The sequence below is a fragment of the Triticum aestivum genome, chromosome 3B (genome assembly GCF_018294505.1).
Source record: "Triticum aestivum cultivar Chinese Spring chromosome 3B, IWGSC CS RefSeq v2.1, whole genome shotgun sequence".
Taxonomy (NCBI): domain Eukaryota; kingdom Viridiplantae; phylum Streptophyta; class Magnoliopsida; order Poales; family Poaceae; genus Triticum; species Triticum aestivum.
Window position 1 is genome coordinate 725755566 of NC_057801.1, and position 72089 is coordinate 725827654.

Consider the following 72089-nt stretch of genomic DNA (forward strand, 5'->3'; position numbering starts at 1 on the left):
ATCCGCTCCAAATCCGACCGCGGGGTGCGCTAATCAGGTGGCCATGGTTGGTTAGCTTCGGGGCGTCGAGGGGAAGGAGGCTGGGCGTGCGCGCGTCTGAGCTGCATAGTTGCAATGGCAGTGGCGGCGGCGGCGGCGAGGGGCGGAGTGGAGAAGAGTGGAGGGGGTGCGGCTGGAGGGGGAAGGGGGCGGATAGAAAAAGGGGTCCATGTGCCACCGGCGGGCGGGCCAGGGGAGGACACGCGCCCGTCTGTGTGCTGTCCGTTTCATCCCAAAAACGGCGCAAAGCTGGGTCGGGATGGGTCGAAAGCGGACAAAAAACGGATAAAAGTTCGTTTGTGCCTGCGTGTTGGGCCGTCTAGATTGTCCGTTTTATGCCAAACGGGGGGCCGGACGGATGGGGTCGCGCGCTGGAGTTGGCCTTACACGAGGGAGGGGGTTTATCAAGTGAGGACCCAACAGACCTCAACTCAACAGGAGGATGCTTCCTTGTCACGCCGGCCTGCGTGCGCCTGTGCCTTCGACGTGCAGCAGCAGCTGCTACGGGAGCAGCTAGCCAGCCGGCCGGACCATGTCATGCAATGCATGGGAAATGGGACCTCCCCCCGCCGTGCGCTGACAATCCCTCACCCCTCATCAGTCATCACCACCCCCTGTCGGCTGTCGGCTCCATCGTCCACCGGCTGCGTACGTTGCAAGCAGCAACTTATTGACTCGTACCACCACAAACACACGCTTCCTCTGGGGTCTGTATATATTGAGTGTTCTTCATTAACTCATAACCAAATATCAAGGGGATAAGCATACACCCGGCTTGTGCACGGCTAGGATATGCTCAATCAACATGAGCGCACGCATACACAAAAGATCAAGAGCGAAACCATACAAAACACAATGACCGCACAAAAGACTCTCACCCGCTTAGGCAAGCTCGGCCGGGTTGACTCGCCAAAAAAAAAAAAAAAAAAGCTCGACCGAGTTAGTCGAGTTTTGGTCAGCACTCTGAAAGAGTATCATGTGCGTCATAAGTAGCCACTTAGCCTGTAGCCAGACACTTACAGTGGCTGGTTAGTGTAAACGGGGTCACTGGCATCTTCCCCGCGGGAGGACAATTTGTCAGCAAGGTTGAATCTCAGGAGCTCCTCTAGCTGAGAGAGTCAGAGAGAACATGGTTCTGTCGAGAGAGGTCCGGTCCCGCTGCGCCTAGCGTAACGCTTGGGCATGGCGCCGGAGAGTTCCTGGGTCCCTTTCCCTCGCTTTATTTTCCTCGTGTTGACCGTGACTCCGTGAGGCACATCAGAGATCGATCCACCAAACCACCAGGCTAGGTCTTGTGGGTGTGTAGATAGATAGACCGTATATAGATAGATCTATATAGTGTGTGTTGGTGGATGGAAAACGACGCCGTTGGTTGTAAAGTACCCGCGTGAACCCGTAATTCAAACCGGGGTGGTGGCCGTCGCGGCCGTGGTACAGTGAACGCTCACGAAATCATAGATCCGTCGTTGCGTACGTACGTCCAGCAGATCGCCTACATGTCGCACGCACGCGCACTGTTGGAGATCGACGTGGTAGATAGGTCGAGAGAATGCAAGGACCATGTGGATTAACTTGAATGATACTACCAGTTTGTCAACGTGGATGCAATAAACTCCGACCCTTTCAAAGGAATCCGGATCCATCAACGCACTATACATGGTCCATCGACACACTATACGTGATCCAGCAACAAACTATATGCATGCATGCACGAATGATGCGCTACCGCCTGGCCCCAAGGCCGTTGGATGGCATATGCTGGCTGGTCAGCCAACGCATGTGAGTGACCTCCCATCATCTCACCACGCTGCCTTGCACGAGATGTGAAGCTAGCTAGGTTTGCAACGATGAACGACCACCACCATCATCATTGCCACATTAACTTCGTTTGTGTATTCTGCACTTGCAAGTTAGCAGTTAAGCCATGTTGGTGGCCCTGCCGGTCAGCACTGTAGTGGCTTGCTTGCTCCCTTCGCCCACACCCAACACTCAGCACCACTTCTCCCCCAAGCTAGTGTTAAGCTGAGATATCTAGCTGCTTTGGCTGGGTTAGCAAGGAAGATGAGTAATTGGACAGCAACTGCTGGTACATACTCCTTGCATGTTCTTGACTTGGGTTGATTGAGGGTTGGGGGTTGGGGCCCTACCCCCATCACCCTTCCTTCCTAGGACTAAATTTCTGGCTGGGTGGCGCCATTGGAGTACAAAACCTAACCAACCCCTCCCCACTTTTGAACTTGGCCGGCCTCACATGCATCATGCACGCAGGCAAGCAGAGCTAGCCTCCAACATTTCATTTCTGGTACCTCCTTGGCGCCTTGCTGCGCCAGATTAATAAACTTTGTGGAGACCTTTTGCTTTTTGGGTACTAGCTGTGTGATTGTGTTTAGCTTCTAGAATAAGAAAAGGGTGAGAGGAAATATGAGCAAATCTGAGGCATTGCTTTAGTATCGGTGCAAGCCTTGTTTTTCGGGCGTGGAGACATATACAAGAGTGTAGGTCTAGTTTGGAAACTCTTGTATATCAACTTCACGTCACTGGCTCCAAAAAAATTAAAAAAATAACTTCACGTCACTAGATTCCTGAAAAATATGAAGTTGTACTAAAGTTGAGATACTTATTTTGGGTTAGAGGGAGTAACATTTTTGGGCGCCCAAGAATTCAAGTAAGCTTGATGAATTTCTTAACTAAACGAACATGATAAGAACCCTAAATGTTTAGACGACGGGGTTTTCAACAAATCGTCACTGGAATTTCTACGACCACTATATTTTTTTCTCGACTCCTCCACAATGACAAACATTCTAGGACAAGATCTAAACCCGCAACCTAAGCAACCGCGCGCCAGTGAGTGTGCTTTCGTGTGTTCTAATCCACCATCGGCCGGCGATAAGTCTGTGATTGATCATGGCATGGTAACCCCACATTCATGTGTGTCGTGGCAGAGAAGAACATTGATTTGCTAGCTAGCCGTGCAGTTCATCAGCAGCCGGCGTGGCGTGGTTAAACGCGTTGCAGCCTTTTGGGCACTCGCACTACTCACAAGTAATAACTGGAGTACTACCCCAAGCAGCAGGCGTGCATTTCATTGATGTGATCTGGCGTGATAGTCAGCAGCAGCACGTACGGTTTTTTTTCGAAACGGAGGCAAAAGATTTGCCTCATCGATTAAATAAGAGAGAGTAGATTAGAGTTTTACAGCAACCACCTTAAACACGGCATGCGAACTACTCATGATATACAATAAGCCCTAGTTTCTTTGCACCAGCTGTAACCCAAAGCTTGGCCTCCTCCAGGATTGTGTTAAGAAGAATAGGCGGCGGAGCACTTTTGTGTCGGAACACCCTAGCATTACGTTCATTCCAGATGGTCTAGGAGACGAGGAGGGTTAGGGAGGCCAAGGCACTCCTGTTGGGGACGTGGCTCCCAGTACCATCCTCCCACCAATTCAGGACGGAGCCATGAAGATGGCACCTGGAGGTGTCAATGTGATGAAGACCAAGCTTGGCCGCGAGAGACCTCCAAAGCCAAATAGTGAAGCGGCACTTGAAGAGAAGATGAGCACCTATTTCCTGCTCCCTAGAGCAAAGAGGACACAGACCTTAGTTGGCCCACCCGCGCCTCTCCAGGCGGTCCGCAGTCCAGATCCTATCTTGAATAGCCAACCAAGCAAAGAATTTGATCTTCGGAGGAGCCCAAACTTTCCAGACCATGCGATCCATTGGTGACAAGGTTAACCCAAGAAATTGAGCTTTATAAGCACTAGCTGCCGAGTACATCCCATCATTGGAATGCTTCCAGGTGATGTCGTCCTCCCAATGCTCATCAAGATGGACGTCATCCAAAAGCATCCAAAGAAACTCTCGAATGTGATCTCCGGTGACGACGGTGTTGTAGCTGATTTTGAAGATCCAAGCGTTCCCTCTAATAGCCTCCCTAACCTTTCAGTTCTTTCTCCTGGAGGCCTCATAGATGTGTGGGGCGATCTCTTTGGGCTTACGGCCAAGGAGCCAAGGAGAATCCCAGAAAGGCGTTTTGGCTCCATTTCCCAGAGTAATGGTGGTGGAGGCATAAAAGAAGCTGAGATCATCCTCCGAACAAGGGTTGCCAAAACCAACCCACAATCTGTGGGGCTCCTTCCATTCGAACCAAGGCCACCTAAGGCAAAGGGCACGCGCAAATTTTTCAGAGTTAAGCACCCCCAAGCCACCATACTCCTTGGGCCTACAAACTGTGTCCCACTTCACTTTGCACTTGGCTCCCGTAGTCTTGTCAGCACGTGACCAGAGGAAAGCCCATTCAACCTTGGTCAGACTATGAAGAGTGCTTTGAGGCACGATGAGCGGTGTGACTGAGAACACCGCTTGTGAGCAAAGGACTGATTTGACAAGGGCCGTGCCACCCATAGCTGTGATGTTTTGGCCTTCCCAAGTAACCAATTTGCCGGCCGCCTTGTCTTCGAGATACTAAAAATCCACCCACTTGAGCTGCCAGACCGAGAGCGGGAGGCCTAAGTATTTGACCGGGAATGACGCACGGGTGGCCGGCAAGCTCCCAAGGATGGGCTCAAGATGAATGTGGGCACATCTAATTGGCATGACCGAGCTCTTCCGAAAGTTGCAACAGAGGCCCTGTAACCTCGCCAAAGCCTCTCAAGATCGCTGCAAGGTTGTCAATGTCCTGCTTGAAAGGAGCCACAAAGACGGCCGCATCATCAGCATAAAGCGAAGTCCGCATCTCGGCCCCCCGTCCCCGGACCTTGCGAAGGAGACCTTTTGTTGTTGCCAAATTAAGGATTTTCTGAAGCGTGTCGATCGCAATGACAAAGAGCAGGGGGGGGGGGAGGGGATCCCCCTGCCAAAACCCGCTGCCGTGCTTGATGGGCGGCCTTGGCAGACCGTTGAGAAGGATGCGGGAGGTTGATGTCGAGAGAAGAGCAGCAACCCAAGCACGAAATCTGGTGGGAAACCCAAGCCGTTGAAGAAGCTCCAGGAAATATCCCCACTTCATAGAGTCAAAAGCCTTCTTGATGTCAAGCTGGAAGAGGAGGGCAGGTGTTTTGCACTTATGTAACCTCCGCGCGAAGTTCCTCACATAGAAGAAGTTGCCATGGATGCTTTGCCTCTCGATGAAAGCGCTTTGGGCGTTCAAGACAATACCATCCATAAGTGGGGCAAGCCAGAGCGAGAGTACTTTGGCGATGATTTTGGCAATGGAGTGAATGAGGCTAATGGGCCTGTAGTCAGAAATGCCCTCAGCCCCATCCTTCTTGGGCAAGAGAACAACATTGGCCGAGTTTAGCCAGTGGAGCTCGTCCATGTGAAGGGAGTCAAAGCGTTGAACCACCCTTATGACCGTATGCTTGATGACCCCTAGCACCTCTTGAGGAACAGTCTCGTGAAGCCGTCAGGGCCAGGTGCTTTATCAGAAGGCATGACCTTGATGGCCTCCCAAACCTCCTCCTCAGAAATGGTGGCATCAAGACTGTGACTATGCTGTGAAGCAAACTACAATGCTTTGCATACGTTTGTTGGCTCTAGTTTGCATACGTTTGTTGGCTCTAGTTCTACTCATGTTTTATGCATGAGTGAGCTTACACTTTTGTGATTTACATGAACTAGGTTAGGTGATTGTTAGCAGGTGCTACAAATTGCACCCATGCTAAGTTGGTTGAACCACCCTCCTATTAAAACCGCGACAAGTAATATGGATCGAAGGGAGTACATGATTTCAAAAAAAAAACAAAACTAAACAATCATGTGTTAGCCCATTATGGAGAAAATGGGCACCTTATCCGCCTGGTTGACCTTACTAATTAGTCAGCAAACAGCCTAAGCTCCCAGGACGAAGAATTTCTTTCTCCCTCTCTCGAGCGACCCCTTCCCTTTTTGAAATACTTTCCCCCTAGATTAAGCTAGCTCATTTTCCTCTCATGCACCGGCACTGTACACTCACAATATTAAACGGGAATAGTGGCAGTCATATGGTACTGCCAAGAAACCTCTGCAATGTCCTGATCGCCTCCATAACAATGTGTCCCCATAACAAAAGCAACATGATCTTCTTTAGCTTAGGCAAAGATTGATTATTGGCAGCATTGATCATGTCATGTTGCTTTCGAACCCTATTAGATCTATTCGTGCTTCTTGCATGCGACAGAAGTACAGAACATAACCCCGGGGTTTCTCTTTTTTTTGCGATGGAACCCCGGGCTTTCTCACATGCGCAACTTTCTCTTTCAGTATTAGTTGCTGGCTGTTAGGTCTAGCCGGCCGGCTGCTGGTAAGAGTATCTATAACCGGGCGTCTCAAACCCTTTTTATATGCCCGAACGGACGGCTGATCACTGACCGGTCGAAAAAAACCCGACCCAGGCGGGCTCCTTATACCCTGTCCTAAACGCCTGGGCTAACCGGCACCCCTCATATCCAACCCAAATATGGGGAGGCCCTGGCGTGCCCAGGCGCATCCGTCACGTGGGATCCGGCCCATGTTGGGCCATCCCGACGCCACATATATTTGTCCCATGCACTACACGGAGCAAACCGTAGCCACTCCTTTCGAGTCCACTCCCTTCTGCCCCATGCTCCCTTCCGGAGATCTCCAGCCCTTTCCGGCATGTCGGACAGTGGATCTAACTTCGACCACTCCGGATCCGTCAACTGGGGTATCGTCCCATGCGGAATGAAGGAGGCTATGGTTGTGCAATTGTCCTTCACCACTCTCAGGAGGAGTGCGCCCGCAGGGCGGAGCCCAATGGGCCAACCCGGTGGCACAGGCTACAGGGTCCAAAACTATTTATAGTACTAATTATCAGCAATTTGGCCCAAGGCATCAGGATGGCCCATCAAGGTGCCACAGGGCCGATGAAGAAGCTCGCACGGCCGCACCAGGCTCCTGGCTTCGCTTCCAGCAGCCCACTGCACACGTCACATATACACTCAATCTCAGAACCTCATATTTGGCACTTTACATGCCAGGGAACAAGGGAGCACCCCTCTGCCCCGGCGTGCCCACATGGGCCACCAAAGTGCGGGGCCGGAAAGCCAGAAGCACCTTGGTTTTTTCTGACTTTTTCTATTTTAACTTTTTCCTTTTTAAAAATAATTCAGGATTTCAAAAACAGTTGCAAATTGTGAAATGTTCGTGAATTCAAAAATTGTTCATGATTTGAAAACATGTTCAGGAAATGATAAATGCTCACGGATTCAAAAAGTGTTCACCGAATTAAAAAGCAGTTATTGAATTCAAAAATGTTCTAATTGCAAAAGAATAAACATTTTTTAATTTTAATGTTTTTATATTTTGATGAACAATTTTTTATCAGCATTTTCTAATAATGATGAACATCTTTCTAACTTGGTGCACAAATTTTGTATTCAAGAACATTGTTTCGGAAAAATGGGTGAACAATATTTGAATTCAATGAACAAGATTTGAATTTGACGAACATTTTTCAAAAGTAGATTAACAAATTTGGAGGTTGATGAATTTTTTTAATTCGACCAACAAATTTGGAATTTTGATGAATATTTTTAAAATCCGATGAACAAAAAATTGCATACGAATTTGAAAAGAAAATTCGCAAAAAAGGTGAAAAGTACTCAATTTCAAAAATGCTATCAATTTGAAAAATGTTTACAAATTTAAAAATGTTCACGATTGCAATAAAATGTTCCTAATTTCAACAGTTGTTCATGATTTCAAAAAATGTTCACAAATTTGAAAGATTTTTGAAAATTAAATATGAAAAAAAGTAAAATGGAATATAAATTAAACATGCAATACGAAAAAAGAAAAAAAGGAAGATAAAGGAAAACCAATGGATCTACAGGGCATACCTATATCGTCATAACTTGTTGATTCGACGAGGAGGATTCTCTACAGACTTGTTGTCCCCTAGCAAGAATAGCTAGGCTTTCCTGTCCTCCGGCGGCTCCTGTTATCGGAATAAATGACCACGGGCAGCCTAACCGGCTCTTCGTGGCTCTTCAAAAAATATCGGGCCGACTAAGCCCTCAAACATCCAAGACGCAGGGCTGCCTTCTCCTGGCCGGCTGTTCCACCGGCCGGCTGTTGGAAGGCGGCAAGGCTCTACTTGCCCTCTCGACGAAGGCCGACTCCTAGCAGCCGGCCACCAGAGGGCCGGCTCCTAGCAGCCGGCCCGGCTCGTACCCTCAAAGTTTGCACCCACATAACGGCGATAAGACGGGGCGTGGCTACAGTGAAGCCTGCCTCCCCTGAATCTCGGAGCAAGCGTGGCTACAGTGCACCCTACGAGGGGCCACTCCCCGTCCGGTGCTACACTGTTGCCAGGTTGACCACGACATCACCCATGACATGCTGTTAGTACGGCCCGCAGACGGCGGGCCCCTCCTGTCAGAGAGATACCAGAAGACGGCCGAGCTTGACCAGTCGGCCTGGGGGGAGGCCGGCTCCCAGGCATCGGCTCACCCCCACCCTAGAAGTTTGTGCACCATTAAGCAGATAAGACGGGGTAAGGCTACAGTGAAAGCCCGCCAGGCGGCGGCACTGTAGCCATGCTTACTCCGACAAAGCCATCGTCACCAAGAGTAAGGCTACAGTAACAAGCAGCCAACAAAACCCCCAGGCGGTAGGCCCAGCCTGTCGGCCAAGAGGCCGGCAGCCGGCGGGACCCACCAGTCGGCGGGCCCCAGCAGCCGGTGGAGAAGCCGGCAGCTACAGACACTGACGTTCTGGACCCACGTCCAACCAGATTACCATTGTACCCCTGGGGGGTAGGCCTATATAAACCCCCTAGGGTATCCATGCAAAGGGTTGATCTCTTAGAGTTTTAGACACCATATAGAGAGAAGAGGAGAGCTAGCCTTGCCCTTCTTCTTCCTCTAGCTAAACATCTCAAGGAGCCTCTTGTAGCTACTTGTTTTGATCTAGTGATCATGCAGAGACCCCGCAGAGGAGGAGGAGGGGTGTTATCTCCTAGGAGAGCCTCGAACCTGGGTAAGATTCGCCAGCGTGCATGTCTTCGCCTTATCCCGTTTCCAGGCACCAGCGATTTATTACTAGCTCCCACAATGATAAGCCACCCGTTGGCATATGTCGCACCTACCACCTAACATTTAGCGCCCACCATGGTGCCAGGTGCACCATCGTCCGAAGACCTGCTCTGGATGGGAACCCTCTTCCCCGACAGCGAGCGTAGCCAGCCCGGCACGCCCGATGGCACTTGCTCCAATGTGCTGCATGGCGTCGATGGCGCATGTGCAGCGAGATGCCTCGCCGATCTTCTCGGCGAGGACCGCCTCTCTGACAAGCCTGCGTCCGACGTGGGCACTGATTGCCCCGAGAGCCGCCTCATCAGCCTCCTCGACTAACTCCACGTCGCCAGCGAGCCTGCTGTGGATTTGGAGTCAGTCGGATCCGCAGACCCGATGCTTGTCGACTCCGACACGGCATCGCTTGACGCCTTCCCCACCAACGTGGTGGTCATCGACGACCCTCTCCGTCGAGCCGACAGCAGCAGCAACACTGTCACAGAGGTGCTGGTCTTCAGTCACGGCGCTGCCTCCAGCGGAAACGTCCACGACACCTTGCAGACGGCGCTGCATGACCTGTCCGCCCCCATCCCGGCCGACGCCAACGCTGATATGCTGGAGGCCCGCCGCCTTGCCCTCATCGAGAATGGCAAGAAGATAGCCTCCATGAGACGCCTCACCGAGGGTTACTAGCGCGAGGTTGATCATGCCACCTCTGGCACGCCACCTGCTGGCGGACCCAGCCGGATTGGCGCTGTCAAGAAGCACGGCGCGGCCATCGCTAGCATGCTGGGCGCTGACCGCCCAGTCTACGCCATGCCACTCAAGAACCTGCGCGCCGCCCAGGCGGCCGTAGTCAAGCTGGACGAGCTAGAGGGCGACGAGCTTCACTGCATGACCAGGCACGTCCAGCAGCTGATCGACGCGGTTACAGAGCGGCACGAAGCCGGCGCCTGTGCTGAAAGTCCTCCCCTACACCGAGAGCATGGTGCGACATCCCGGACGCCGACTGCAGGCGGCGCCTGCACGCGAAAAGACAAGGAGCCGACTGCTAGCCGCAGTCGGACTCGCCTCACCATCGAGCGTGACGCAGAAGGCCGCCCCCGAGCCGTGGAGCGACGGTGGCAACCCGCCTCCTCCTCCGCCTTGCAGGGAAAGATATCCCACCCTGCCGCCTGTCACGCATCCGACGCTCATCAGCCGACTGGGCCGCCACGAAGGGATCGGCGAGAATGATGCCCGCCATCGGATCGACCGCCTGGCGTGATCCCTAGCGCTGGAAGAAGAAGACGATGTCGGCCCGCCCTGTTTCGCCCCCCGCATCCGCGACGAGCCCTTCCCCAAAGGATTCTCGCTCCCAAGAAACACGCCAAAATACAACGGCTGGGTGAAGTCGGAAGACTGGTTGATAGACTACTCCGCTGCAGTCAGCATAGCAAATAGCAACAGGCGCGTTGCCATGAAGTACGTCCCTCTCATGCTTCAAGGCATGGCATGCACCTGGCTGAACAGCCTCGAGCCCTATAGCGTCAACAACTGGCTAGATTTCACGGAAGTCTTCATTCGTAACTTCACCAGCACGTACAAGCGGCCTCCCAAGCCCTGCCAGCTCTCCTTGTGCGTCCAAGGCCCCAGCCAATCAACTCGCGACTACCTCACGCGTTGGGCCGAGCTCCGCAACTCCTGCGAAGGGGTGCACGAGGTGCAAGCAATAGAGTACTTCACCGTCGGGTGCCGAGAGGGCACCCTCCTCAAGCACCGACTTCTCTGCGATGAGCCGGCTACACTTGATGAGCTGCTGATCATAGCAGACAAGTATGCCACAGCTGACTCCTGGATGAAAACCGAGCTCCGAGTGGACGCCTCTGGAAAGGTGCTTCCTCCGGCTCCAAAGACGCTGGCTGGCGACTCCAATCGACTCCCACATCAGAATGACAACAAGCGCAAGGCTCCTATGCCGCCTTCCACCAGTCGGCAGGTGGCCACGATCGAAGACGAGCAGCCCGAAGGGCAGCCTATGCCCAAGTGTCCGAAGGGTGGCAGGCCGGCTTGGCAGCCGGCTTTCTCCTACGAGCAAACCCTTGATGTCCCCTGCAAGTTCCACAGCTGCGCGAAGCCGTCCAACCATATAACTGGGAAATGTCATTGGCTCACACGGATCTCCAAGGGCGAAGGACTGTTGCCTCATTCGCCTGCTGGCCAGCCACCTCCAGCTCCTCAGCAGCCGGCCGCTTGCCCAGCAGTCGGAGCCATTCAGGACGAGTTCCCTGACGAGCATGCAGCCTACGTCATCTTCACGAGCCAAGCTGAGGACAGGCGCAGCCGGCGCCGACAACACCAAGAAGTCAATGCAGTCGCCTCAAAAGATCGAGAGTTTATGCATTGGTCTGAAAAGCCTATCAGCTGGAGCTGGGTTGATCACCCAGAAGTGATGCCGTCTCCAGGCTCTTATGTGTTAGTGTTGGATGCCACCTTCGCAGCAGAAAGGCGAGCTGCTCGTTTCTCGCGAGTTCTGATTGATGGTGGGAGCAGCATCAACATCCTATACCGTGAAACCATGGAGAAGCTGAACATCAAGACGAAGCAACTTTTGCCCAGTCGGACTGTGTTCCATGGCATTGTACCCGGCCTGTCATGCTCACCAATCGGCAAGATCAAGATAGATATCCTCTTCGGAGATAAGTATCACTTCCGTCGTGAAGTAGTCTGGTTTGAAGTGGTGGATCTAGAGAGCCCTTACCACGCTTTACTTGGCCGACCTGCCTTGGGCAAGTTCATGGCTGTACCCCACTATGCTTACCTCAAGATGAAGATGCCGAGCTCCAAGGGCATCATCACCATAGTCAGAGACTACAAGAAATCCTCTACTTGTGCTGCAGCCAACAGCCGGCTGGCCGAGTCCCTTGTGATTGCTGCTGAGAAGAAGATCCTTGACCGGGTTGTGGCCATGGCCGGCAAGCAGCCGAACCTATCGCCTGACCCCAAGGAGTCGGAAGCTCAGGGATCTTTCCAGCCGGCCAAGGAAACAAAGAAGATACCTCTGGACCCAGAGCACCCGGAGAGGTTTGCTGTTCTAGGAGGAAACCTGGACAACAAATAGGAAAGCGAGCTCATCGATTTCCTCCATGAGAATCGGGATATCTTTGCATGGTCCCCCAAGGACATGCCGGGTGTTCTGACGTACTTCGCCGAGCACAAGCTACACGTCCGAGCAGATGCAAAACCAGTCAAGCAGCCCCTCCGCCGACTGTCAAAGGAGAAGAGAAGAATTGTTGGTGAAGAGATAGCCCGGCTTCTGGCAGCCGGCTTCATTATGGAGGTGTTCTTTCCGGAATGGCTTGCCAACCCGGTCCTTGTGCTAAAGAAGAACAAGAAATGGCGCATGTGTATAGATTATACCAGCCTCAACAAAGCTTGCCCCAAAGATCCGTTTGCTTTTCCCCGGATTGATCAAGTGATAGACTCCACAGCCGGATGCGAGTTGTTGAGTTTCTTGGATGCCTACTCGGGTTACCATCAGATCAAGTTGGATCCAGCCGACCGCCTGAAGACCGCCTTCATCACAGCATTCGGAGCTTTCTGCTACCTAACTATGACATTCGGCTTGAGAAATGCCGGTGCCACTTTTCACCGTTGCATGCAGAAATGCCTCCTCAAGCAGCTCGGCAGAAATTCCCACGTCTACGTAGACGATAGTGTGGTGAAGACGGAGAAGCACGACACCCTGCTGGAAGATCTCAAAGAAACATTTGACAACTTGTGCTGATTTCATATCAAGCTTAACACTTAGAAATGCATGTTCGGAGTACCAGCTGACCAGCTCCTAGGCTTCCTGGTCTCTGAACGCGGCATTGAGTGCAACCCAGTGAAGATCAAGGCCATAGAGAGGATGGATATTCCCACCTGGCTTCAAGATGTCCAAAAGTTCACCGGGTGCCTGGCTTCCCTTAACCGCTTCATCAGTCGGCTAGGGAAGAAGGCTCTCCCCCTATACCAGCTCATGAGGAAATCCACTCACTTTGAGTGGAGCGATCGGGCGGACGAAGCTTTTCACAAGTTGAAGAAGATGTTGACCATGCTGCCTGTCCCGGTGGCACCGACTGAAAAAGAGCCCATGCTCCTTTATATTGCCGCAACCAGCCGGGTGGTCAGCACTGTCATCGTGGTTCAGCGCCCAGAAGAAGGCTGAGTTCAGCTGGTCCAGAGGCTGGTGTATTACTTGAGCGAAGTGCTGTCAACCTCAAAGCAGAATTACCCCCACTACCAGAAGATGTGCTATGGCGTGTACTTTGCGGCCAAGAAGCTCAAGCCCTACTTTCAAGAGCACCCCGTCATGGTCGTTTGCACTGCCCCGCTTGCTGAGATCATAGGTAGCCGGGATGCATCTGGCCGGGTGGCCAAGTGGGCCATTGCGCTGGCTCCTTACACCATCTTCTACCAGCCTCGCACCGCCATCAAGTCCCAACTGCTGGCCGACTTCCTTGTCGACTAGGCCGAAACCCAGTACCTTCCGCCAGCACCCAACTCCACTCATTGGCGGATGCACTTTGACGGATCCAAGATGCGCACCGGCTTGGGAGCCGGCATCGTCCTCACCTCTTCCAAGGGTGACAAGCTCAGATACACATTGCAAATTCATTTTGCCGCCTCCAACAACGTGGCCGAGTATGAGGCGCTCATGCATGGGCTCCGGCTGGCCAAAGAACTCGGCATCCGCCGGATCTTGTGCTATGGCGACTCAGACTTGGTGATCCAACAATCGTCTGGCGATTGGGATGCCAAGGACAAAAACATGGCGAGCTACCTCTTCCTCGTTCAACAACTCAGTGGATACTTTGAAGGGTGCGAGTTTCTCCACGTGCCACAGGCCGACAACAAGCAAGCAGATGCCCTGGCACAAATCGGCTCCACCCGGCAAGCTATACCAACCGGCGTCTCCCTCAAATGCCTCCTCAAGCCATCTGTCAAGCCGTCTCCAGAATCAGACTCCATCTTCGTGCCGATACAGTCGGATTTGACTTGGGGAACCCAACGGGCGGCTCGGGGACTTCGGAAGGTGGCTCGGGGACTGCTGTAGTCGCACCCGGCTCGGGGACTTCAGAACCCAGCCCGGGGACTACAACAGTCGGCCCGGGGACTACGACAACACAGCAGGCGGTGGTCGAATCCAACTCTTCACCACCCAACCCACCAGCCCTGGTCACAGTAGCCGTGTTGGTAATAGAAGAAGTCACAGCTCCATCATGGGCCCAACCCATCCTCAACTTTCTGGTGAATAGAGAGCTGTCGACTGACGATATCTCGGTAAGATAAGTTCAATGCCGAGCCGGAGCATACACAATAGTGAACAGAGAACTCGTTAGGCGCAGTGTCACTAGAGTCTTCCAGCGCTGCGTTGAGCCACAGAAGGCCATTATAATCCTCAAAGACATACATCGAGGCGAATGCGGCCACCACGCGGCCTCAAGATTACTCGTCGCCAAAGCTTTCCGCCATGGGTTCTTCTGGCTGTCTGCTTTGCAAGATGCCAAAGAAATGGTCAAACATTGCAAAGGGTGCCAGGTTTTCAGCTCCAAGCAACACCTGCCAGCTTCTGCACTCAAGACCATCCCCCTCACCTGGCCTTTCGCCGTCTGGGTGCTTGATATGGTGGGCTCATTCAAGACAGCACGCGGCGTCATGACACACCTCCTTGTTGCCGTAGACAAGTTCACCAAGTGGATTGAAGCGAAGCCAATCAAGAAGTTGAATGAGCCGACTGCTGTGACATTTATCACAGGCATCACCACCCGATATGGCATACCACATAGCATCATCACCGACAACGACACGAATTTTGCCAAAGGAGCATTGGCACGTTTCTGCGTGACACAGGGCATCAGATTGGACTTAGCATATGTTGCCCATCTGCAGTCAAACGACCAAGTCGAGCGAGCGAACGGCCTCATCCTGTCCGGCATCAAGCCCCGACTGGTCATACCACTGGAGCGCTCGGCCGGCTGCTGGCTCGAGGAGCTGCCGGCCATCCTCTGGAGCTTGCGTACTACCCCGAACAAGTCAACCGGCTTCACTCCTTTCTTCCTTGTCTATGGTGCTGAGGCTGTCATCCCAACTGACATCGAGTTCGACTCACCTCGAGTCACCATGTACAGGGAAGCGGAGGCCAAAGAAGCACGAGAAGACGGCATTGACCTGCTGGAAGAGGGCCGGCTGTTAGCACTCAACCGGTCCGCCATCTACCAGTAGGGTTTGCACCATTACCACAACCAGAAGGTCAAGCCAAGATCCTTCCAAGAGGGTGATCTTGTGCTCCGCCTGATTCAGCAAACAGCCGGCCAGCACAAGCTCTCGGCCCCTTGGGAAGGCCCCTTCGTCATCCGCAAGTCCTTGGTCAACGCACAGAAGCCCTTGGCGCGCAAGAGAGATGATTCCGACAAGGAGTCGGAACAACCATAGAACGCCAATCTCCTCCGAAGATTTTACAGTTAAATGTAGTATGTAACACGCTATCTTTTGTATTAAGTACAAGACATCGGGCTCCCCGAGGAGCACTCGGGGACTACCCCCTTTTATCTGTATGATGAGTATCATTCCCATGAATGTGTTACTACATTTGCTCTTCTGTCCGGCACCGGGTTCGACCAGTCGGCCTAGGGACTTGCCGCCTTGAATTATGTTAAGTACCACCTGCAGTCAGACAAGTAGTATGCTGGCACCTAAGCCCTCTCTTGCCAGAAGTCGCAGCTCGCAGAATCGACTGGAAAGAGCTAAAGGCAGGAAAAGATGCCCACACAAAAAATGGCTAATGACCAATGGGCTTACATAACACAAGCCGGCTCCCCACCCCGCCAATCGACTGTTAGATAGCCGGCTGGCCGGCTTCCCACTCACCTTGCTACAATCTAAGAAAGCTAAAGTACTTGCCCTCCCACACGACCAAGTCCTTTCCCAGCCACAGACTGCAGAGCAGCTATCCGGCTGGGAAGGCGGCGACCAAGGGAGGGCGGCAAAGGAAACAACCGAAAAAGATGAAAAGCAAGCACAGTCGAAAGTCAAATGCATGCAAGATTATATTTACACAAAAGGCCTTCGAAGGGCCGACATTCAACTTAGTCTGAATACACCCCCAATGGGTGGAACTGTGTGAATTTAACAAAAATTATTCAAAGACTAACAGACAGGAAGACAAAGGTAAACATGGCGGCTCAGGCCTAGGGACCAACGGGAGAGCTGGGCAGGTCAGTGGAGACGGCGGTGCTGGCTGGAGGAGTGGCCGGCTGGCGAGTCTTGTCTTGGTTATCTCAAGTGGCAGGTAGTGTGTTCGCGCGTGTCTCGTTGCTGGAGGCACGGTCGAGCTGAAGGTGGTCGGCGGCTCTACCATCCGGTGCGGCGTCTTCACCGTCCTCTTCCTCCTCCTCTTCACCCTCATCGCTGGAGTCAATCTCCTCCAACGAGTCTTCACCATCCACCGGGTTCAGCCTGAACCACTCCTCCGGCAGAGCAACGCCATCGTCGTTCGGCTCGGGGACAAAGGCGCTGGTGTCGGTGTACTCGGGGATCGCCAAAGCATGCTGGATGATAGCCGGCCGCACCGCCTCCATCTCCTCATGGGCCTCCTGCCGAAACATGGCCAGATGGGTCAAGTCCAGCCCGGGATACCACACACGGACAAACTCTGGTGCCCGCCTGGCGCCTGCCCGAGCTGTAGAAGCCTTCCAAGCCTTGAAGCGGCCAGCCGCCACCTCCAGCCAGTCGGCAGTCCGACTGGGAGTGCAGGGAATCACTTTGCCAGGCCAGAGGGTGGATAGCACCTAGGCTCCAACGCGCTGAAGGTGGCGGAGCATGCGGTGAGCCGGCTGGAGACGGGCTTGGATGGCCAAGAGTTGCTCCTCGAGCGTCCGGCGAGCGTCTGGCGCAATCTCAGCGCCAGCCTGCCTCTGCACGTTGCAGTGGGCCTCGATAAATTGGCTAGCAGCAACAAAGTAACTGGGGAAGTACTCTGCACCAAGAAGAAAAGAAAAGAAAAAACACAAAGTCAGAAGTCGGACCAAGCAGCAGGCGGCACGCAAAGGGACGAAGAGGAAGGCGGCTTACCGTCAACCATGTCTTCAATATGGCCGTAGCCATCATTCACCGCCTACCTCGTCTCGGCCTAGTTCACCGCCTTGGTCTCGTACTCGTCTTGGAGGGCGGCCTCGCTGTCCTTCACCACCTTCAGGGCCGCCTTGTGGCTCTCCTCCTGGTCGGCCAGCTCCTTGGCCAGGCGGTCGCGCTCCTGAGCTACGGTGTTGCACTCGGCCTCCTTGATGCGCAGGGCAGTCTGGGCCTCACCCAGTTGCTGTCGCAGGTCGGTGTTGGCCTCTCCAGAGATGACAAAGAAGAAAAAGCAATGAGAAAGAAGTCGTCAGAAAAGATCCGGCCCGACTGCTCAGCAGTCGGCCCAAATCTCGGGAACTACACCTAGTGGGTGCGCTGACGCGCCCCCACGAGAGATAGAAGATGGAACTCTTACTCCGTCTCTAAGACAAGTCGGCGGTCTTCTAAGTCAGCTCCTGGGTATGGGAGTTGAAGGTGGTCGCTCGGAGGTTATGATAGTCCTGCAAAAGGGATAGACGAACAAATAAGGACAAGTTAGCACTTGAAGTCTACTAAGATGTTCCAAGCCGCCTGCTTAGTAGCCGACTCGGAACTCGGGGACTACACCCAGTGGGTGCGCTGACGCGCCCCCACAGAAGAATTCAAGAACAAGAAGCAAAAAAGAGAGAAGCTTACCCAGATAGCTGTCCACATCGCCAGGAACTCTTGGTTGTATTGCTTCACCACGGCGGCCTGGGACTGAAGCCGGGTCCGGACGTCTTGAATCGCTGCATTCAGCACGGCCGTCCCAACACCCGGCGTCCACCCCGGCGAGCTGACGCTTGCCGTCTCCGGCTCCTGGGCTGACGAGCTTGAGCCCACGACCTTCTGCGGGTTCGGCGCCGAAGTAGCCTTCCCTGCGCGCTAGCGTGCCGGAGATCGAACCACGAGGTCCGCCCTTGCAGCCGACTCGCCTCCAGCCGATGGCACATGCAGCGCTGGGTTGGCCGCCTTGGTCCGCCGCAGTCGGCGCTGGTGGAGCCGCCTCCTTCTCCGGGGCGGCAACCTTGCCCTCCTCCCTCTCCATCACCGGCTCGTCGCCACCAGCTCCCTCTGGTGGCACCACCAGGATCTCAGGTGCCACGGAGCAGAGGGAGATGACGAGCTGCGGAGGCTGGTTACGCAGGGCTTCCTCCGCCTGCGTCGCGGCTACAACATCTGCCTGGGCCTTGGCCGCCGCATCGGCCTGCGCCCTCGCCGTCTCCTCCGCTGCCTCCTGTGCTGCCTTGGTGGCAGCTGCCTTCTGCTGCTCCGCCTCCCGCTCCTCGCGCGCGATCCACTCCGTCACCGCCTGAAGCTTGGCGCAAGGGTCCACGCGGTGGGTGCTGGTGGAGCCTCCGATCGCTCCAACCACGGAGGTAGCGACAGACCGCTCAAGAGAGAGCGGAGCCCTATTCCCAAGGAAGATAATAAAAATCAGAAGGACATGGGCAAGAAAAAAGAAAAGAATACGTGAGGGAGTTGGCGATTACGCAGAAACCATCCGCGGCTCCTTCACCACCTTGCGGAAGCGGGTGGCCTTCGCAGCCGCTTTGTCCCGCTTGGTCGCCGCAATCGAGCCCTTGGGCTTCTTCAGCCGGCTGCCGAATAGTATCAGCACAGCCCAGCATTTTTGCGTGCCGCCTTGAGTGGCCGGCGCGGCAGATGAGCTCACGCCCGGCTGGTCGGACGCCGACTGGCGGCATGGGGTGACTTCCGCCCCATCGTTGTCTGGCCAATCCTCGAGGCCGGCTCCAAGCCCTGAGCCGCCCGCCTCGCCGCCTCCTCCCACGGCGTCATCGTCCAAGGCGGCCGCCCCCAAGTCGGGGTCGTCCACATTGCTCTCCGTTCGGTCAGGGAGGAATTGACGCTCCGACCTCGTGGTGTCGGCCGCCGGCTGGAGGAGGGGTCTCTGTTCCACAAGCTGATTGGTCTAGTCGGCCAAAAAGAACTCGACAACAGAAGGAAAAGGATATAAGAAAAGAAAACTTACCATAGGCGGGGGGTCGGCGCGTGAAGACGACTCCTTGCTGAACAGACACTCCTCCATGAGCTTGCGGTTCACAAGATAGTTCACCATGTGAGCTTCCTCTGCGTGAGGCATCTCCTTGGTGCACAGCCGGGTTGGGTTGAGGTGCCTGCTGATCTGACAGATCATGTAAGGGCGGCCCTGGAGCGGGAGCACCCGGCACGCCACGAAGGCGGTCAGCAAGTCAGGCCCGTTCAGGCCCTCCAACTTGATCAACACCAGGAGCCACGCGACGTAGGCGGCTGCAGAAGGTGATAGCGACCTGGCCCGATAAGACCAGTTGGGCCGCTTCCCAGTCGGCGGGCCAGCTACGTAAGCCGGCAGGTTGACCCAATCACCTTCCGGGAAGATGCTCTTCATGTAGAAGTATGACGGTTGCCACATCTTCACCGACTGGATCAGCGCGATGGGAGGAAATGGGTTGTCGGCCACCGACCTCCGCACCGTGATGAAGGTGCCGCACTAAGTCGGCATGCTCTTGACGACGGTGCCGAGCTTGGAGTAGAAAAAGTCCCCTCAAAGCTCGATGGTGGGGAGGATGCCGGGGAAGCCTTCGCACAGAGTGACGAAGGCGGATAGCAGCACCACCGTGTTTGGGGTGAGGTGGTGCGGCTGAAGATTGTAGAAGTCAAGGAAGGAGCGGAAGGAGCCGCTCACCGGCAGGCCAAGGCCGCATAGGCAGTGCGAGCGGAAGATGACCCACTCGCCCTCCTCTGGAGACGGCGAGATCTCCCGCTCCGGTGCGAGGCGGACCCTCACATAGTCCTCGCTTGGCAGCCGCCGCGTCTTGCGGAGAAAATCGATGTGATCTTTGTGGACGTTGGAGCCGTCCCAGGCTCCGGCATGCGCCGTGGTGGTGAAAGGTCGACGGAGAAGGCGTGGCAACGACGAGAGCATGACCCCGCAACAGCGAAGCTGCGGTGCAGCAAGGTTGCCGGAGAAGCGGCGCGGTGGCGAGCAGCAGCAGCGACAGAGAAGGAGACGAAGAAGAAAATGGCCGAGTGGGAGACGAGCACGCGTGCGTCTTCCGCTCCCCCTCCTCCCCCTACTTATAGTGTCAGGACCCCGATCCTAAGTCACATCGATCTAGCATGTAACACCTCATATCACTTTGCGGCCTCACGCACGGTATTCCCACCGGTGTCGCCTTACCATGCCCGGGACCGTTTGCGCCTTTTGGCACACGTATATGATAGTGTCGCTAGCATCCATATGACAGAGAACCCGGGCTGACATGGCTAGTTGTGAACCCAAAGTGGCTCTAACTTACAGGGACAGGCATACATGACCTAGCATCGAACGTGTCGGTCATCAGCGAGTGAATCCGGGCTGTAGCAACTGGGCTAGCAGGACTCCGGTAAACCAGGCTGTAGCGGGCTAACAGGACTCTGGTTTTCATCGCGTGACATTTCCCCGAAGGGACAGACACAGGAACGAAGAAGGACACATGCCGGCCAGCCTAAGTGTTCCGGAGCAGTAGCAAGCTACCAGGGCTCAGTGGAAGCACTAGGAGACATTTCCCGGTAAGAGAGGCTACTAAGGAAAAACAACTAGATAGTCAGATCCCACACATAGCAATACACATTACACGTATGCATAACATGCAAGTATGTGTTGTACAACATGGCATCACAGCATAACTCAACAACTCATATAGATAAAGCTCAAAGAGCCATCATAGCATTTATTGCAAACAGGGGTCACAGGACCCATCATACAGAGCATACAAGCAACAAGCGTAAGCATTACATGTCTGGGTACACACATCTACAAATGGAAAAGGCTGAAGAGCCTGACTATCTACAACATCCGATCAAGATCGTAGCTGAGGTACAAGCTACTCGTCGAAGTCCACGAGAACACTAGTAAGACCGAAGTCTCCGCTTCAAAAACATAAATAAAGCAACATGAGTACAAAGGTACTCAGCAAGACTTACATCAGATCCTATCATACATGCATTTGTATCAAGAGGGTAATGTGGGGTTTGGTTGCAGCAAGCCAGCTTTGACTCTGTGGCTATCCTGTTCTACGACTACCAGAACTTCTTTGAGGTGATATGACACACACGAGTCCACTAATCACCACACAATACACTACTATGGATTCATCCCCGTCTCCCTATGAGAAGGCCATCCATAGCACTCACACTTGTCTTGAGCATTTTATAGTATCCACTTCAAGTTGTCTATGTACCATGTAAGCATCCAAGAAGTCCATAACCGCGGACCCGACTATTCGAATAGATCATGTTAACCCTGCAGGGGTGTACTTCTTCACACACGCTCTCGCCACTTACCGCCATGTTCACGTCATGTATCTCGGCAACCTTCAAGCGGAAGCCTGGAGAGGGTGTCGGCCATGACCTGACTAACCACACAAGACTCTAATCCAGGTTTATCGCCTATTCGGGTTCCATCCGCAAGGAGATCCGGCCGGGGTGTCGCTCACGGCCCCAAACGATGTGAGCAGGGTTCCCAAGCCCACCATCCGGGTGCCACTTGGTACACCGCGCCACCTGTGCCTAGTCTGTCCCAAGCCCACCCTGTCGGGTGCCACTCGGTAGAAAAATAGCACTACCTACAAACACCAGAAACTAGTTGCGACTCCTGGACAGAGATCAAGTCGGTTAATAAGTCGAGAGGGCTTGGAGCGCCCGGAGCCCAATGTGTGGTAGTATCGAGTCATTGGACAACATACATAGAACTCAATGCTTAAGGACGGTTCCAGTGAGACAACCCACCATGTACTCCTACATGGCCTCTCACCGCTACCTTTACCAAATCGTGTTCACACACTTCACTCTCAGCATCAGAACATAAAGCACTGCACTCCAATTCATTCCCAATGAATCAGACCTGACACACTCTAAGCAATAGCAGGCATAGCATGGTAGGAACACAACAATGGCTTCAATCAACTCCTACACATGCTAGTGGGTTTCAACTATTTACTGTGGCAATGACAGGTCATGCAGAGAAATGGGTTCAACTACCGCAGCACAAAGTAGCAGATGAATCGTTGTTGTCCTAATGCAATAACTGAGAGCAGGAGCGAGAGAGTAGGATTATATCGGAATGAACAAGGGGGTTTGCTTGCCTGGTAAATCAACAAGGGAGGCACTGCTTCACAGACAGGTACTCTGGAACGTCTCCGGAGCAGGACCTATCGAGAAGGAACGGTGCCAACAATCAATACACAAGCATATGCAACAATATGATGCATGAACATGGTATGAAGATGTGATGTTGTTTGAGCTAATGCAACTAGTATTCATTTGGTTTGAAGTCCATTTGAACCAAAGGTTCAAATGCAACTCCAAGTTAAGCTCTTATATATTCCATTTACATGTTTTCACTTATACAGCATGTATAAGTTGGTTTGTCATGCATGAAACTAGTACAGATGGAAAGATTGCATTTTTCTGATAATTTTTCATATATAATTTATTTCAATCTGAGCTAGGGTTGAATCGATATGAATTTTTGAAGTTTTGAACATTTTCTGGAATTTCCTGATTTATTTTAATTCCAGAAAATATATTATTGCGCCAGCATGATGTCAGCAGGTCAACCGGGCTGACCAGGGTCAAACCTGACGTGTGGGGTCCACACGTCAGTGTCATAGTTAGTTAACAGAGTTAATTAGCGCTAACTAAACTAACACCTAAACTAAACAGGGGCATGGCCCACGCGTCAGTGACCCTGGGGGGGGGGTCAAACCCCAGGTCAGACAAGTCAAACCCACCGGCGGTTAGTCGCCGGCGAGATCCGCGGTGTACTTGTGCCCCGGGTTTCCTCTGTGGTGCTCCAAATGACGCGCGGCTAGGCGCGTTGGAGAGCCAGCTCGAAGGCGCGTCGGCCGGTGGCCGTGGCTGGGCCTGGGATGGCCGGAGTCGGCGGCGGCGAGCTCGGTTGCGGCCGCTAGAGTTCGGTCGTGCACAAGAGCGCGTTTGGAGCTCGAAGACGAGCGAAGCAAAGCGCTAAGGATGCTCTACGGGGCCTTACGAGCTTGTTGGACTCGCCGGGGTGACCAAATGTTCACCGGAGCTGCGTCAACGGCGAGCTCGGCGGCGGCGAAGGTTCGGCCATGGTGGAGACGACAGCTAGAGGGCGAGCGTGACCAGGGGATAGAGGGGAGAAGAAGCAGGGCTCACGGCGGACTTGCAGGGCTGCTCGTTGTGGCCGGGGACGCGCTGGAGATGACGAAGCGGTGATGGCGATCTGCGGCGGCCGGAGGTGATGAAGGCGACGGCGACGGCTCCACGGGGCGTTTGGCGAGGCACGGCTTGGCGGAGAGGACAAGGGAGTCGTGGCGGAGCTCGTGGACACGACGGAGGGACGAGGGGGAGGCAGTGGCCGCGACAACGGCGAGCGGTAGCGTCGGTGGCGTTCGGCCGTGAGAGAGAGAGCGAGGGAGAGGAGAGGAGAGGATCGGGGGAAGAGTGAGAGGGGTACGGGGCGTGCGTGGCGTCGCGCAGGATCATCCAGAGCGACGAGGGGGAGGACAGGCAGGCAGGGAGGGAGGAGGTGGCGCGGCGCGGCGGTGCGTGCATCGGGCATGCGCCCGACCTCCTGTCGGGGAGGAAGACGACAGAGGAGGGGGACAGGTGGGCTGGGCTGGCCAACTGGGCCGGCCGGGCCGCACAGTGCTGGGCCAGCACAGGAGCTAAGCGCCAGGTAAGTATTCTCCTGTTTTGTTTCTTTTTCTATTTTTCTGACATTTGTTTGGTTTAATAAAAAATACTAAACCATTTTATTTTCTTATGCCAATTTTTATGGAAGCTAGTTATATTATTCCAGAGCTCCTTTATAAATGGCATAATTTTTGGACAATATTATATATATATATATAACAATATATATCCAAAGCAAATAATTACTGCATTAATTCCAAATGCCCAAAATAAATACTTATGAGGTCCTAAAAATATTGGTTTGATTTTTATCTCTGTCCAATATTTTTAGAGAGCAACATGAGCATTTTCTTGGACCTTTCTGGAACAATTTTTATTTGGGTCATTTCCAAAAATGATTCTGAGGGTTTCACAAATCCCCATTTCAAATTTAAATGGAATTTAAACATGATGCACAAATGACTAGCTAGCCTTGAGCATACCAGAACTAGGGATGTGACAACTCGCCCCCACTTGAAAGAATCTCGTCCCGAGATTCAGGGGTCGACGGAAAGAAAGCGGGGTACTCCAATCGAAGACGATCTTCTCGCTCCCAGGTAGCTTCTCTCTCGGAATGATGAGACCACTGAACCTTGAGAAACTTGATGTTCTGACGTCGAGTAACACGCTCTGCTTGATCAAGAATGCGAATCGGGTACTCTCGGTATGTGAGGTTATCTTGGAGACCAAGCGTTTCGTGGTCCACTCCGCGGATGGGATCCGAGAAGCAACGCCTGAGTTGAGAGACGTGGAAGACATCATGAACTCGAGAAAGATGTGGGGGTAGTTCCAACTGGTAGGCAACCTCTCCTCGTTTAGCGAGAATGCGAAAAGGACCAATGTAACAAGGAGCCAACTTGCCCTTGATACCGAAGCGATGGGTACCCTTCAAAGGAGTGACCCGAAGGTAAGCTTGGTCGCCAATTTCATAAGTCATATCCTTATGATGGCGGTCACACTGGCTCTTTGGATGAGACTGGGTGGTTTTCAAATTCTCACGAATGATGCGAACTTGCTCTTCTGCTTCCTGGATCATGTCCGGTCCAAAGAATTGTCTTTCACCGGTTTCTGACCAGTTCAAAGGTGTTCGACATCTTCGTCCATAGAGAACCTCAAAAGGAGCTTTCTTGAGACTGGATTGATAGCTATTGTAATAAGCAAACTCGGCGAAAGGAAGACATTTCTCCCAATCCATACCGAATGAGATAACACAAGCTCTAAGCATGTCTTCGAGAATTTGATTGACCCTTTCCACCTGACCACTCGACTAAGGGTGGAAAGCGGTACTGAAGGAAAGATGGGTTCCCATGGCAGTTTGGAAACTCTCCCAGAAATGAGAAGTGAAAAGACTGCCACGGTCTGAATTGATCTCTAGTGGAACACCATGGAGTGACACTATTTAAGAAATATATAAATCAGCGAGCTGACTAGCAGTGATACTCTCTCGAACAGGTAGGAAATGAGCCACTTTGGAAAGACGACCAACGACTACGAAGATAGCATTATTCCCTTTCTTGGTCCTGGGAAAGCCGGCGATGAAGTCCATACCAACTTTATCCCATTTCCACTCAGGAATAGCTAAAGGCTGAAGGGTGCCAGCAGGTCTTTGATGCTCTGCCTTAACGCGACGACAAACGTCACAGTTGGCAATGAACTGAGCAATTTCTCTCTTCATCCTAGTCCACCAGAACCTCTGGCGTAGGTCCTGATACATCTTAGTACTACCAGGATGAATCATGAGAGGAGATTCATGCGCCTCCTTAAGAATCAATTGTCGCAGATGTTGATTCTTGGGAACCACCAAGCGATTCTCAACGAAAACAACACCACGATCATCCATAGAGAAACATCCACCAACTCCCTTCTTAATGTTTCTCTTGATCCGAGAAATTCCTGTGTCTTGCTTTTGAGCAGCGACAATCCGATCTTCAAGATCAGGTTTCGCCACCAAGGTAGAAAGGAATCCGTGAGGAGCAATGTGAAGATTGAGCTTACAGAATTCCTCATGGAGAAGTGGTTGGACTTGCTGCAACATGAGATTGTTGCAATAGGATTTACTGCTTAACGCATCAGCCATGACATTGGCTTTGCCTGGGGTGTAGGTAATCCCTAGATCATAATCTGTGATCAACTCCAACCAACGTCTTTTCCTAAGGTTCAGGTCTGGTTGGGTGAAGATATACTTGAGACTCTGGTGATCGGTGTAGATCTCGCAACGTTTACCAAGGAGGTAATGTCGCCAGGTCTTGAGTGCATAGACTACGGCTGCAAGCTCTAGATCATGTGTAGGATAATTCTCCTCATGTGGATGCAACTGTCGAGATGCATAGGCAATCACATGACGATCCTGCATAAGAATGCAACCTAGTCCCTATCATGAGGCGTCGCAGTAGATAACAAAGTCCTTTGTGAAATCCGGTGGCACAAGTATGGGAGCAGAAGTCAGGCACCTTTTCAGTTCCTGAAAACTATACTCACACTGTGGGGACCACTCAAACTTTTTATCTTTCTTAAGAAGTTCCGTGAGGGGTTTGGCTACTTTGGAGAAGTTTTCAACAAAGCGGCGACAATAGATGGCTAGACCAAGGAAACTCCTAACTTGTTTAACGGTTTCAGGTGGAGTCCAATCGAGAACAGCCTTAACTCTCTCGGGATTGACAGCAATGCCCTTACCAGAGATTACGTGGCCTAGGTAGGTCACTTCTGGCATAAAGGCGGTGCTCTCTGAGTTTTTCTAATACAAGTCTAAGATGTTCGGCATGCTCTTCCTCGTTCTTCGAGTAAATAAGAATATCATCGAGGTAAACCATGACGAACTTATCTAAGTACTCCATGAAGATCGAGTTCATCAAGCGGGAGAAAGTGGCTGGGGCGTTGGTTAGGACGAAGGACATGACGGTGTACTCGTACTGGCCATAACGAGTGACAAAAGCCGTCTTAGGAATGTCCCCTTTTCTGATCTTGATTTGGTGGTAGCCTAACCTCAAATCCATCTTGGAGAAGACTGAGGATCCAGCGATCTGATCATACAGGTCGTTGATCCTGGGGAGCGGATATTTGTTCTTTATCGTGACCAAATTAATGGGACGATAATCTACAACCATCCGGTCCGTACCATCCTTCTTCTTGACGAAGAGGACGGGGCAAGCCCAAGGAGAAGAACTAGGGCGGATGAAACCCTTTTGCAAGGACTCATCAAGTTGTTTCTTAAGCTCGGCTAGTTCTAAGGGTGCCATCTTGTAAGGTCTCCTAGCAATTGGAGCAGTTCCTGGGATAAGATCTATAACGAACTCTACATCTCTATCAGGTGGAACACCTGGCAGTTCCTCTGGAAAGACATCCGGAAAGTCACGGACTACCAGAATATCTTCAAGGTCAGGGAGAGGGCTGGCATTAAGAGAATAGAGCTGACGCTTCGCAACTCTAGTGGAGACAGTGACTATCTTGCCAGATGGGTGTGTAAGCTGAACAGATCTTGTGTAACAATCAATTTTGGCATGATGAGCTGTCATCCAGTCCATACCTAAGATGATGTTAATATCTGTAGACTTGAGGGCTACAAGTGAGGCAAGGAATACAAGTCTGTCAACAAGGATTTCGTTACCATGGCTTACACTAGAGGTTTGCCATTTGGATCCAGGAGTTTGGATGACTAGCGGAGAGGGCATATCACAAAATGACAGGTTGTGCAAGTTAGCATAGCTTTCAGAAATGAAGGAGTGAGATGCTCCAGTATCGAATAGAACCGATGCTGGATGACAGTTGACAAGGAGTGTACCAAGAACAACATCCGGATCATCATGAGCGTCTTTAGCTGAGACGTGATGCACGCGTCCACGTTCAGTGGGGGCTGACTTGACACTGATCATCTTGCGTGATGGCTTAACACGTCCAACACTCTTCTCGGGCTGGGGTGGAACACAACTAGTCTGAGAGTAGTCACGTGCATAGTGTCCTGGCTTCCCGCATGTGAAGCAAGTCCCTGAGGTTGGACGTGGACCCGCACTGACAAGCGGTCTACCAGTAGGCCTGGGTGGAACATATGACTGAACTGGGGGAGGCACCACATGGGATGGCCTCGGTGCATATCCGGAAGGAAGAGCGGAGTTTGGAACCCAAATCTGGCGCTTCTGAGAACTAGAACCGGAGGAAGATCCCAAATCACAGGTGTGCTTATGAGACTCCTCGTAAGTGAGTTGAGCTGTCTCTGCATGGATGGCCTTATTCACAAGAGCCTGGAATGTATCACAATGATGTAGATGGAGATCACGAGGCAACTTGGGGTTGAGACCCTTCCGAAACCTAGCCTGCTTCTTGGCGTCCGTGGACACTTCTTCTGTGGCATAGCGGGCGTGGTTCTCAAACTCTCTACTGTAAGCATCAACAACCCTCTTACCCTGGGTGAAACTACGGAACTCTTCTCTCTTGCGATCAATGAGGGCTTCAGGAATGTGATGCTCGCGAAAAGCCTCAGTGAAATCTCTCCAGGTAGGAATCTGGCCAGCTGAAAGCATAGCCTCATAGTTCTGCCACCAAAGACTAGCAGGACCTTCCAGGTGGTATGTGGCATAGGTGACCTTGTCATCTTTAGCTACGTTTGCAGAACGCAGCTTATGAGTGATGCTATGGAGCCAGTCATCTGCATCGAGTGGCTCAATAGAATGATGAAAGGTGGATGGGTGCAAGCCAATGAAGTCATGAATGGTCGCAGACTTATTGGACTGATGGGCGGTGTTCTCCTCGATACGTGCCAACAAGCGGTTAGACTCACGCTTGTTCCCCTCCATCTCTAGCATGAACTCTATCAACGAAGGTTGATCGGGAGGATCCTCGTCCCTACCATCTCCGTGGTTCTGGCTACGAGCAACAGAACTTCGCTTAGCTGATGACATCCTGAGAAACGAGGCCAAGGACGGAATCAGCATCATCTATAGGCTATAGAATGTAGGATAACGAAATTAGTATCTCTCGAACTCCTAGGGCAATTCCGGCAGCATAACGGCAGTAGAATACTCAGAATGAGACAGGTAGTACAACAACTCAACATCACCACTCAAGGTTCTGAGATAGTACTAAACAGACTACACCAGAAGTACTCAAAACTGGGGTATGACTCTGATCAATCAATCCTATGGGACTACGGAGTAGTAACACGTGATCCTGATAGACGGAAAAGAAGCCTAGTTCCTTTACCCCGTAGGAAAGATAGGATGACTCAGATCAGAAGGCCATGAGATATAAGGAGTAAAAAGAGCCTTACGTTCCTTCCCACAATCAATTCCTTTATATAACTAAAGAATTTCTAGACTCAACTTCGACCAGTTTGGCTTGGTAATCCTACAGGCAGTCAGGCTCTGATACCAAAGCTGTCAGGACCCCGATCCTAAGTCACATCGATCTAGCATGTAACACCCCATATAACTTTGCGGCCTCAGGCACGGTATTCCCACGGGTGTCACCTTACCATGCCCGGGACCGTTTGTGCCTTTTGGCACACGTATATGATAGTGTCGCTAGCATCCATATGACAGAGAACCCGGGCTGACATGGCTAGTCGTGAACCCAAAGTGGCTCTAACTTACAGGGACAGGCATACATGACCCAGCATCGAACGTGTCGGTCATCAGCGAGTGAATCCGGGCTGTAGCAACTGGGCTAGCAGGACTCCGGTAAATCGGGCTGTAGCGGGCTAACAGGACTCCGGTTTTCATCGCGTGACATTTCCCCAAAGGGACAGACACAGGAACGAAGAAGGACACATGCCGGCCAGCCTAAGTGTTCCGGAGCAGTAGCAAGCTACCAGGGCTCAGTGGAAGCACTAGGAGACATTTCCCGGTAAGAGAGGCTACTAAGGAAAAACAACTAGATAGTCAGATCCCACACATAGAAATACACATTACACGTATGCATAACATGCAAGTATGTGTTGTACAACATGGCATCACAGCATAACTCAACAACTCATATAGATAAAGCTCAAAGAGCCATCATAGCATTTATTGCAAACAGGGGTCACAGGACCCATCATACAGAGCATACAAACAACAAGCGGAAGCATTACATGTCTGGGTACAGACATCTACAAATGGAAAAGGCTGAAGAGCCTGACTATCTACAACATCTGATCAAGATCGTAGCTGAGGTACAAGCTACTCGTCGAAGTCCACGAGAACACTAGTAAGACCGAAGTCTCCGCTGCAAAAACATAAATAAAGCAACATGAGTACAAAGGTACTCAGCAAGACTTACATCAGATCCTATCATACATGCATTTGTATCAAGAGGGTAATGTGGGGTTTGGTTGCAGCAAGCCAGCTTTGACTCTGTGGCTATCCTGTTCTACGACTACCAGAACTTCTTTGAGGTGATATGACGCACACGAGTCCACTAATCACCACACAATACACTACTATGGATTCATCCGCGTCTCCCTACGAGAAGGCCATCCATAGCACTCACACTTGTCTTGAGCATTTTATAGTATCCACTTCAAGTTGTCTATGTACCATGTAAGCATCCAAGAAGTCCATAACCGCGGACCCGGCTATTCGAATAGATCATGTTAACCCTGCAGGGGTGTACTTCTTCACACACGCTCTCGCTACTTACCGCCTTGTTCACGTCATGTATCTCGGCAACCTTCAAGCGGGAGCCTGGCGAGGGTGTCGGCCACGACCTGACTAACCACACAAGACTCTAATCCAGGTTCATCGCCTATTCGGGTTCCATCCGCAAGGAGATCCAGCCGGGGTGTCGCTCACGGCCCCAAACGATGTGAGCAGGGTTCCCAAGCCCACCATCCGGGTGCCACTTGGTACACCGTGCCACCTGTGCCTAGTCTGTCCCAAGCCCACCCTGCCGGGTGCCACTCGGTAGAAAAATAGCACTACCTACAAACACCAGAAACTAGTTGCGACTCCTGGACAGAGATCAAGTCGGTTAATAAGTCGAGAGGGCTTGGAGCGCCCGGAGCCCAATGTGTGGTAGTATCGAGTCATCGGACAACATACATAGAACTCAGTGCTTAAGGACGGTTCCAGTGAGACAACCCACCATGTACTCCTACATGGCCTCTCATCGCTACCTTTACCAAATCGTGTTCACACACTTCACTCTCAGCATCAGAACATAAAGCACTTCACTCCAATTCATTCCCAATGAATCAGACCTGACACACTCTAAGCAATAGCAGGCATAGCATGGTAGGAACACAACAATGGCTTCAATCAACTCCTAGACATGCTAGTGGGTTTCAACTATTTACTGTGGCAATGACAGGTCATGTAGAGAAATGGGTTCAACTACCGCAGCACAAAGTAGCAGATGAATCGTTGTTGTCCTAATGCAATAACTGAGAGCAGGAGCGAGAGAGTAGGATTCTATCGGAATGAACAAGAGGGTTTGCTTGCCTGGTAAATCAACAAGGGAGGCACTACTTCACAGACAGGTACTCTGGAACGTCTCCAGAGCAGGACCTATCGAGAAGGAACGGTGCCAACAATCAATACACAAGCATATGCAACAATATGATGCATGAACATGGTATGAAGATGTGATGTTGTTTGAGCTAATGCAACTAGTATTCATTTGGTTTGAAGTCCATTTGAACCAAAGGTTCAAATGCAACTCCAAGTTAAGCTCTTATATATTCCATTTACATGTTTTCACTTATACAGCATGTATAAGTTGGTTTTTCATGCATGAAACTAGTACAGATGGAAAGATTGCATTTTTCTGATAATTTTTCATATATAATTTATTTCAATCTGAGCTAGGGTTGAATTGATATGAATTTTTGAAGTTTTGAACATTTTCTGAAATTTCCTGATTTATTTTAATTCCAGAAAATATATTATTGCGCCAGCATGACGTCAGCACGACGTCAGCAGGTCAACCGGGCTGACCAGGGTCAAACCTGACGTGTGGGGTCCACACGTCAGTGTCATAGTTAGTTAACAGAGTTAATTAGCGCTAACTAAACTAACACCTAAACTAAACAGGGGCATGGCCCACGCGTCAGTGACCCTGGGGGGTCAAACCTCAGGTCAGACAAGTCAAACCCGCTGGCGGTTAGTCGCCCGCGAGATCCGCGGCGTACTTGTGCCCCGGGTTTCCTCTGTGGTGCTCCAAATGACGCGCGGCTAGGCGCGTTAGAGAGCCAGCTCGAAGGCGCGTCGGCCGGTGGCCGTGGCTGGGCCTGGGATGGCCGGAGTCGGCGGCGGCGAGCTCGGTTGCGGCCGCCGGAGTTCGGTCATGCACGAGAGCGCGTTTGGAGCTCGAAGACGAGCGAAGCAAAGTGCTAGGGATGCTCTACGGGGCCTTACGAGCTTGTTGGACTCGCCGGGGTGACCAAATGGTCACCGGAGCTGCGTCGACCTAATGCAATAACTGAGAGCAGGAGCGAGAGAGTAGGATTCTATCGGAATGAACAAGAGGGTTTGCTTGCCTGGTAAATCAACAAGGGAGGCACTACTTCACAGACAGGTACTCTGGAACGTCTCCGGAGCAGGACCTATCGAGAAGGAACGGTGCCAACAATCAATACACAAGCATATGCAACAATATGATGCATGAACATGGTATGAAGATGTGATGTTGTTTGAGCTAATGCAACTAGTATTCATTTGGTTTGAAGTCCATTTGAACCAAAGGTTCAAATGCAACTCCAAGTTAAGCTCTTATATATTCCATTTACATGTTTTCACTTATACAGCATGTATAAGTTGGTTTTTCATGCATGAAACTAGTACAGATGGAAAGATTGCATTTTTCTGATAATTTTTCATATATAATTTATTTCAATCTGAGCTAGGGTTGAATTGATATGAATTTTTGAAGTTTTGAACATTTTCTGAAATTTCCTGATTTATTTTAATTCCAGAAAATATATTATTGCGCCAGCATGACGTCAGCACGACGTCAGCAGGTCAACCGGGCTGACCAGGGTCAAACCTGACGTGTGGGGTCCACACGTCAGTGTCATAGTTAGTTAACAGAGTTAATTAGCGCTAACTAAACTAACACCTAAACTAAACAGGGGCATGGCCCACGCGTCAGTGACCCTGGGGGGTCAAACCTCAGGTCAGACAAGTCAAACCCGCCGGCGGTTAGTCGCCCGCGAGATCCGCGGCGTACTTGTGCCCCGGGTTTCCTCTGTGGTGCTCCAAATGACGCGCGGCTAGGCGCGTTAGAGAGCCAGCTCGAAGGCGCGTCGGCCGGTGGCCGTGGCTGGGCCTGGGATGGCCGGAGTCGGCGGCGGCGAGCTCGGTTGCGGCCGCCGGAGTTCGGTCATGCACGAGAGCGCGTTTGGAGCTCGAAGACGAGCGAAGCAAAGTGCTAGGGATGCTCTACGGGGCCTTACGAGCTTGTTGGACTCGCCGGGGTGACCAAATGGTCATCGGAGCTGCGTCGACGGCGAGCTCGGTGGTGGCGAAGGTTCGGCCATGGTGGAGACGACAGCTAGAGGGCGAGCGCGACCAGGGGAGAGAGGGGAGAAGAAGCAGGGCTCACGACGGACTTGCAGGGCTGCTCGTTGTGGCCGGGGACGCGCTGGAGACGACGAAGCGGCGATGGCGATCTGCGGCGGCCGGAGGTGATGAAGGCGACGGCGATGGCTCCACGGGGCGTCCGGCGAGGCACGGCTTGGCGGAGAGGACGAGGGAGTCGTGGCGGAGCTCATGGACATGACGGAGGGACGAGGGGGAGGCAGTGGCCACGGCAACGGCGAGCCGTGGCGTCGGTGGCGTTCGGCCGTGAGAGAGAGAGCGAGGGAGAGGAGAGGAGAGGATCGGGGGAAGAGTGAGAGGGGTACGGGCCGTGCGTGGTGTCGCGCGGGATCATCCAGAGCGACGAGGGGAAGGACAGGCAGGCAGGGAGGGAGGAGGTGGCGCGGCGCGGCGGTGCGCGCGTCGGGCATGCGCCCGACCTCCTGTCGGGGAGGAAGATGACAGAGGAGGGGGACAGGTGGGATGGGCTGGCCAACTGGGCCGGCCGGGCCGCATAGTGCTGGGCCAGCACAGGAGCTAAGCGCCAGGTAAGTATTCCCCTGTTTTGTTTCTTTTTCTATTTTTCTGACATTTGTTTGGTTTAATAAAAAATACTAAACCATTTTATTTTCTTATGCCAATTTTTATAGAAGCTAGTTATATTATTCCAGAGCTCCATTATAAATGGCATAATTTTTGGACAATATTTTATATATATAACAATATATATCCAAAGCAAATAATTACTGCATTAATTCCAAATGCCCAAAATAAATACTTATGAGGTCCTAAAAATATTGGTTTGATTTTTATCTCTGTCCAATATTTTTAGAGAGCAACATGAGCATTTTCTTGGACCTTTTTGGAACAATTTTTATTTGGGTCATTTCCAAAAATGATTCTGAGGGTTTCACAAATCCCCATTTCAAATTTAAATGGAATTTAAACATGATGCACAAATGACTAGCTAGCCTTGAGCATACTAGAACTAGGGATGTGACATATAGCCGCGGTGCGACGAAGCCGAGGGGGTGGGACATGGGGGACGTCGGATTAACTGCGCCCACTCCCCCATGGCCCGTGATTATTACGCCTTAAAGACGTGCGGCAACTGCCGCTAGAATGCCAACCGCCCGCCTCGGCCACAAAGGATCCCCGTGTGGGCCGAGGCGTGGTAGTGGTGGGCCCCAGCCTGCAGCAACGTCCCGTCACACATGTGGGCTGGCAGGCTGGTCCAGCCGAAGGGTACCACGTGGCACACGGACGGCTGGCGGTCGACCCGCTGCCCGACGCGCACGCTAGCTGGTTCCCGCCTTCGGACTCCAAAATCTTTCCAGACGGTGTGTCTGACCGAGGCCGGCTCCTAGATGTCAGCTCTTCAAGATACGAAGTTGTTCCGGCATCTCGTTCTCCTTTCAGTCGTGAAGCCCGACCAGTTTCAGGGACTACTGTCGGACTAAATGACCACAGGTAGCCTAACCGGCTCCCCCTGGCTCTTCAAAAAATATCTGGCCGACTAAGCCCTCAAACATCCAAGACGCAGGGCTGCCTTCTCCTGGCCGGCTGTCCCACCGGCCGGCTGCTGGAAGGCGGCAAGGCTCTATGAGCCCTCTCGACGAAGGCCGACTCCTAGCAGCCGGCCACCAGAGGGCCGGCTCCTAGCAGGCGGCCCAGCTCGTACCCTCAAAGTTTGCACCCACATAATGGCGATAAGACGGGCGTGGCTACAGTGAAGCCTGCCACCCCCGAGTCCTGGAGCAAGCCTGGCTACAGTGCACTATACGGGGCAGCTCCCCATCCGGCGCAGCACTGTTGCCACATTGACCACGACATCACCCACGACAGGCTGTCAGTACGGCCTGCAGGCGGCGGGCCCCTCCTGTCAAAGAGATACCAGAAGGCGGCCGAGCTTGACCAGTTAGCCTGGGGGGAGGCCGGCTCCCAGCAGTCGGCTAACCCCTACCCTGGAAGTTTGTGCACCATTAAGCAAATAACATGGGGTAAGGCGACAGCGAAAGCACGCCAGGCAGCGGCACTGTAGCCATGCTTACCCCGAAAAAGCCATCGTCACCAAGAGTAAGGCTACAGTACCAACAGCCGACAAAACCCCCAGGCGGTGGGCCCAGCCTGTCGGCCAAGAGGCCGGCAGCGGCGGGACCCACCAGTCGGCGGGCCCTAGCGGCCACCGGAGAAGCCGGCGGCAACATACACTGACATTCTGGACCCACGACTAGCCGGATTACCATTGTACCCCTGGGGGGTAGGCCTATGTAAACTCCCCAGGGCACCCATGCAAAGGGTTGATCTCTTAGAGTTTTAGACACCACATAGAGAGAATAGGAGAGCTAGCCTTGCCCTTCTTCTTCCTCTAGCTAAACAACTCAAGGAGCCTCTTGTAGCTACTTGTTTTGATCTAGTGATCATGCAGAGACCCCGCAGAGCAAGAGTAGGGGTGTTATCTCCTAGGAGAGCCCCGAACCTGGGTAAGATTCGCCGGTGTGCATGTCTTCGCCTTATCCCGTTTCCAGGCACCGGCGATGTCTTACTGGCTCCCACAATGATAAGCCACCCATTGGCATATGTCGCACCTACCACCCAACCCTTGTCGCCGAGAGTTTTTTCCTTCACAGTTCCTCGTTGAACCTGCGTACTGTTGGCGACAATGGAAGTCCTTTCTTGGAATTGTCACAACACGCTCTCAATGCCGGCAATACGTGAGCTGTTGGATCTTCAAGGGCGGGTGAGAGTAGATGTTATCTTTTTGTCTAAATCTCATCTGAAAGAAGGTAAGGTAGTTGAGTTGATGATTAGTTTGGGTTTGATTCCCTTCATGTTATTGAAAGCGGTGGCCGCTCTAGTGGCATTGTTTAGTTTTATAATAATGAGAAGGAAGTGGTTCTAAACTATATGAAACCAAATTTATCGAATGTTAGTAGGATGGGGGTGATGAGAATATATTTGTGGAATTGTTTCATTAATATTTGACATAGTTCCAAGAGGACCTGGAAGCGTTTCGGGTCACCGGAACAGTTTCGGTGAATATCAGGTAAAATGTGTGTGGGGAAAATATTTCCGGGATTGTTAAATTATATATATAATGGTCTAAAAATATTTAGAACTATTTTATATTTAATTTAATATCAACGGGCCTAAAAGGCCAAGTGGTGGAAGGCAACTTGGGCCAAAAAGGCCCAAGTGGGAAAGTACCTCCTTTGGGCGAATTGGGGAAGGTGAGGAGTCAGACTCCTCCTCCCCTAGGCCGGCGCACCAAGGGGGACTCCTCCCCCGTTGGTAGCAGACCTCGCTCTCCCTCCAACCTATATATACTAGGGGACTTTGCTCTTTTGTATGTACAAGTTTTGGAACCTCCTCTAGTTCTTCTACTTCTTGTTCTAGTTGATCCTACTTAACTAATTAGAGCTTGAGTAATCCTCTTGTCCTCATAATTAGAAGCCCTATGTTGTTTTAATCTCCTCCCTATAATTCGGCGATGATTAGCTCTAGACGGCGAAGCTGCCGAATCATCAAGGTTGCACGCTTGCAACCAAGTAAATAGGCCATGCTTTTGGTCTTTAGTTTGAGGGACTGTTCATGGGCGGTGCGAGGGATCGTTCATTCATGGTTCGAGGGAATCCAAGTATGATCTACACCGACATGTTCTTCTTTCGCTACAAACCAGTGACGATAACGATTGTGATCCCAACCCGTTATGCATCATATTGATCTTGGGTGATCATAGGCGTGAATTTTTTTGTTTTCCACTTCGTTTGCCAACAAGTGGAGGAACCAGATCCGGAGCTATGGAACAAGGTGATTCCTAAAGTATCAAATGTAATGAACGATAGTTTGATGAAGCCTTATTCTATTGACGAAATGATGAAGTTCCTGGTTCTGATGTGCTTCATGCAATTTTCTTTAAGAAGTGTTGGCATTTTTTGGGTGATTCTTTGACTTCACAAGTTTTATAGGCAATCAACAGTAAGGTTATTCCGGAAGGGTGGAATGATACGGTGATTTTTACGATACCAAAATTTGAAAATCCAAAGCTAACTACGTAATACAGACCAATCATTGTATGAAATAGCCTTAGGTAGTCTCCATAGTGATTGCCATACGTTCAAAATTTGTCCTAGAAGATATTATTTCTCCAGTCCTAAGTGTCTTTCTACCTAGAAGGCTATTCACTGATAATATCTTACTAGCTTATGAGAGTTTGCATGCAATTAAAAATAAGAAGGGCAAGTGGAGTTATTGTGCAGTTAATTTGGACATGTATAAAGCCTATGATCATGTTGAATGGTGATTTCTACATGGTATGCGGGCTCATTTGGCTTTCTATGTTGAGTTTGTGTATTTGTTGATGGCATATGTTCAATGAATCACATATAATGTGATATTCGATAATCAAGAGACAATTTTTTTATTCCTGAAAAGGGGTCTCCAGCAGGGAGAACCTCTCTCCCCTTATTTGTTCTTGATTTGCGCAGAAGGTCTGTCTAGTCTTCTGGCTCATAGAGAGGAGGTTGGTGGCATTGAAGGTGTCAGGGTTTGCATAACTGCACGATCAGTTTCTCACTTGTTATTTTGCTAGTGATTGCATGATCCTTATGAAAGCTAATATGACTAATGCAACCTCATTGAGACAAGTTCTTGATCAATATTGTGCAAGTTCTGGCCTATTGGTGAGTGAAGCAACCTGCAAAATCTATTTTTTTGTCCTAATGTGAATGTTGACCCGAAGGCAGATATTTTTTGGGCGATAAATATTATGTGTGAAGCTTGGTCAGATAAATACCTTGGTTTATCATCTGTGGTATGGGTTGAAAAAGTGACAACTTTTTTCATCCGTTGGAGAGAATAATAAAAAAATATAAAAGCTGGAAAAAAAATCTTGCCGATGGGAGGGAAGGAAATATTATTAAAGGTGGTGATTCAATCTATCCTTGTGTTTGCCATGTCGGTTTTTAATATGTCAAAGAAACTGTGCATGGAAATGACAGATGCAATGGCTGAGTTTTTGCGTTGAGACACGGAGGAAAAGAAACGTACGCACTGGATAACCTGGTGGATAATGTGTGTCCCTAAGAAAGATGGAGGTATGTGCTATCGTGAACTGCACTATTTTAATTTGGCTATGTTGGCGAAGCAATCCCCAAGACTCATATAACCTCTTGATTCTTTGTGGGCTCAAGTGCTTCAAGCAAAATACTTCCCAACCTACAACTTGCTTAAGGCGGGACTGAAAAAGGGATCGTCTTTTACTTGGTAAAGCATTGTTGCTGGTCTTAACATCTTCTGAAGAGGTCATATCTAGAGAGTGGGTACAGGTGAGATGATCAACATTTGAGAGGATTTTTGGATCCCGGGAAGCCAATCTCGCATGATCCAAACACCTAAAGGCCATACATTTCGCCAAACAATTGATGAGCTTATAGACCCGTTGACAACTAGGATGAGGTGTTAATTCGGGATATCTTTTATCAGATTGATGTATAAAGGATTCCTTGGATCCCTCAAAGTGAGCAACGATGAAGATTTTGTGGCATGGAATTACACCAAATTGTATACTTTTTCTACACTCGGCAACAATATTGAATGGGAACATTCACATCGACATGGATTCACAAGATCTGATGGTAAGGGGACGTCCGCACGTAGTCTAGTTTGGGATATCTTATGGAAGCTACAGGTGCCTAGTAAAGTCAAAAATTTCGCATGGAAAGCTCTATATAGAATAATACCGGGCTTATCTATCTTAGCAAATAGACATATTCTAGCTTCAGCACAATTCCTAGTTTGTTCTAGGGGTCAAGAGGATATCAAGCATTTGATATTCACATGTGCACGTGTGAAGCAAGTAAAAATCACGTTGGGCTTGATGCAGGTAATTGATGAAGCAGCTTGCGTTGATAGATCGAGTTCTATAGTGCTATTGGAACTTCTGCGTCAGCCGAGCAACAAGTCACCTGTTCTTTTCTTCTTGGTCATGTCGGATTGAAATAATTAATCATTGTGCGAGCTTGGTACATTTGGTGGCAGAGAGTTGGTGAAAGGAGAAGTTGCAGCTTTTGCCGCCACGACCAGCTTTTGCAATTCAAGCTCTGGCAAGCAATTGTGGGGGAGCTCACTTGAGTGCAAAGGTAAATGAAATAACATGGTGTAAACCTGCAAAGAACACATACAAGCTTAATTATGGGCGATGGCTCGCGAGGTGCTCGAGCACGCATGATTGGTGCAACTGCGGTACGCCACTGCAATCTGGAAGTGAATTATGTGGCGCACAAAAGCGATGCTATTCTGACGTACGAGTTTATGTGTACTCCCCTTCCCATAATGTTAGGCGTATTAGTTTCTGTACGAGAATTAGCACATGCTTACTTGCGTGATCCAATATCAAATGAAGAGGTTGTTGTGAGGTAACCGCGCGATAGACCTAACCAACAATTTGTTTTCGTTTCCAGAAGATTAGGGATTATTAGTGATGGCTGTAACTGAATGGGAGATAAAGGAAGGTGTGTCTTAGATTATGGGATTGCATGAAAATCTTATACGTCTAAGATTTTGGGAAGGAGGGAGTACTTAGTTCACTTGGTTGACGGTTGTTAGCACTTTTCTCTCTAGGTAGTTATTCCTTCCCTCACAGTATGTAAGACTAGGGTAAAACTCCTACGCACGAGTAGGATTTCTGGGCGCACAATTTGACTAGACATACTTTTAATTCAAATTCTTCCATTTTTTGTGATGGTATTCCTCCTAGCTTTCCTTTTTTATGTATCTACATTAGAGTTAAAATAAAATGCTCCATAAATGCTTTCCCTTAAAAAAACTCACATGCCACAGCCTCACATGTGATTCAAGATCGACTTGGAAAAAGGAAACCTTCAAATGGCAATGCCTATATTAGGACATAAATGGTGTTTCCGTGTTGTGGTTTTTGTGAATTTTTTCTTATCCATATACCTCAAGACAAGCACACAAAAGTGCAAGGAAAGCATGTCCAACATCCTTAACCTCAAGAATCGATGTTGGCCCTCAAACCAGTTAGCAAGGAGGGGTTTGCCGCACCAGGACGTGTGCCCGTTTTGTGATCAGGAAGAGGAAACGATAAGCCACATTTTGCTCACGTGCGTGTTCGCCAGGATGGCATGGATGATGGTGGAAGAGGCTCTTGGCAGGACGGGTTGGACGCCGAGCCAGGAGGACATGCTTGGGGACTGGCTATGCAGTAGAAATGCGGATAATTCCACTAGCATCAAGGACTTACGTACAGTGTTGCTACTTGTAATATGGGAGCTTTGGAAGCATCACAATGCCATTGTCTTTGACGGTGATTCCCCATCGATTGACAGGCTTGTCCAAAAGGTGAAGTCCGAGGCCAAGGTGTGGGCTACGGCAGGGCTAATCAAGAGGGAGCTAGAGGGTTTCCGAGGTAGATTGTATAGGTGGGCTGTGAGAGGAGTAGGGTACTTGCTTGTAAGAGCATCTCCAGCCGTTGGCCCCCTAGGCGGTTTGAAAAATAGCCACCTGGGGGCGAACCGGCACAAAAAATTGGCCTGGGGGCGATCTGGTTCCTAGCCGAAGGCCCAGGGTCGGCCCCACGCGGTTGTTTTTAATTTTTTTGAACCTAAAATTCGGCGAACTGGACAAATATTCGGTGAAACATTTATATTATTCCAGCGAATTGAAAAAGTTTTTTTACATCAATAAAGTACTTAAAAACAAAATAGGGCCGCGACTATAGGCCGAAAAACGCGTCGAGGTCGCCGCCGTCACCACCGTCTTCCTCGTCCTTCTTCTCCTCCTTGACGCGGACGCCACTGCTGGTCCCCTGCCCGGGGTCGCCCAGGCGGATCGGCGGAGGCGGCGCGTCGTCACCGCTGTCATCGTCGAGGACGACTATGCCTTCCTCATCGTGGCCACGACGATGACTGGAGTACTGCTCCAGGGCGCGGCACTGTCGCTCCAGCTCCGTCCGCGTCCAATCTTCGCGCGCCCACTTCAGGGCCGCCTCATCATCGAGGCCTGGCTCGTCGGCGAGCCCTAGCTCCATCTTCACGAAGGCGAGGCCCGGCTCCGTCATCGGCCTGACGAAGCGGGGAGGAGCTGAGAAGGAGGAGGCGTGCCCGCCCTTGTTGATGATGATGCCGGCGCTGCTGGTGCGCCGGCCGAGCGGCGTCTCTGCAGGTTCGGCCTTGAGGCCGAGCAACATGGACGAGTCGGAGGAGCGGGAGGGCGAGTGAAAGTGCAATTAATCCCTAGGTGGTTTTAGTAATTCTTAACAACATCTAGCTCATTAAAATAATGCTCTTTCAAGATGATCATTTCAGAAAGTTCAATGATTGGCATGGCATGGACTAGAGATGTGGACCCCTCAAAATGGTAAGGACACATATTGGCAACAAGCTCAAAACTCTACATTTTCTTTTAGTGATCCAAGATCACATTGAGTCCATGGGAAAGCGAATACTATTAAAAGGGGATGAGGTGTTGCTTAATGGGTTGCTTGCTCAAAATGCTTAGTGATATACTCCAAAACCCTCAACCACTTTCTCATTTCCACATATGTCCTAAACCTAAAAGTCAAACTCGCCCACACCGATTTCATCTATCCGGCGCCACCGAGTTCATTTGACATAGTCACTGCCACAAACCCTAATCAGTTTGGTTTCACCTATTGGGATCTCGGTCTCACCAAGATGGGATTGCAAACTCCCTGTTTCCCTTTGTAACATTTCGGCCTCACCGAAATGAGCGATCGGTCCCACCGAGTTCACAATGCAAACTCCCTGTTTCCTTTTCGTAATGTTTTGGTCTTACCGAGATGAGCGAATCGGTCCCACGGAGTTTGCCTAACCAACTCTGTATGTGCCTGTTACTGAAATCAGTCTCACCGAGTTCATGTGATTGGTCACACTGAGATAAAGTTATTCCCTAACCCTAGCGCATCGGTCCCACCGAGTTGATCATGTCGGTCCCACCGAGAACTCTAACGTTTATATTTTGACCTGAATCGGTCTGACCGAGTTTCATCATTCGGTCTCACCGAGTTTGGAATCTGTGTGTAACGGTTAGATTTTTTCTGGAGGCTATATATACCCCTCCACCCATTCTTCATTCATGGAGAGAGCCATCAGAACGTGCCTACACTTTCTGCATTCATTTTTTGAGGGAGAACCACCTACTCATGTGTTGAGATCAAGATATTCCTTTCCAATCACAAGAATCTTGATCTCTAGCCTTCCCCAAGTTGCTTTCCACTCAAATCATCTTTCCACCATAGCAAAATCTGTGAGAGAGAGATGAGTGTTGGGGAGACTATCATTTGAAGCACAAGAGCAAGGAGTTCATCATCAACACACCATCTATTACCTTTTGGAGAGTGGTGTCTCCTAGATTGGTTAGATGTAACTTGGGAGCCTCCGTCAAGATTGTGGAGTTGAACCAAGGAGTTTGTAAGGGCAAGGAGATCGCCTACTTCATGAAGATCTACCCAAGTGAGGCAAGTCCTTCATGGGTGATGGCCATGGTGGGATAGGAAAGGTTGCTTCTTCGTGGACTCTTCGTGGGTGGAGACCTCCATGGACTCGTGCAGCCGTTACCCTTCGTGGATTGAAGTCTCCATTAATTTGGATGTACGGTAGCACCACCTATCGGAACCACGCCAAAAATCTCTGTGTCAACATTGTGTTTGCTCCCTCCAAACTCCTCGCCTTTACCTTCATATGCAATGATTTACATTCCACTGCTATACTATTAGGATTGCATGTGTAGGTTGATTGCTTGACTAGTGCTAAGTTGCTAAAATCTACCAAGAATTAAAATTGGGAAAAGGCTAGGTTTTTATTTGGTCAAGTAGTCTAATCACCCCCTCTAGACATACTTTCGATCCTACAAGTGGTATAAGAGCTTTGGTCTCCATTTGCCTTGATTTTCATAGCTTTGGTGATCATAGCCTTGGTTTCACATCCTAGGAGAGTATGGCGTCTAGCGAGGGAAATTACCATCGTAGAGATCTTTACTTTGATGGTACTAATTTTGCTAGTTGGAAACATAAGAAATGCATATTCTTGGACATAACCCCATCGTTTGGGCTATTGTGTGTATTGGTTTGCAAGATGAATTCTTCGATGGGAGAGAACCGAATCGTGAAGCTACCGTGCAAGAATTGAAGATGTTGCAATACAATGCTCAAGCTTGTGATATCCTCTTCAACGGATTATGCCCCGAAGAATTCAACAAAATCAGCCGTCTTGAGAATGAAAAGGAAATTGGGGATACTTTGCTTGATATGCACAAAGGTACCAACTCTGTCAAGTAATCCAAGTTGGATGTGCTTCAAAGTCAACTTGACAAGTTCAAAATGAAGGATGGTGAAGGTGTCGCTGAAATATACTCTAGGCTTGCTCTCATCACAAATGAGATTGCCGGCTTAGGAAGTGAAGAGATGACCGACAAATTCATCATCAAGAAGATCCTAAGAGCCTTAGATGGAAAATATGATACCATGTGCACTTTGATCCAAATGATGCCAAACTACAAAGATCTCAAGCCAACCGAAGTCACTCGAAGAATTGTTGCTCATGAGATGTCACTCAAGAATAAAGAAGAGCTTCACAAAAAGTCTAGTGGTGCTTACAAAGCCTCATGTGATGCTCCTACATCATCAAGTGAGAAACAAACCTTCAATAAACAATTGAGCCTAATGGTGAAGAAATTCAACAAATTCTACAAGAGTAGAAGCAAGGAAAGAAGTTCCAAGTCAAGGTCCCACAATGACAAAAGATATTCTAGTCATAAGCGAAATTGCTACAATTGTAGAAGACCCGGACACTACTCCAATGAGTGTACGGCTCCATACAAAAGAAGAGAAGATTCACCTAAAAGGAGAAGCAAAAGGGAAGAATCACCTCCAAGAAACAGAAGGAGTAGAGATGATCGCTATGAACGCAGAACCTCTCGAAGAAGAAAGGATTTGGAAAGGAAGGACAAGTCATCAAGGAGCTACACAAAACTAAGACATCAAACTCATGTTGGTGAATGGGTATCCGGCTCCGACTCCGACCACCACTCTGAGAGAAGTTATCACTCCGACTCCAAATATACTCAAGATGAAGGTGTTGCCGGTCTATCACTTGTGTCAACCAACTCCTATGACATATTTGAGTCACCAAATGAAGGAATTGGAAGATGCTTCATGGCTAAAGGACCCAAGGTATCACACCCCGAGTATGTTGATTTCAATAGTGATGAAGATGACTTGCTAGGTGATGATGATTTACTTGTTGACAACTCTAGTGATGAATACTATGATGAAAATGCTATTAATGATGCTAATCAAGATGAAGCAAATGAAAATTATAAGAAGGAGATTGAGCGTCTAACTAAAGAACTAAACACTCTTAAGTTAGCTCATGAAACTACTTTGGAAGATCATCGAGAACTTTTAAAAACTCATGAGAAGCTACGCTTCGAGAAGCTCAATCTTGAGCAAGAACATGGGTTCTTAAAAGCCATCAATGATGATCTTCAGAAGAAAAGTTCTTCTTACATTGCCAAGCGTTTACTCTTGTTTACTTACATGCCACAAGTAAAATCTAGCAACAAGAGTAAGAAAGATTCTTCCTCTAGTAGTAACAATAATCATGTTAAATACAATATTGTTGCTTCTAGTAGTTCTCTTGATTCCACTAATGATTCTCTTAGCCAAGTTACACTTGAGAAAGAAAGTAGCTTATTGAAGGGAATTATAGAGAAAGGTGTTCATAAGAGCCTTGCCGGAAGTAAACAATTTGAAGAAATTGCACGCAAGAAAGGAAGGCACCGGAAAAATCAATGTGTTGGTTTTGAACGAAAATTCAATGCCAATGGAGTTGAGTGGGAAGAAGATCAATACCCAAAGACTAAGTTTGTTCCTCAACAAGAGAAGTATGATCCTACTTCCTTCAAGGGAACACAAGCTCAAGATGATCTTCCACCACAAGACCACAAGATAAAAGGCAAGGACAAGCTTCAAGAGGAGATTAATGCATTTGAAGATGCTCCAAAGGCCTTGGTCAAGTGGGTCCCAAGTCTACATCAAGTTCTACTTCATCAAGTACATCTACAACCCCAAGGATTCCCATCAAGATGATGTGGATCCCGAAGAAGAAGAACTAGAGAGTTCTTGAGGGTGACTCCGCCAACATACTTCACTCATATTCATTTTGGCAAGGACAAGTGCAAACAACTTCCAAATCTTGCACTAGTTCAAGGAGTCACAAACCCTCTTGTTGGTAAGGCAAGGGACAAGGTAATCTAATGCCTTCATGGACATCGTCATGTGTGTGCTTCACTCTATGTCTATGGATATCCTTTTTTTGTTCCTTGTGGGACTAACCCATGTAGGTATTGAAAGTGCAACTCACTCCAATGGATTGCTCCAAATGATCTACATCAACAATGATCATCCACATCTTCGACACCTCCATGAAGTCATCATCGACGAAACCCAAGGTTAGTCCATCCCTCTTAGGGGGGATATCACATCTAGGGGGAGCTTTACTCTAAGAATTGGGCTAAAGCAACTCTAATGGTGTGAACAGAACAATGCTTTATGTAAAAGTGGTAACCCTACTTGTGCTTAAACAATGAGTATGACCTATGATCAAATGTTCTCATTTGATTCCTAAGTCAATATACTCATATATAGATGACCTAGTCGTCGCCAATTGCTTGATAGATGCTACAGTGATTGTGCAAGATTTGCCACATATTTCATTTGCCATTTTATTGTGTGAGCATGTTGAATGCATACTTTTCTCATTCGAGGACATCCATTTGTGGCTTTGATTGTTTGGCTCTTCTTCTTTTGCCAAGTGGATGGACAAGAATGCCTAAGAACTCTCTCTAGTTATCTATGCTTTTCTCATCTCAAACTCTATTCATGCTACATCACAAAGTTTGATCAAGTCAGATTCAAACCCTCTGGGTGAGGAGCACTCGGAGTCATTGATTCTTCATATACTTAAACTTCCAAAACCTCGCTATGCATTTCGGTCTGACCGATTCATCCATTTCGGTCATACCGAGTTCACTCAGTTGATCTAGGTTTTCAATCTCGGTGCAACCGACTAGAACTTTTCGGTCACACCGCATTGCAGTAACCGATTGCGATTCTACATCTCGGTGCCACTGAGTTGTTCCACTCAGTCACACCGACAGGGTCAGGATATATATATCGATGGGTCAAATTTTGGAAATTTCTTCGAAACATATTCGCCTGCGCGTATCCTGCTCTCCAACTCGGCTCTCCGGATCGTCATCTCGTCGCCAGCGACGTCCCGCCGCTGGTCTCCGCTGCCGTCAATGGAAATCTTCACCTCTGTTGTCTCCATAGCGAGTTCATCGCCGAGTTAGGGTATGAGTTCGACACTTTGTGCAATCTTTTACCTCTGATTCTTAGCACGAAGACAATGCCATGTTTCTTACCAAGTATGAGATCAATGTATCCAGAGAAAACTTCCTTTAGATTAGTTTTGATTCGAAAATTTAGGGTTAGGTTTCCGATGAACTCATCTCGGATGGATCGAGTTTTAGAAATCGGTCTCACCGATTTGGCTTAGGCCATTGCACTTGTAATTTTTCGGTCTCACCGAAAATTACAAATCGGTGTGACAGAGTTCAGAACTTTGTGAAACCCTAGCAATCTTGGAGTCATCGAACAGTGTCCCAGTTTGACCGATTCCACTAGTTTAGACACCAAAGTTGCTTCGGTGTCACTGAGTTTAACAAATCGGCAGCTCCGAAATGCTTTTTGTGGAAAACAAAAACTAAGTTTTTGACTCATTTGTTTTGCAAAAACTCTGCACTTTGTGATGCTCATCCATTCTATCTCATCTATAACTATTCACAGGGTCAGCTCTTAGTTTGCAGTGATAGTATTTCTGATTAGAGTGACAGCCAGAACAAGTCTGAGGAGCAGATGGATCTGAGTGAGGGCACTAGTCCCGCTGGCAGCTTTGATGAGGGTAGCAGAAGCACTCCAAGCAACCTGCCTAAGACAACAACAAGGCAGAGAACAAAGAAAACCTCAGATTCAGAGAATGAGGATTTTGAAGTTGAGGAAGTGACCTCAAAGAAGAAAGTGCTCAAGAAGGAATATGGTGTTGCTGCCACCACCAAGACAGGTCAGAACAAGAAAGCTCCTGCCAAGAGAATTCCAATGTCAAAGGCCAGAGCATCAACACAAGAGATAATGGAATTTACTCTTGAGCCCAAAGAAGATGGTGATGGAAAGAAAAGAAAGGAAAGGGGTCAGGAAAACAATTGCAAGAGTCATTGGAAAGCCACCAATGGTGAGAGATTCTATAGGAGAGGAGGAAGAAGAGGATGCCACACCTCCTGCCAAGTCTCAAAAGCTGATGGGGGATGCCATCATGTATGGGGCTGCTCCTTCAAAGCCCAAGACTGCCCCCAAGGCTCCAGCTCAAGCTTCCAAGTCTGCACCCAAGAGAAGCACTAGGAACATTCCTGATGCAGAGAAGAACAAGGCCCCAGTGCCTGAGATTGAAGAAGAAGAAGAAGAAGAAGAAGAAGAAGAAGAAGAAGAAGAAGAAGAAGAAGAAGAAGAAGAAGAAGAAGAAGAAGAAGAAGAAGAAGAAGAAGAAGAAGAAGAAGAAGAAGAAGAAGAAGAAGAAGAAGAAGAAGCCCAAGTGCTCAGAAAATTAAAGCCAAAGATACCAGATCATGATGACAATCATCCAGTGGCTGAGAAAATGAAGGAGAGAAAGGATGCATGTCTCAGATTGTGGAGGCAAGCAGATCGATATGCTGTGAGGAGAAGAACTGCTGTGGACTACAAGTTTCACACCAAGGAACATCGGGACTTCTATGAGACTGTGCTCCTAGACAAGAAGCCCATTGTGTGTGACATGAAGTGGGTTGACTGGAAATACATTGATGCTAATGAAGATCATTTTCCAGGAGTGCATGAATGTTGGGGAACGTTGCAGAAAATTAAAAAAATTCCTACAGTTTCACCAAGATCCATCTATGAGTTCATCTAAGCAACGAGTCATCGGAGATGCATCTACATACCACTTTGTAGATCGTGAGCGGAAGCGTTCAAAAGAACGGGGTTGAAGTAGTCGTTCTCGTCGTGATCCTATCACCGGAGATCCTAGCGCCGAATGGACGGCACCTCCGCGTTCAACACACGTACGGAGCGGATGACGTCTCCTCCTTCTTGATCCAGCAAGGGGGAAGGAGAGGTTGATGATGATGGCTCCAGCAGCAGCACAATGGCGTGGTGGTGGTGGAACAGTAGCACTCCGGCAGGGCTTCGCCAAGCACGTGACGGAGGAGGAAGAGGTGTAGCAGGGGGACGGAGGCGCCAGAACTTCAGGGTGCGGCTGCCCCCTCCCCCCTCCCTTTAAATAGTCCCCCAAGGGGGGGGGCCCTGGGAGATCCAATCTCCCAAGGGGGGCGGCGGCCAAGGGGGGTGGAGTACCCCCAAGGCAAGTGGGGCGCCCCCCACCCTAGGGTTTCAACCCTAGGCGCAGGGGGTGGGCCAAGGGGGGCGCACCAGCCCACTATGGGCTGGTTCCCCTCCCCACTTTGCCCTTGGGGCCCTCCGGGATGGGTGGCCCCACCTGGTGGACCCCCCGGGACCATTCCGGTGGTCCCGGTACAATACCGGGTGACCCGAAACTTTCCCGATGGCCGAAATACCACTTTCTATATATATTTCTTCACCTCTGGACCATTCCGGAACTCCTCGTGACGTCGGGATCTCATCCGGGACTCCGAACAACATTCGGTATACTGCATACTCATATTCATACAACCCTAGCGTCACCGAACCTTAAGTGTGTAGACCCTACGGGTTCGGGAGACACGTAGACATGACCGAGACGGCTCTCGGGCAATATGAAGGAAAATATGCCCTAGAGGCAATAATAAAGTTATTATTTATTTCCTTATTTCATGATAAATGTTTATTATTCATGCTAGAATTGTATTAACCGGAAACATAATACATGTGTGAATACATAGACAAACATAGTGTCACTAGTATGCCTCTACTTGACTAGCTCGTTTATCAAAGATGGTTATGTTTCCTAGCCATGGACAAAAGAGTTGTCATTTGATTAATGGGATCACATCATTAGGAGAATGATGTGATTGACATGACCCATTCCGTTAGCCTAGCACTTGATCGTTTAGTATGTTGCTATTGCTTTCTTCATGACTTATACATGTTCCTGTAACTATGAGATTATGCAACTCCCGTTTACCGGAGGAACACTTTGGGTGCTACCAAACGTCACAACGTAACTGGGTGATTATAAAGGAGTACTACAGGTGTCTCCGAAGGTACATGTTGAGTTGGCGTATTTCGAGATTAGGTTTTGTCACTCCGATTGTCGGAGAGGTATCTCTGGGCCCTCTCGGTAATGCACATCACTATAAGCCTTGCAAGCAATGTAACTAATGAGTTAGTTACGAGATGATGCATTACGTAACGAGTAAAGAGACTTGCCGGTAACGAGATTGAACTAGGTATTGGATACCGACGATCGAATCTCGGGCAAGTAACATACCGATGACAAAGGGAACAACGTATGTTGTTATGCGGTTTGACCGATAAAGATCTTCGTAGAATATGTAGGAGCCAATATGGGCATCCAGGTTCCGCTATTGGTTATTGACCAAGAATAGTTCTAGGTCATGTCTACATAGTTCTCGAACCCGTAGGGTCCGCACGCTTAAGGTTTCGATGACAGTTATATTATGAGTTTATGAGTTTTGATGTACCGAAGGAGTTCGGAGTCCCGGATGAGATCGGGGACATGACGAGGAGTCTCGAAATGGTCGAGACGTAAAGATCGATATATTGGACGACTATATTCGGAGTTCGGAAAGGTTCCGAGTGATTCGAGTATTTTTCGGAGTACCGGAGAGTTACGGGAATTCGCCGGGGAGTATAAGGGCCTTATTGGGCCATACGGGAATAGAGGAGAGAGGCCGAAAGGAAGGAGGCGCGCAGCCCCCCTCTGGTCCGAATTGGACAAGGGGTGCGGCCCCCCTTTCCTTCCTCCTCTCCCCCTCTTTCCCCCTTCTCATACTCCAACAAGGAAGGAGGGAGTCCTACTCCCGGTGGGAGTAGGACTCCCCTTGGCGCGCCCCTCCTAGGCCGGCCGCCCCCTCCCCCCTTGCTCCTTTATATACGGGGGCAGGGGGGCACCTCTAGACACGACAATACACAAGTTGATCTACAGATCGTTCCTTAGCCGTGTGCGGTGCCCCCCTCCACCATATTCCACCTCGGTCATATTGCCGCGGAGTTTAGGCGAAGCCCTGCGCCGGTAGAACATCATCATCGTCACCACGCCGTCGTGCTGACGGAACTCATCCCCGAAGCTTTGCTGGATCGGAGCCCGGGGATCATCATCGAGCTGAACGTGTGCTGAACTCGGAGGTGCCGTACGTTCGGTGCTTGGATCGGTCGGATCGTGAAGACGTACGACTACATCAACCGCGTTGTCATAACGCTTCCGCTTACGGTCTACGAGGGTACGTGGACGAACACTCTCCCCTCTCGTTGTTATGCCATCACCATGATCTTGCGTGTGCGTAGGAATTTTTTTGAAATTACTACGTTCCCCAACAGTGGCATCCGAGCCTAGGTTTTATGCGTTGATGTTATATGCACGAGTAGAACACAAGTGAGTTGTGGGCGATACAAGTCATACTGCTTACCAGCATGTCATACTTTGGTTCGGCGGTATTGTGAGATGAAGCGGCCCGGACCGACATTACGCGTATGCTTACGCGAGACTGGTTTTACCGTTACGAGCACTCGTGCTTAAAGGTGACTGGCGGGTGTCTGTCTCTCTCACTTTAGCTGAATCGAGTGTGGCTACGCCCGGTCCTTGCGAAGGTTAAAACAGCACCAACTTGACGAACTATCGTTGTGGTTTTGATGCGTAGGTAAGAACGGTTCTTGCTAAGCCCGTAGCAGCCACGTAAAATTTGCAACAACAAAGTAGAGGACGTCTAACTTGTTTTTGCAGGGCATGTTGTGATGTGATATGGTCAAGACGTGATGCTATATTGTATGAGATGATCATGTTTTGTAACCGAAGTTATCGGCAACTGGCAGGAGCCATATGGTTGTCGCTTTATTGTATGAAATGCAAACACCCTGTAATTGCTTTACTTTATCACTAAGCGGTAGCGATAGTCGTAGAAGCAATAGATGGCGTAACGACAACGATGCTACGATGGAGATCAAGGTGTCGCGCCGGTGACGATGGTGATCACGATGGTGCTTCGGAGATGGAGATCACAAGCACAAGATGATGATGGCCATATCATATCACTTATATTGATTGCATGTGATGTTTATCCTTTATGCATCTTATCTTGCTTTGATTGACGGTAGCATTTTAAGATGATCTCTCACTAAAATTATCAAGAAGTGTTCTCCCTGAGTATGCACCGTTGCCAAAGTTCGTCGTGCCCAGACACCACGTGATGATCGGGTGTGATAAGCTCTACGTCCATCTACAACGGGTGCAAGCTAGTTTTGCACACGCAGAATACTCAGGTTAAACTTGACGAGCCTAGCATATGCAGATATGGCCTCGGAACACGGAGACCGAAAGGTCGAGCGTGAATCATATAGTAGATATGATCAACATAGTGATGTTCACCATTGAAAACTACTCCATCTCACGTGATGATCGGTTATGGTTTAGTTGATTTGGATCACGTGATCACTTAGATGACTAGAGAGATGTCTGTCTAAGTGGGAGTTCTTAAGTAATATGATTAATTGAACTTAAATTTATCATGAACTTAGTCCTGGTAGTATTTTGCAAATTATGTTGTAGATCAATAGCTTGCGTTGTTGCTTTCATATGTTTATTTTGATATGTTCCTAGAGAAAATTGTGTTGAAAGATGTTAGTAGCAATGATGCGGATTGGATCCGTGATCTGAGGTTTATCCTCATTGCTGCACAGAAGAATTATGTCCTTGATGCACCGCTAGGTGACAGACCTATTGCAGGAGCAGATGCAGACGTTATGAACGTTTGGCTAGCTCAATATGATGACTACTTGATAGTTTAGTGCACCATGCTTAACGGCTTAGAATCGGGACTTCAAAGACGTTTTGAACGTCATGGACCATATGAGATGTTCCAGGAATTGAAGTTAATATTTCAAGCAAATACCCGAGTTGAGAGATATGAAGTCTCCAACAAGTTCTATAGCTAAAAGATGGAGGAGAATCGCTCAACTAGTGAGCATGTGCTCAGATTGTCTGGGTACTTCAATCGCTTGAATCAAGTGGGAGTTAATCTTCCAGATAAGATAGTGATTGACAGAATTCTCTAGTCACCACCACCAAGTTAGTAGAACTTCGTGATGAACTATAATGCAAGGGATGACGAAAACGATTCCCGAGCTCTTCGTGATGCTGAAATCGACGAAGGTAGAAATCAAGAAAGAGCATCAAGTGTTGATGATTGACAAGACCACTAGTTTCAAGAAAAGGGCAAAGGGAAAGAAAGGGAACTTCAAGCAGAATGGCAAGCAAGTTGTCACTCCCGCGAAGAAGCCCAAAGCTGGACCAAAGCCTGAAACTGAGTGATTATACTGCAAAGGAAATGGTCACTAGAAGCGGAAATGCCTTGAATATTTGGTGGATAAGAAGGATGGCAAAGTGAACAAGGGTATATTTGATATACATGTTATTGATGTGTGCCTTACTAGTGTTTATAGTAGCCCCTGAGTATTTGATACTTGTTCAGTTGCTAAGATTAGTAACTCGAAACAGGAGTTACAGAATAAACAGAGACTAGTTGAAGGGGAAGTGACGATGAGTGTTGGAAGTAGTTCCAAGATTGATATGATCATCATCGCACACTCCCTATACTTTCGGGATTAGTGTTGAACCTAAATAAATGTTATTTGGTGTTTGCGTTGAGCATGAATATGATTTGATCATGTTTATTGCAATACGGTTATTCATTTAAAATCAGAGAATAATTGTTGTTCTGTTTAAATGAATAAAACCTTCGATGGTCATACACCCAATGAAAATAGTTTGTTGGATCTCGATCGTAGTGATACACATATTCATAATATTGATGCCAAAAGATGCAAAGTTAATAATGATAGTGCAACTTATTTGTGGCACTGCCGTTTGGGTCATATCGGTGTAAAGCGCATGAAGAAACTCCATAAAGATGGATTTTCGGAATCACTTGGTTATGAATCATTTGATGCTTGCGAACCGTGCCTTTTGGGCAAGATGACTAAAACTCCGTTCTTCGGAACAATGGAACGAGCTACTGACTTGTTGGAAATAATACATACCGATGTATGCGATCCAATGAGTGTTGATGCTCGTGGCAAGTATCGTTATTTTCTGACCTTCACAAGATGATTTGAGCAGATATGGGTATATCTACTTGATGAAACATAAGTCTGAAATATTGAAAGGTTCAAAGAATTTCAGAGTGAAGTGGAAAAATCATCGTAACAAGAAAATAAAGTTTCTACGATCTGATCGTGGAGACGAATATTTGAGTTACGAGTTTGGTCTTCAGTTAAAACAATGTGGAATAGTTTCACAGCTCACGCCACCTGGAACACCACAACGTTATGGTGTGTCCGAACGTCGTAACCGCACTTTATTGGATATGGTGCGATCTATGATGTCTCTTATCGGTTTTACCACTATCGTTTTGGGGTTGTGCATTAGAGACAGCTGCATTCACGTTTAAAAGGGCACCATCTAAATCCGTTGAGACGACACCGTATGAATTATGGTTTAGCAGCAAACCTAAGCTGTCATTTCTTAAAGTTTGGAGTTGCGATGCTTATATGAAAAGGTTTCAACCTGATAAGCTCAAACCCAAATCGGAGAAGTGCGTCTTCATAGAATACCCAAAGGTAACTATTGGGTACACCTTCTATCACAGATCGGAAGGCAAGTTATTCATTGCTAAGAATGGATTCTTTCTAGAGAAGGAATTTCTCTTGAAAGAAGTGAGTGGGAGGAAAGTAGAACTTGATGAGGTAACTGTACCTGCTCCCTTATTGGAAAGTAGTTCATCACAGAAATCTGTTCCTGTGACTACTACACCAATTAGTGAGGAAGTTAATGATGATGATCATGAAACTTCAAATTAAGTTACTACAGAACCTCGTAGGTCTTCCAGAGTAAGATCCGCACCAGAGTGGTACGGTAATCCTGTTCTGGAAGTCATGTTACTAGACCATGATGAACCTACGAACTATGAGGAAGCGATGATGAGCCCAGATTCCACGAAATGGCTTGAGGCCATAAAATCTGAGATATGATCCATGTATGAGAACAAAGTATGTACTTTGATTGACTTGCTCGATGATCAGCAAGCCATGTTAAATAAATGGATCTTTAAGAGGAAGACGGACATTGATAGTAGTGTTACTATCTACTAAGCTCGACTTGTTGCGAAATGTTTTCAACAAGTTCAAGGTGTTGAATACGATGAGATTTTCTCACTCATATCGAAGCTTAAGTCTGTCTGAATCATGTTAGCAATTGCCACATTTTATGAAATCTGGCAAATGGATGTCAAAACTGCATTCCTTAATGGATTTATTAAAGAAGAGTTGTATATGATGCAACCAGAAAGTTTTTGTCAATCCTAAAGATACTAACAAAGTGTGCAAGCTCCAGCAATCCATCAATGGACTGGTGCAAGCATCTCGGAGTTGGAATATACGCTTTGATTGATCAAAGCATATGGTTTTATACAGACTTTTGAAGAAGCCTGTATTTACAAGAAAGTGAGTGGGAGCTCTGTAGCATTTCTAATATTATATGTGGATGACATATTGTTAATTGGAAATGATATGGAAATTCTGGATAGCATGAAAGGATACTTGAATAAGAGTTTTTCAAAGCAAGACCTCGGTGAAGCTGCTTACACATTGAGCATCAAGATCTATATAGATAGATCAAGACGCTTGATAAGATTTTTCAATGAGTACATACCTTGATAAATTTTTGAAATAGTTCAAAATGGAACAGTCAAAGAAGGAGTTCTTGCCTGTGTTACAAGGTGTGAAGTTGAGTAAGACTCAAGACCCGACCATTGCAGAAAATAGAAAGAGAATGAAAAGTCATTCCCTATGCCTCAGTCGTAGGTTCTATAAAGTATGCTATGCTGTGAACCAGACCTATTGTATACCTTGCTCTGTGTTTGGCAAAGGAAAACAATTTTGATCTAATAAGTAGATCACTAGACATGGGTCAAGAATATCCTTAGTGATGACTAAGGAGACGTTTCTCGATTATGGAGGTGATAAAAGAGCCCGTCGTAAAAGTTACAACGATGCAAGCATTTACACCAATCCAGATGACTCTAAGTCTCAATCTGGATACATATTGAAAGTGGGAGCAATTAGCTAGAGTAGCTCCGTGCAGAGCATTGTGGACATAGAATATTTGCGAAATACATACGACTCTGAATATGACAGACCCATTGACTAAGCTTCTCTCACGAGCAAAACATGATCATACCTTAGTACTCTTTTGGGTGTTAATCACATAAGCAATGTGAACTAGATTATTGACTCTAGTAAACCCTTTGGGTGTTAATCACATAGCGATGTGAACTAGATTATTGACTCTAGTAAACCCTTTGGGTGTTGATCACATGATGATGTGAACTATGGGTATTAATCACATGCAGATGTGAATATTGGTGTTAAATCACATAGCGATGTGAACTAGATTATTGACTCTAGTGCAAGTGGGAGACTGAAGGAAATATGCCCCAGAGGCAATAATAAAGTCATTATTTATTTACTTATTTCATGATAAATGTTTATTATTCATGCTAGAATTGTATTAACCGGAAACATAATACATGTGTGAATACATAGACAAACATAGTATCACTAGTATGCCTCTACTTGACTAGCTCGTTTATCAAAGATGGTTATGTTTCCTAGCCATGGACAAAAGAGTTGTCATTTGATTAATGGGATCACATCATTAGGAGAATGATGTGATTGACATGACCCATTCCGTTAGCCTAGCACTTGATCGTTTAGTATGTTGCTATTGCTTTCTTCATGACTTATACATGTTTCTGTAACTATGAGAATTATGCAACTCCCGTTTACCGGAGGAACACTTTGGGTACTACCAAACGTCACAACGTAACTGGGTGATTATAAAGGAGTACTACATGTGTCTCCGAAGGTACATGTTGAGTTGGCGTATTTCGAGATTAGGTTTTGTCACTCCGATTGTCGGAGAGGTATCTCTGGGCCCTCTCGGTAATACTCACCACCTAAGCCTTGCAAGCATTGTAACTAATGAGTTAGTTATAAGATGATGTGTTACAGAACGAGTAAAGAGACTTGCCGGTAACGAGATTGAACTAGGTATTGGATACCGACGATCAAATCTCAGGCAAGTAACATACCAATGACAAAGGGAACAAAGTATGTTGTTATGCGGTTTGACCGATAAAGATCTTCGTAGAATATGTAGGAGCCAATATGGGCATCCAGGTTCCGCTATTGGTTATTGACCAAGAATAGTTCTAGGTCATGTCTACATAGTTCTCAAACCCGTAGGGTCCGCACGCTTAAGGTTTCGATGACAGTTATATTATGAGTTTATGAGTTTTGATGTACCGAAGGAGTTCGGAGTCCTGGATGAGATCGGGGACATGACGAGGAGTCTCGAAATGGTCGAGATGTAAAGATCGATATATTGGACGACTATATTCGGAGTTCGGAAAGGTTCCGAGTGATTCGAGTATTTTTCGGAGTACCGGAGAGTTACGGGAATTCGCCGGGGAGTATATGGGCCTTATTGGGCCATACGGGAATAGAGGAGAGAGGCCGAAAGGAAGGAGGCGCGCAGCCCCCCTCTGGTCCGAATTGGACAAGGGGTGCGGCCCCCCTTTCCTTCCTCCTCTCCCCCTCTTTCCCCCCTTCTCATACTCCAACAAGGAAGGAGGGAGTCCTACTCCCGGTGGGAGTAGGACTCCCCTTGGCGTGCCCCTCCTAGGCCAGCCGCCCCCTCCCCCCTTGCTCCTTTATATACGGGGGCAAGGGGGCACCTCTAGACACGACAATACACAAGTTGATCTACGGATCGTTCCTTAGCCGTGTGCGGTGCCCCCCTCCACCATATTCCACCTCGGTCATATCGTCGCGGAGTTTAGGCGAAGCCCTGCGCCGGTAGAACATCATCATCGTCACCACGCCGTCGTGCTGACGGAACTCATCCCCGAAGCTTTGCTGGATTGGAGCCCGGGGATCATCATCGAGCTGAACATGTGCTCAACTGGGAGGTGTCGTACGTTCTGTGCTTGGATCGGTCGGATCGTGAAGACGTATGACTACATCAACCGCGTTGTCATAACGCTTCCGCTTATGGTCTACGAGGGTACGTGGACGAACACTCTCCCCTCTCATTGCTATGCCATCACCATGATCTTGTGTGTGCGTAGGAATTTTTTTGAAATTACTACGTTCCCCAACAGCTCCCACATGCTCCTCGATGATCTCATTGGATGAACCACGATGTCGAGGATTCGAACAACCCCGTATACAATTCCCTTTGTCAATTGGTACGTTACATGCCCGAGACTCGATCGTCGGTATCCCAATACCTCGTTCAGTCTCGTTACCGGCAAGTCACTTTACTCGTACCATCATGCATGATCCTGTGACCAAACACTTGGTCACTTTGAGCTCATTATGATGATGCATTACCGAGTGGGCCCAGAGATACCTCTCCGTCATACGGAGTGACAAATCCCAGTCTCGATCCGTGTCAACCCAACAGACACTTTTGGAGATACCTGTAGTGCACCTTTATAGTCACCCAGTTACGTTGTGACGTTTGGTACACCCAAAGCACTATTACGGTATCCGGGAGTTACACGATCTCATGGTCTAAGGAAGAGATACTTGACATTGAAAAAGCTCGACAAAAACGAACTACACGATCTTGTGCTATGCTTAGGATTGGGTCTTGTCCATCACATCATTCTCCTAATGATGTGATCCCGTTGTCAATGACATCTAATGTCCATAGTCAGGAAACCATGACTATCTGTTGACCAACGAGCTAGTCAACTAGAGGCTCACTAGGGACATGTTATGGTCTATGTATTCACACGTGTATTACGATTTCCGGATAATACAGTGATAGCATGAATAAAAGACAATTATCGTGAACAAGGAAATATAATAATAACCCTTTTATTATTGCCTCTAGGGCATATTTCCAACAGTCTCCCACTTGCACTAGAGTCAATAATCTAGTTACATTGTGATGAATCGAACACCCATAGAGTTCTGGTGTTGATCATGTTTTGCTCGCGAGAGAGGTTTAGTCAACGGATCTGCGACATTCAGATCCGTATGTACTTTGCAAATATCTATGTCTCCATCTTGAACATTTTCACGGATGGAGTTGAAACGACGCTTGATGTGCCTGGTCTTCTTGTGAAACCTGGGCTCCTTGGCAAGGGCAATAGCTCCAGTGTTGTCACAGAAGAGTTTGATCGGCCCCGACGCATTGGGTATGACTCCTAGGTCGGTGATGAACTCCTTCACCCAAATTGCTTCATGCGCTGCCTCCGAGGCTGCCATGTACTCCGCTTCACATGTAGATCCCGCCACGACGCTCTGCTTGCAGCTGCACCAGCTTACTGCTCCACCATTCAACATATACACGTATCCGGTTTGTGACTTAGAGTCATCCAGATCTGTGTCGAAGCTAGCGTCGACGTAACCCTTTACGACGAGCTCTTCGTCACCTCCATAAACGAGAAACATGTCCTTCGTCCTTTTCAGGTACTTTAGGATATTCTTGACCGCTGTCCAGTGTTCCTTGCCGGGATTACTTTGGTACCTTCCTACCAAACTTACGGCAAGGTTTACATCAGGTCTGGTACACAGCATGGCATACATAATAGATCCTATGGCTGAAGCATAGGGGATGACACTCATCTCTTCTTTATCTTTTGCCGTGGTCGGGCATTGAGCCGAGCTCAATCTCACACCTTGCAATACAGGCAAGAACCCCTTCTTGGACTGATCCATTTTGAACTTCTTCAAAATCTTATCAAGGTATGTGCTTTGTGAAAGACCTATGAGGCGTCTCGATCTATCTCTATAGATCTTGATGCCTAATATATAAGCAGCTTCTCCAAGGTCCTTCATTGAAAAACACTTATTCAAGTAGGCCTTAATGCTGTCCAAAAGTTCTATATCATTTCCCATCAAAAGTATGTCATCTACATATAATATGAGAAATGCTACAGAGCTCCCACTCACTTTCTTGTAAACGCAGGCTTCTCCATAAGTCTGCATAAACCCAAACGCTTTGATCATCTCATCAAAGCGAATGTTCCAACTCCGAGATGCTTGCACCAGCCCATAAATGGATCGCTGGAGCTTGCATACTTTGTTAGCATTCTTAGGATCGACAAAACCCTCCGGCTGCATCATATACAGTTCTTCCTTAAGATGCCCGTTAAGGAATGCCGTTTTGACGTCCATCTGCCATATCTCATAATCATAGTATGCGGCAATTGCTAACATGATTCGGACGGACTTAAGCTTCGCTACGGGAGAGAAAGTCTCATCGTAGTCAATCCCTTGAACTTGCCGATAACCCTTAGCGACAAGTCGAGCTTTATAGATGGTGACATTTCCATCCGCGTCCGTCTTCTTCTTAAAGATCCATTTGTTTTCTATCGCTCGCCGATCATCGGGCAAGTCAGTCAAAGTCCATACTTTGTTTTCATACATGGATTCTATCTCGGATTTCATGGCTTCTAAGCCATTTGTTGGAATCTGGGCCCGCCATTGCTTCTTCATAGTTCGAAGGTTCACCGTTGTCCAACAACATGATTTCCAGGACAGGGTTGCCGTACCACTCTGGTGCGGAACGTGTCCTTGTGGACCTACGAAGTTCAGTAGCAACTTGATCCGAAGTACCTTGATCATCATCATTATTTTCCTCTTCAGTTGGTGTAGGCATCACAGGAACATTTTCCTGAGCTGCACTACTATCCCGTTCAAGAGGTAGTACTTCATCGAGTTCTACTTTCCTCCCACTTACTTCTTTCGAGAGAAACTCTTTTTCCAGAAAGGATCCGTTCTTGGCAACAAAGATCTTGCCCTCGGATCTTAAGTAGAAGGTATACCCAATGGTTTCTTTAGGGTATCCTATGAAGACGCATTTTTCCGACTTGGGTTCGAGCTTTTCAGGTTGAAGTTTCTTGACATAAGCATCGCATCCCCAAACTTTTAGAAACGACAGCTTAGGTTTCTTCCCAAACCATAATTCATACGGTGTCGTCTCAACGGATTTAGACGGTGCCCTATTTAAAGTGAATGTAGCTGTCTCTAGAGCGTATCCCCAAAATGATAGCGGTAAATCGGTAAGAGACATCATAGATCGCACCATATCCAATAGAGTGCGATTACGACGTTCGGACACACCGTTACGCTGAGGTGTTCCAGGCGGCGTGAGTTGTGAAACGATTCCACATTTTCTTAAGTGTGTACCAAATTCGTGACTTAAATATTCTCCTCCACGATCCGATCGTAAGAATTTTATCTTTCGGTCACGTTGATTCTCTACTTCATTCTGAAATTCCTTGAACTTTTCAAAGGTCTCAGACTTGTGTTTCATCAAGTAGACATACCCATATCTACTCAAGTCATCAGTGAGAGTGAGAACATAACGATATCCTCCGCGAGCCTCAACGCTCATTGGACCGCACACATCGGTATGTATGATTTCCAACAAGTTGGTTGCTCGCTCCATTGTTCCGGAGAACGGGGTCTTGGTCATTTTGCCCATGAGGCATGGTTCGCATGTGTCAAATGATTCATAATCGAGAGACTCTAAAAGTCCATCAGCATGGAGCTTCTTCATGCGCTTGACACCAATGTGACCAAGGCGGCAGTGCCACAAGTATGTGGGACTATCGTTATCAACTTTACATCTTTTGGTATTCACGCTATGAATATGTGTAACATTACGTTCGAGATTCATTAAGAATAAACCATTGACCATCGGGGCATGACCATAAAACATATCTCTCATATAAATAGAACAACCATTATTCTCGGATTTAAATGAGTAGCCATCTCGTATTAAACGAGATCCAGATACAATGTTCATGCTCAAACTTGGCACTAAATAACAATTATTGAGGTTTAAAACTAATCCCGTAGGTAAATGTAGAGGTAGCGTGCCGACGGCGATCACATCGACCTTGGAACCATTCCCGACGCGCATCGTCACCTCGTCCTTCGCCAGTCTCCGCTTATTCCGCAGCTCCTGCTGTGAGTTACAAATGTGAGCAACGGCACCGGTATCAAATACCCAGGAGTTACTACGAGTACTGGTAAGGTACACATCAATTACATGTATATCAAATATACCTTTAGTGTTGCCGGCCTTCTTGTCCGCTAAGTATTTGGGGCAGTTCCGCTTCCAGTGACCCTTCCCTTGCAATAAAAGCACTCAGTTTCAGGCTTGGGTCCATTCTTTGACTTCTTCCCGGCAACTGGCTTACCGGGCGCGGCAACATCTTTGCCGTCCTTCTTGAAGTTCTTCTTACCCTTGCCCTTCTTGAACTTAGTGGTCTTATTGACCATCAACACTTGATGTTCTTTCTTGATTTCAACCTCTGTTGACTTCAGCATTGAAAATACTTCAGGAATGGTCTTCACCATCCCCTGCATATTGTAGTTCATCACAAAGCTCTTGTAGCTTGGTGGGAGCGACTGAAGGATTCTGTCAATGACCGCCTCATCCGGGAGGTTAATGTCCAGCTGGGACAGGCGGTTGTGCAACCCAGACATTTTGAGTATATGCTCACTGACAGAACTATTTTCCCCCATCTTACAACTACAGAACTTGTCGGAGACTTCATATCTCTCGACCCGGGCATGAGCTTGGAAAACTAGTTTCAGCTCCTCGAACATCTCATATGCTCCGGTTCTAAGCTGTAAAGCATGCCGCACTGAACGAGGGAGTAATCATCAGCGCGAGACTACCAATCATTCATAATGTCTTGGTTCTCTGGGACGGGTGCATCACCTAGCGGTCCTTCTAGGACATATTGTTTCCTGGCAGCTATGAGGATGATCCTCAGGTTCCGGACCCAGTCTGTATAGTTGCTGCCATCATCTTTCAGCTTGGTTTTCTCTAGGAACGCGTTGAAGTTCATGTTGACATGAGCGGCGGCCATTTGATCTACAAGACATATTTGCAAAAGTTTTTAGACTAAGTTCATGATAATTAAGTTCATCTTATCAAATTATTATAATGAACTCCCACTCAGATTAGACATCCCTCTAGTCATCTAAGTGTTACACGATCCGAGTCGACTAGGCCGTGCCCGATCATCACGTGAGATGGACTAGTCATCGTCGGTGAACATCTCCATGTTGATCGTATCTTCCATACGACTCGTGTTCGACCTTTCAGTCTCTGTGTTCCGAGGCCATGTCTGTACATGCTAGGATCGTCAAGTTAACCCTAAGTGTTCTGCATGTGTAAATCTGTCTTACACCCGTTGTATGTGAACGTAAGGATCTATCACACCCGATCATCACGTGGTGCTTCGAAACGACGAACTTTAGCAACGGTGCACAGTTAGGGGGAACACTTTCTTGAAATTATTATAAGGGATCATCTTATTTACTACCACCGTTCTAAGTAAACAAGATGCATAAAACATAATAAACATCACGTGCAATTACATAGTAGTGACATGATATGGCCAATATCATATAGCTCCTTCGATCTCCATCTTCGGGGCTCCATGATCATCTTCATCACCGGCATGACACCATGATCTCCATCATTGTGTATTCATGAAGTTGTCACGCCAACGACTACTTCTACTTCTATGGCTAACGCGTTTAGCAATAAAGTAAAGTAATTTACATGGCGTTCTTCAATGACACGCAGGTCATACAAAAAATAAAGACAACTCCTATGGCTCCTGCCGGTTGTCATACTCATCGACATGCAAGTCGTGATTCCTATTACAAGAACATGATCTCATACATCACAATATATCATTCATCATTCATCACAACTTCTGGCCATATCACATCACATGACAATTGCTGCAAAAACAAGTTAGACGTCCTCTAATTGTTGTTGCATCTTTTACGTGGCTGCAATTGGCTTCTAGCAAGAACGTTTTCTTACCTACGAATAACAACAACGTGATTTTGTCAACTTCTATTTACCCTTCATAAGGACTCTTTTCATTGAATCCGCTCCAACTAAAGTGGGAGAGACAGACACCCGCCAGCCACCTTATGCAACTAGTGCATGTCAGTCGGTGGAACCGGTCTCACGTAAGCGTACGTGTAAGGTTGGTCCGGGCCGCTTCATCCCACAATACCGCTGAAGCAAGATAAGACTAGTAGCGGCAAGCAAGTTGACAAGATCTACGCCCACAACAAAATTGTGTTCTACTCGTGCAATAGAGAACTACGCATAGACCTAGCTCATGATGCCACTATTGTGGAATGTTGCAGAAAATTAAAAAATTTCCTACGGTTTCACCAAGATCCATCTATGAGTTCATCTAAGCAACGAGTCATGGGAGATGCATCTACATACCACTTTGTAGATCGAGCGGAAGCGTTCAAAAGAACGGGGTTGAAGTAGTCGTTCTCGTTGTGATCCTATCACCGGAGATCCTAGCGCCGAACGGACGGCACCTCCGCGTTCAACACACGTACGGAGCGGATGACGTCTCCTCCTTCTTGATCCAGCAAGGGGGAAGGAGAGGTTGATGATGATGGCTCCAGCAGCAGCACAACGGCGTGGTGGTGGTGGAACAGCAGCACTCCGGCAGGGCTTCGCCAAGCACGTGACGGAGGAGGAAGAGGTGTAGCAGGGGGAGGGAGGCGCCAGAACTTCAGGGTGCGGCTGCCCCCTCCCCCTCCCTTTATATAGGCCCCCAAGGGGGGGCGCCGGCCCTGGGAGATCCAATCTCCCAAGGGGGACGGCGGCCAAGGGGGTGGAGTACCCCCAAGGCAAGTGCCCCCCCCCCCACCCTAGGGTTTCAACCCTAGGCGCAGGGGGTGGGCCAAGGGGGGCCCACCAGCCCACTATGGGATGGCTCCCCTCCCCACTTCAGCCCTTGGGGTCCTCCGGGATGGGTGGCCCCACCCGGTGGACCCCCGGGACCCTTTCGGTGGTCCCGGTACAATATCGGGTGACCCCGAAACTTTCCCGATGGCCGAAATATCACTTCCTATATATAATTCTTCACCTCCGGACCATTCCGGAACTCCTCGTGACGTCCGGGATCTCATCCGGGACTCCGAACAACATTCGGTATGCTGCATACTCATATTCATACAACCCTAGCGTCACCGAACCTTAAGTGTGTAGACCCTACGGGTTCGGGAGACACGTAGACATGACCGAGACGGCTCTTGGGCAATAACCAACAGCGGGATCTGGATACCCATGTTGGATCCCACATGCTCCTCGATGATCTCATCGGATGAACCACGATGTCGAGGATTCGAACAACCCCGTATACAATTCCCTTTGTCAATCGGTACGTTACATGCCCGAGACTCGATCGTCGGTATCCCAATACCTCGTTCAGTCTCGTTACCGGCAAGTCACTTTACTCGTACCGTAATGCATGATCCCGTGACCAAACACTTGGTCACTTTGAGCTCATTATGATGATGCATTACCGAGTGGGCCCAGAGATACCTCTCTGTCATACGGAGTGACAAATCCCAGTCTCGATCCGTGTCAACCGAACAGACACTTTTGGAGATACCTATAGTGCACCTTTGTAGTCACCTAGTTACGTTGTGACGTTTGGTACACCTAAAGCACTCTTACGGTATCCAGGAGTTACACAATCTCATGGTCTAAGGAAGAGATACTTGACATTGAAAAAGCTCTAGCAAAGTGAACTACACGATCTTGTGCTATGCTTAGGATTGGGTCTTGTCCATCACATCATTCTCCTAATGATGTGATCTCGTTGTCAATGACATCTAATGTCCATAGTCAGGAAACCATGACTATCTGTTGACCAACGAGCTAGTCAACTAGAGGCTCACTAGGGACATGTTATGGTCTGTGTATTCACACGTGTATTACGATTTCCGGATAATACAGTTATAGCATTAATAAAAGACAATTATCATGAACAAGGAAATATAATAATAACCCTTTTATTATTGCCTCTAGGGCATATTTCCAACAATGAAAGCTTCAGACTCAATGGAGTTGACAAGGTTGTGGGTCAGAGATTGACTAAGTGGAATGATGAGCTCATTATGCAGTTTTATTCAACGACTCATTTCTATCCTGATTGCAAGATTGACTGGATGTCTGAAGGTACTAGGTACCAATCTACTGTTGCTGAGTGGGCCAAGCTCATTAATGCCCCTGAAGAACCTAAAAAATACATTGTTGTCTATGCTGAGAAGAAGAAGGATCACAGTCCATGGCCAACGTGTACAAGGAGATACCTGACAAAGCCTTAGAGACACATAAGTTAGGCTCAGTGTACTATTTGATGTCAGGATTGTCCACCATGAACACCATTCTGAGGCACACCTTGTTGCCCAAATCAGGACATCACAGGATGATCAGAGGCCACTCCATCAACTTGCTTCAGCTCTTTGATTTGCCCCAGAAGTTCAAAGTCATGAGTTTGATTGTTGAAACCATCAAGAGAACAGCTGCCGACCAGAAGAGGTCATGTGGGTATATGTTCCACACATGCACATGTTGATAAATTCCAAAACGAACAAAGGAGTTTATTTGTTGGACAAAGAGCACCTTCCCTTGAGGCCTGGCTTTGAGGACAACACTGTTGTCATGAATGATGAAGATCCCACATTAGTTGAGGCTCAAGAGAAGAGGCGGAAAGCAAAAGCTGAGAAGGCACCAAAGATGCCAAGTGATGAAGAAGCTTCATAGGTTTTCCTCAAGTCAAATCAAGACCAACTTGGATATCTTATTCAAGCTACCTTGAGGATTGAGAAAGGATTGGCCACCCTGACTCAGAACCAAGAGAGCCTAGAGAGGATCATTGAAACAAAATTCTATCATCTTGACTTGAAGGTGATAGAAATTCAAACAGCAGTTGAGCAGCTCCAAGGTAAAGCAACCACTGAAGTGTTTCAGAGAGTGCCTAGGGCACATAGATCTGCAGTAGTGCCAGTGACAGACACTAGAGCTACTACACCAGCACCTACAGCCACAACTTCAGTTGCCCATCCAGTGGCAACTCCACCAGCTCCATCAACTTCAACAGATGCATTCATCCTTGGAGTCCTCTCAACGCCACCTCTTGATGATCAAGCTAAGAGATCCGCATATCACAATGCATTTTCAAGCTTTTTGGTAACTTGTTGCCAAAGGGGGAGAAAGTGTATAGATCATAGGCTGAGAGAGAGAGCTTTGCTTCTTTTGCTACTTATTTATTTGCTTGCTTAGTTGATACTTTTTGATTATGTATGTGAGATACTTTGTATGGTCATGTGTTTGATCATATTATACTTAATGCTTGTACTTGGATGATGATATTCTCTATCTTTCATGTATGATCATTCACTTTGCCTACGTGATGAGTGCTTGTTCCTATTTCTATCATTTTGAGCGCTCCACCAAGATGTATGTGACATGGAAGAGTAACCCATGATCCTAATTGTTTGTGCATTTGCATTCAAAAGCAACTTTAAAATAATACACAAATTTAGGGGGAGCTCTTGCTTATCACATACTTCTCAAAGCGAAGATGTATTTCATTCTTATTATCATTTGTCGAAGCTTTGATCTATATGTTGTCATCAATTACCAAAAAGGGGGAGATTGAAAGTGCAACTAATCCCTGAGTGGTTTTGGTAATTCTTAAAAACATATAGCTCATTGAACTAATGCTCTTTCAAGATGTTCATTTCAGAAAGTTCAGTGATTGGCATGGCATGGACTAGAGATGTTGACCCCTCAAAAATGCTAAGGACACATATTGGCAACAAGATCAAGACTCTACATTTTATTTTACTGATCCAAGATCAATTGAGTCCATAGGAAAGCCAATACTATTAAAAGGGGATGAGGTGTTGCTTAGTGGCTTGCTTGCTCAAAATGCTTAGTGATATGCTCCAAAACCCTCAACCACTTTCTCATTTCCACATATGTCCTAAACCTAAAAGTCAAACTTGGCCCCACCGATTTGATCTATCTCGCGCCATCGAGTTCACTTGACATAGCCACTGGCACAAATCATGATCAGTTCGGTTTCACCAATTGGGATCTTGGTCTCACCGAGATGGGATTGCAAACTCCCTGTTTCCCTTCGCAACGTTTTGGTCTCACTGAAATGAATGATCGGTCCCACCAAGTTTGCAATGCAAACTCCCTATTTACTTTTCGTAACGTTTCGGTCTCACCGAGATGAGGGAATCAGTCCCACCGAGTTTGCCTGACCAACTCTCTACGTGCCTATTACTGAAATCGGTCTCACCGAGTTCATGTGATCGATCACACCGAGATTAAGTTATGCCCTAACCCTAGCACATCGGTCCCACCGAGTTGATCATGTCGGTCCCACCGAAAACTCTAACGTTCACATGTTGACCTGAATCGGTCTGACCGAGTTTCACCATTCGGTCTCACCGAGTTTGCGAATCTGTGTGTAACGGTTAGATCTTGTGTGAAGGCTATATATACCCCTCCACCCATTCTTCATTCGTGGAGAGAGCCATCAGAATGTGCCTACACTTCCTGCATTCATTTTTTGAGAGAGAACCACCTACTCATGTTTTGAGACCAAGATATTCCATTCCAATCACAAGAATCTTGACCTCTAGCCTTCCTCAACTTGCTTTCCACTCAAATCATCTTTCCACCATAGCCAAATCTGTGAGAGAGAGTTGAGTGTTGGGGAGACTATCATTTGAAGTACAAGAGCAAGGAGTTCATCATCAACACACCATCTATTACCTTTTGGAGAGTGGTGTCTCCTAGGTTGGTTAGTGTCACTTGGGAGCCTCCGTCTAGATTGTGGAGTTGAACCAAGGAGTTTGTAAGGGCAAGGAGATCGCCTACTTCGTGAAGATCTACCCAAGTGAGGCAAGTCCTTCATGGGCGATGGCCATGGTGGGATAGACAAGGTTGCTTCTTCGTGGACCCTTCGTGGGTGGAGCCCTCCGTGGACTCGCGCAACCGTTACCCTTCGTGGATTGAAGTCTCCATCAATGTGGATGTACGATAGCACCATCTATCGGAACGACGCCAAAAATCTCTGTGTCAACATTGCGTTTGCTCCCTCCAAACTCCTCTCCTTTACCTTATATGCAATGATTTACATTCCGCTGCTATACTCTTAGAATTGGATGTGTAGGTTGATTGCTTGTCTAATGCTAAGTTGCTAAAATCTGCCAAAAATTAAAATTGGAAAAAGGCTAGGTTTTTATTTGGTCAAGTAGTCTAATCACCCCCCTCTAGACATACTTCCAATCCTACAACGAGCGGAAGGAGCCGGTCCGCCGCGGCATCCATTGGCCGTCGCTCCGGCGGGGACCCGGGGCGGCAGGGTATGTCATTGGCGGCTCATTGCCGCCCTCGAGGTGCTGGAGAACGGCGTGGAGAGTCCGGCCGGGGGCACCCCACCACAGGCGGCGGCCGTCGCGGTTCTTCGACCCCCGCACCACCAGTGCCCCGTTGGTGGAGGCGAGCCGCTGCACCTGACGGTGCTGAAAGTACGCCGCCCAGGCCTCGTGGTTACGGGCGGCGTACTGCGGGAGGGCCCGCTGCTCCTCCGTCAGAGGCGCCCGCACGCGGGTGACCTCGTCGACGAACTGGTCGGGGCGTACGTCGACGTCGGGAAGCGGGGGGATGGGGACGCCGCCGACGCTGAGCCTCCACCGCCCCGGCGCACGCATGTCCGGCGGCGCCGGCACGTTGGCCTCGAACAGGAGGTACGCCTCCCACTCATGCAGCGAGGGGCGGCCGAAGCCATTGGCTGCCGCCCCATCGCCGGGGAACCTCTTGCCCATTGGCTTGGAAAGCTGAGAGGGGAGGGAGAGGAACGGGGAGAGAGCTCGGCGGCGTCGCGCACGGGGTGAGAGCTCAGTGGCGAGAGATCGGCGGCTGTGGGTGGAGTGGCTCAGGCAAGGGGGGCGCGTTTATATAGCGGCCAGGGGGTGGGCGCCGTGTGTACGCGTGGCGGGAGGTGTGGCGTCGCAGCGCCCGCGCCGCCCTTGAGGAATCAATGAAAGGCTGACCGGCGGGCAACCTTGTCATTGATTCCCCGTGGGAAACCAAGGCGATGAGGACGACGAGGTGCGTGGGTTGCTAACTCGGCGGGCCCGCCTTTCTTTCGCGCCAAATTCGATCGCCCCGGCTCCCCCGAGTGCCCCCAGCGCGCCGGGTTCAGTCTAGGTCCGTCGGCACCAATTTCGGCCCAACCCAGCAAAAAACAGGCTCCTGTGGGCGCGATTGCGCCGATTTTTGCACGCCACCGCTAAAAAGGGGGGGGGGGGGGCTGTTGGGGGCGCGGCTGGAGTCGCTCTAAGTGGAGTGGGTGCGAGCTAAAAGCCGCACAGACTTGTACATGTAACGTGTGGTGGAGGCTTTCTTTGACTTTCTTCTTTAATATATGACATGCACACTTGTGCATATTCGAAAAAAAAGCATCCTTAACCTCATCAAGGACGTTGGGTATGCTTTCCTTACGTGTTTCTCTTGCTTCTCTCCATAATACTTGGATTTTCTTTTTAAGTGGCATACTTGCTTCTCTTGAGCAATATTTTTTGCCAATGATTGTAAACGACGTTTGACGTGCTCATCTCATACTCTTGGGGTTCTGTTTGCCTATACAGTATCATTTTGGCATCTTCAACCTTCGAATGCGTGCCTGTTACCTGTTTCGAGGTTGGTTGGAGCCAGACGGGACAGAGAAGCGCCCCTGTTGGCATACATGCAGGACTGCCATCTCACGTGTACACGGAACGCATGGATCCATCTGACCTAACATGCTTGTCCTCCTTCCAACTAAATTATGGGCAACGTAGATTTCTGCCAGCCACGAGCTCCTCTAACGTGTAGCAACGGGTTGGCCTTGAACATCATGCACCAGTAGTCACCGCACTGTTGGCGTCCGGGTCTCCGGCCGGGGGGCTCGCACATGCCATCGCCGGGAGGGACCGGGACCGTGTCCGTCCGTGTGGGGGCTCCAGAGAGACGTGCTGAGCAGGGGCTTGAATTGATTGCTGCATGTTACTACTAGCATCTAATGATCTCCATGTACCTGTACCCCCCTTCCTGGCAAATCAAGAAAAGCAAAGGCATCATGTCTACTGCTATGCTATTGAGATCATGGTTCCTTTTTCTCAGGTTGACAGCAGAGCTAATAACTGTAGGTACATGTCTCCTCTCCCAGGACGGGATGCACGCACAACCGCAAACCTGTTAGGGATTGCTCCCGATTTTCATTTATGGAAACTGATAATTCAAACAATAGCCTGAAGAACTAGAAATTTTAGCCTGCCGTTGTTTAGTGTAGCGCGAAGCTGAAGCAAAAGCAAATACACGGTTTCCAGATGAAGCCTGAAAACACGGCAGTCGCGGCACTTTCGACCCGAAGTCACGTTTTGTCTTACTGTTTTGTGGGTTGCCAGAATCATGGTTCTGTTTGGATACTCTAACTTAATTTATGGTTAGAATTAGATTCTAACCTTGAAGTAACCCTGAACTAACTCTAACCAAAGAGATGTTTGAATGGCAGGGTTAGATTGACAATAAATACACTTTCTCGATCATTTGGCCGAGAGCTGTGTTGTCCAAGGCAGGCGGGTACGCGTCCTACAAGGAGTCGCGCTGGCCTCTCGCCCAGCTCGCTGGCCGAATACGCCATCCGTGCGCAAGGCGCTGGCCGAGGCCGACGGGGAAGGGCCGCGCAAGGAGTCGCGACTGCTTACCGGCGGGCGGACGGGCCGCGAGGAGACGATGGGGTTGAAACGAGAGGATAGGGCGGGGCTGCTGCGAGGAGAGCGAGAGAAAATTGTGTTTTTTAATGATCCTGAGGAGAACTAACCCAAATAAGCACCTCTTCGATGGGTTAGTTTTTTTGATAGGTTAGATGCATCTAACCCAAACTAACCTTTTCTATTTGGATATTTTTGGGTTAGTTGAGTCCAAACTAACCCAAACTAACTATAACCTAGAGATCCAAACAGGGCCCATGTCGTATACCTTCGTTGGACCTGGCAGCGACACACCTGTGTCATCCACTTGATGAAGACATTGCATTTGTCTTCTTTTTTTGCCGATGATCTGACCTTGATTGGTTGGTTCATCCGACAGCAAGAAATGACAACAAAATAATATCCTAGTCACGAACTTCAAAGACTAGATCTAGTGATGTCTGCTTGAGTGCACACTTGTTGAAGGTGTTGCTCTAGATGATTGAGACTTAGTGGTTTTGTCATTGCCTACTACTCTGTACTCTGATTGTATGTTTATGTTCTAGGATGCTGAGGTCGGGATGTTTTAGCCCTTATTTTCAATAAAGAAAAATGCCGCATGCCTTGATCCGAGCTGTCCAATCTGTGCTCGATCGAACGGCCAATGAGGATTTCGAGTAAAGGCAGTTAAGCTAGGCAAGATAGTAGTCGGCCTCTCCTA